The following is a 72,089-nucleotide window of genomic DNA, read 5'->3' on the forward strand; positions in this document are numbered from 1 at the left end:
AAGAAGTCTTTCAGATTTCATTTATTTTATTTATTTCCCATGGAATACTTTGTGCAATAAATTGTGAGGAACAAAAATTCTTTGTTTTCATTAACAATTAATAAGCATACAGGTAATACTGTAAATTATATACCCAACATTGAAGAAGAAATCGCATTTTTTAACTGAATTGTATCAATGTATTGCACATCCCTTGCAAACAATTACTGTATACAGGGAAATTTTCGTCCCCGTTTTATTTTCGCCCCTTTTACCCTTGTCACAAGTAGGCAAATTTAAAACAGGGCAAATTCAAAGAACTCAGTATAAATTCTTAAACAGAACTGGAACTGGGTGAATTTAAAACGGGGCAAATTTGTTTGTAAATGTAAAAAGGCAAAAATAACACGGGCGAAAATAACCCTGTATACAGCACATGTTTAAATGAGGTACGTATAAAGGTATCCTCAATAATACAGTATTAATATATATTAATAGTATACCAATTTTCAATGACAAACAATTGACAGTTCATCTCGAGCAGAGTCTGACCAAGTCCCCATAAAAATTCAGATCAGGGGAATAAACATACATGTCGACTACATCAGATATCAAAGTAGGCTTAATGGTTCAAAGAAAAGAAATACTAATACATGTATATCAAATCTGTTATTCATTAAATTAATAGTGATTTAATGAATAAATTATTATACTGAACCACATTAATAGTTCCAAAATAGAAATGAAAATCTATAATTTATCTTTGCTGCAAAATAGCATTTATTTTCCTATTCATTTTCAAAAATGAGACTGGGCATTCATCCATACAATACAATTTTACAAAACCATAGAATTTCATCTGCTCTTTCTTACAGATTTTGCATAAAATTAAATATTGGACATTTTTTTGGCAGGAAAAATGTACACCTTTGACATTTTAAATCTATCTTTTCATGTAATTGTAAAACTCAGTTTGTATCACATTGACAGTTGGCTCCAGAGACCGGCTCAATCTAGAGCTGTTTTTTTAGCCCCTAGTTTTAGTGCCCCTCCTCCTTTCCTGATCAATCTAGAGCTGTTTTTTTAGCCCCTAGTTTTAGTGCCCCTCCTCCTTTCCTGATCAATCTAGAGCTGTTTTTTTAGCCCCTAGTTTTAGTGCCCCTCCTCCTTTCCTGATCAATCTAGAGCTGTCTTTTTAGCCCCTAGTTTTAGTGCCCCTCCTCCTTTCCTGGCTGCACGTCTTTCCTCTATCTCTCTCTGCCTTTGTAATCTCTTTTCTTCTCTTTCTTCCTTTTTCCTCCTTGCTTCATCAATTTTGTTGGTACCTGGTTAATGATATAGTTTTAATGAAGTAGAATCAAACACATGAATCTCTAAGAAGACTAGACACAATTGAATCCTTATTCCCTACATTTACCTAGATGGCCAGGTTTTGTAAATGCTCTCTAGATGTTAAGATGTAGCCTGAAATACCTTTTATCTAGTACTTTATTATTCAAGTACATTCTGAAATTCTCGTATTGACACTTGATCAACTGACCTGAACCATGAACACACACAAAAAACCTGTTATTAAGTAATATTTTTAAGTATAGTTGAGAAAATTTCACGATTGGCATTTATTTACATTTTTTGTACACTACTAAAAATAAAAACAATATCTGAGATTAGTGCTTGTGTACCTGCTCCCCAGTCGTCACCGTCCCCCCAGCCTGAATCGCCCCATCCCGAGGTGTCCTGGGGAGGACTAGGACTCTTCTGTTTAGCTGGGCGACTCTGGACTGTGGTCTTGTTGGTGGACCCCACAGGCCCCCACTCCTCTGTCCCCCACCCTGAGTCTTCTACGTCCCACCCAGACTCCACTTTTGAAGCCTTCTGTTGACTAGCTACAACACCAGATGGCGCCGGACTGGATCTAGAACTGGATGGACTGGATTTCGGTTTTGTTTTTGCTGGTTTTTGCTGTTAAAGGAAAGGAAGATTTTATTAAATTAACAATCTCAGTTATTCAGATTTATAAGTGATTGCAAATTATACACAAATAGGTGTGTTTTCCCCAAGATTTTTCACAAACCCATAAAAGCAATATGTTTAAGATTCCAGAATTGGAGTTTTCTAATATTCAGGCTTATTACATTGATTTTATCATGAGGGACCTACTTGACTGATGGAGATTTTTTAAAATGTAAATTTATTTCTGAAGACTGCTCCCCTCTTTGGAGGTGCTGATTTATCAAAAAATAAAAAAAATTTGCAACCAATGAAGGTACATTGTATTCAAACTACTTACTTTTGGAAGTCCCATAGCTGAGGAAAAGAAGTCTTCCTGGGCAGTTTCTGATGTATTCCCCCAGTTGTATTCCCCTGCCATTGTTAGGCCGCTGTCCTCGGTACTCACAAATTCATTACCAAAGTCCCCTCCCCACTCATCCTCGGCTTTTTTAGAACCAAGCTTCATGGAACTGCCTGATGATTTTTCCTGACCAACACTCTACATATAAGAGAATAATTCTGAATAAAAAAGAATCAGAAACAATAGAATCTTAACTTGGCAGGCAATCACTTTAAACAATTCACTCGTAAACAATTCAGTGATTTTATAAGCCAAAACTACAGCTCATAAATAATCTGCTCTGAGGTACAATGCCTCGTTTAATGCTACAACAATGACTTAGCTGGCCTACTTTGTATAAACTGTTAGTGAGCTGCCTTACTGAGCTGACTTATGTGCATTCTATTTCTAATACAGTTCTTAATATGATGGCCTTTTTTAATCACTTATTTCACACACTGCTACCAGAAATATCTGCATGCTCTGTTTAACATTCAGCCTGAAGAATTCAGAATAGTCTTGTAAGTCTTCTGTGACCCTTTATCTTTCTGTACGTATTGGGCCTTGTTTGAATGCCCATTGTTACGTTTTATCTGTATTTGTTTGGCCTTATTTTTATGCCCTTGTGACTTTATTAAGCTGTATGTATTTGACCTCTTTTGTAAGCTCTATTTGACTGTTTAATACTCATCTTAATGTGTATGCCTTGTTTGTATGCCCTTAACAGTATGTGACTATCAGGATTTCTTTGGATTTGTTTGTATGCCCTCACAAACTGTGGTAGTCTGTATTTGTTTGACCTAGTGTGTATGCCCTTCCCTTTATGAGACTATCTTTATTAGTTATATGGCCTTATAGTGTATGTGACTGTATTTATTTGGCTTCATTTGTATGCCCTACACTACATGTGACAGTATTTATTTGGCTTTGTTTGTATGCCCTTCACTGTATGTGAAGGTATTTATTTGGCCTTGTTTGTATGCCCTACACTATAAGTGACTGTATTAATTTGGCCCTACCTTTGGGGCCGTATCCTCCAGACTGCCCCAGTCCTCCTCATCATTGTCCTCCCAGCCATCAGTGGCCCGAGGCTTAGTCTCACTCGACTCCTCCTCATTATCCAGAGTATCCTATCAAAAGGTGGTTCATAAATGATTCATTCATCAAAGTAAATTTAACAATTAAAAAAATCAATCTGAATTATAAAAAAGGACAATGAAGTTAATAAAAATAAAATTAGTAAATAAGAACATGGTTTTTAGTTCCTGTCTCTTACATCAATATCTCCCCATCCTTCCTCGTCCCACCCTGTCTCCTCAGGCTGACTTGGTTCTGGGGCTGATGGATTATCACTCACTGGTTTTGGAGTAGGCTTTTTTGGAAGTTCACCAACATTTTGTGCTGGTCCTGGTGATCCTAGATATAAAAAGTAAAGGTATGGTAATAAGACTGTAGTGTATGTGACCCCCCCCCCTTTTTTAATTTTTAAGTAATGTAGTTAGGGTATATGACATTCATTATTTAATCCACAATATAGTGTTTATTCATGCTGATTCAATGACTGTAATATTTTACTGTAATTGTGTGAGCTTGGAGCGGGTTGATTTTTCTATCAAATAGAGTCAATGACTGTAATATGTTTTCATGCTTTATGGTGATTTGGAGCGGGTTGATGAAGCTTGTTTATTCACACAGTTTTATTCTGAGTCAATGACTGTAATATTTTACTGTAATTGTGTGAGCTTGGAGCGGGTTGATTTTTCTATCAAATAGAGTCAATGACTGTAATATGTCTTCATGCTTTATAGTGATTTGGAGCAGGTTGATGAAGTTTGTTTATAAAAGAAGTTTTGTTTTGTTTCATATGAATGTACTGTTCGCAAAGTTGTACTTAAGTTATGTTATTGTAGTTATAAATATTTGCAATCAAGAGTAAATTGTGGTATCACAGTATGTTGATAATGTAAACATGACAGAGATAATTCGAACTGAATAAGAGTTTGGTAGGAGATTAATAAAGTGAACCATTTGTAAATTATTACTTAATATATATATATAACAAGGCTATAACTGTGTGTAAAAGTATGTGATTGTTGTTTGTTTAGTGTTACTTAATTGATATGATACCTGTAAACAGTCTAAACTTCTTTTGGCACATGTTTTGACAGTTTCGGAACTCTTCTGTATGACGTACTTCCGGTTTAGAAACTTGTTAATCTAATTGATAAATTGTTCTCCTATTGGTTGTATAGTCGATAAATTTATTGAGTATAAATGGCGCTATCTTACGAATGAATGTATTTTGAGATGAACCGAATATTGTTTTGAGTTTAATATGTTTTGTTTTAATTATTTGTTGTGAAATATATTTTGTTTTAATTGATAATACGTGAGAAAGAATGATTTTACATTTGTATAGAACGTTTGGTAACACTTGTTCACGTGAAAGGTCGTGATGTTTTACTATTGACCAATCAGATTGTTCGATATAATTGATCATTAGTTATTAATCCAATGAAATTTCATAATTAATAATTCCGTCTTTTTCCAGCATTTTCCGTCTTTTTCTGTCATTTTCTGTCCTAGAGTCATATAAAAGTTAGACGCTAAGAAATTTTAGTCACTCTGCTGCTTATCTTGATTTGGTAGGTCCGTTTTACGGAGCTTGTAGATTTTTGTTAGGATTTTATTTTAACTTTTAATTTTGTCTATCTTTTATTTTATTTAGGAATTTATTTTATTTTTCATTTATTTAGTTAGGATAGGATTTAACCGTGAAGGACATTAAATAGTAAAATACTATTGTCCGTGATCGGTAGTTTTAAGAACTCAATAGTCTATGACTGAGTAGTTCTTTTCAGTAATTATTTTTCTAGGATTTATTTTATTTTACAATTTTACTCTACATTTATTTAAGTTTTATTTTGATGCAAACTACGTAACAAAAGTTATACGTTTGCTATCTTTCTCTTTTATGATGACTTTTATGATGATTAATTCAACGAAAGTCAATTTTTATTTTGTTTATAGATTCGGTAATTTAATTTTTACAGATACGTAAATTTATCTTTAGAATTTTTCATAGAATTTTTCATTAGAGAATTTCAGAATTTAATTTTTATTTTACTTGAAACTTAATAAAGATTATCAGATTTAATAACATTTATGGCCTGTAGTATTTACAAGCTGAACCTGTTAAATACAGTTAAGCTTGCGTTAGGTTTAACAAGTCAGCGTTATAAATAACCACGGCTTGTGTCCCGTTTTAATAGAGTTTAGGAGATTAACAAGCTAACCTGTTACATACAGTAAAGCTTGTGTTAAGTTTTACAAGTCAAAGTTATAAATAACTGCGACTTGATTTCATTATTAGACATTGGGAAATAGACGATAGATTTTTGGGTGGTTTTTCAGTCTGTTTTACGCTATGATTTTTCTTAATTAATTTATTAAAACTTAATTAATTGTTGTTAATTTGGTATGAATGTGGTGTGAATGTCGTCGTTTGAAATAAATTGTTTGTTGATAATGCATTTAATAAATTTAATTGTTTAATGTTTATAATCTTATGTCTTCTTTGCGAATGGTACATTTATGAAGGAAGTTGAGTTAAATTATTTATACCATATACAGTTAGCAGAACCGCTAGCGTTACATTTTTGGCATCCACGGCGGGATACCTTTCATTTTTATAGGTATCCAGAGATACGAACCTTTTTATATTTTTGCTAGGTGTTGGTAGAAATAAAGTTGATGTGTAATTTTTTTTTTATTTTTGACTAGGCAGTGCTCAGATAAATAGAATGGGAAAGAATAAAAGAAAGGGTCAGATTGTTGTAGAAGCTGATGTGGTGTCAGATGATGTGAGTGTGAGACAGAAAAATGATAGGCAATGTGTAGACAAAATAAATTCTGAAAACAGTTTAAAAACTGGAATTGAAAATCCTTTGGGAAATAAAAGTGTTATAAACAGTAAAAATACTGTACAAGACACTATGCACATGTCATGCACAAATTCAACATCAAATTTGATGTCCAATTCATTACACATGAATCCAATAAACACAGAAAATGTGTCACAATCATTTATTACAAATGAACACAAACATACAACACCGGAAAGGTGTAATGAACAAATGTTCATCCTAGATAGGGGAGATAACCCTACACAGTTTCCGTTACCAATCCATGATTTGACAGATGATTCGTCTGTAGATGAGTTGCATGAACCAGTCCCTCCTAGGACTGGGCGTCCATATTCCTGTCCTCCAGTTACTAGATCAGACTATCCAAATACTGTAAGACAAAACCATGGTGATATCAGAAGTAAACAAATGATCAATCCAGTGTATCAGCCCCCTAAGTATCAGCTGCCTGACAACAGAGATGACTTACCTACTATTTTAAAAGACATGCAGAAATTTTTGAACACAATCCAGTCAGATGTATCCGTACCACACCAAAGCCACCGAAAGAGTCATACAGACACGGCTCAGTGTAAAACATCATCCGGACATGGCCATCTTTCTAGGAAAACACAATCAGAAAGACAACTTAAGCGAGCAAGACTGATTGATGAAAATTCCTCCTCTTCAAAAAATTCCTCTTCTTCAGATGACTCTACTGGTAACAGTTCACCAGATTCCGATGATGAAAGTGTATCTACATCTATCGTAACTCAAAAGAGACGCTCCAGAAAATTTTCACATAAATTACCTCCTTTTACTGGTCAAGATAAAGAGAAATGGGTTGTATGGAAGGGCAGATTTGAAGAGATTGCTGACAGGGGAAGTTGGACAAACAGTGAACGCCTAGATGAACTATTACCCAGAATGCAAGGTGGTGCAGGGGAATTTGTCTTTGGACAACTCACAAAAAGAACCAGATCTAATTACAAGAAACTAATCGGAGAATTAGATAATCGATACCAAGTCATTGAAACTAAGAAGTCACTCAAGGCTAAGTTCAGCAATCGTAGACAAAAACCAAATGAACCTGTAGAAATCTATGCAGCACACTTAAAGAAACTCTACGCCAAAGCATATCCAAACAGAGATGAAACCATACGCAAGGAGGATCTTCTTCGAAAGTTCTTTGATGGTCTCAATGATGAAAAGGTTCAGTTCCAGGTTGAATACATAAAAGAGCCAGATAACATAGATGATGCTGTATTCCAGGTGATCAATTTCAGCGATCTTCATAAGAGAAGCTCTTCAAAGGCTGATAAACGTCCCATTCGGGCGGTGGCTGAAAACGACACAAAGACAGGAAATAATAAGAGATTTGAAAATAAAGAAAAACAATTCAAGATACCCCCTCAAAATGATGATTCATTTTCAACAATGTCTAAATCTAAAACATCCGAAACTAATACTGTGGATCTCAAAGACGATATACTAAGAATACAGAGACAAATCCAGAATCTTGAGAAGATGCTGTCTGAGATGAGTAAATCTTCAGCCTTTCCTCCCAGACCTAAACCAGCACCAAACAATACTTGTTATAAATGTCAGAATCCAGGTCATTTTGCTCGTGACTGTCCAGTTGGAAATCATCAAAACTTCAGAGGTGCAGTGCCACAAAATCCAGGAACTTAAACTTCAGGGGATCGTAACTGCAGATTGAGAGACGATCCAGGAGAGCAGACTTTGAATGAAGACCTATCTGGAAATAAAATAAAATAAAAGTTACTGATGATGTTCAGAGAAAATTTTAAAAAATTCCCCGGAATTTATGCCAAAGGAAAATCAATGATGTCCCTGTTGCTTTTACAATTTATACTGGTGTTTCCAGAGTTTGACTTTTAATACTTAATGTTGCAGAATTTACTTTGACTTGGGATGCTTTGACAGTACAACAGAATATTATCGTTGCAAATATAACGGAGGGTTGCTTTTGTGTGTTGACGTTTTACAAGATAGATTTTGGATATTTATAATACCTACAGTTAATGCATGTACTACCTCATACCTTACGAGACCAAGTTTCTCATCAGATGCACAATACCATGAGCTCAGGTCATCTGGGATAAAGGAAGACTGCTGCAAAAATTAGAAGATTATATTTCTTTGGTGACATGAAGACAGATATAAAAATATGGATACAGAAATGCCATGAATGACAGATTGTCATGGATGATGACTGTTTTGAAGAGATCTCAGAAGTAAATTGTAATTACAAAAATTTAAAATATTAAATACATGTAATTATTATATTCAGAGATGTTATTAGCTGAATTTGTCAGATTACCTTTAACACACGAGATGTACTGTGACCGTTACATTACCTGTTCCTAATGATGATATGATGGATGTAGTACCAAGGAACCAGTACAGATCCGTGTCGAGCCGCCGCCTCCCCAAGAGTGAATTCCACCATGAAAAGCTTCCTCAAGATTTACTTATAGGTAGTGTAGTTGTAGATAGAAATGTATAATTATGTGAATGGGTTTTTGATGTGTTAGTCTGGGATGGTGGATGGATTTTAGAATATTGTATATTTATCATATGTTGATGCTTGCATGTCGATGGTCTGTGAATTTGATAACATCTAGGTATTTATGACTTCATATATTTATGAGTACAGATTTTATTTAATGAATATTGTCTACACATGTGTCTACATTATTTAGGATCATTTACAATTGAATAGATATTTGATTTGTTAGAGCACTGCCTATAACTGCCTATGTCTGAGAACTTGATGTATGAATTATTTTTTTTTTAGATATTGTGGATTGAAATAATATGTTATTAAATAGAGAATTTGTATATTCCCTATATTTTTGGTTACTAATTATCCGTAAAATTAGAAGTACTTAAGTCGGTTGTACAATGACGATTGGCTCCGCAAATTTAGGTGTATTGATGACGATTAATCACCAGGGGTTTAATGCTGTCCTTATGACGTTTTTTTTTTAGCATAATATAAACCTTTTGAGAGTATATTTGATTAGTTTTGTTAGCATGGGTATGCATGTCTTTAGTTACCATGGGATGGCTTTTGTTGCTGTGGGTACAGAAGTGATATTTACTTTATTTGACATGAATCGTTTTAGATGTCGCAGTTATGTCTTTGTCCAACTTATGATTTTGAGAAAGTGCGATGAATGTGTGATACTTTGTATATTTTATTTTTGGGGTATTTTGTCTTTTGTTGTGTGACTGTTGTATGTGAGATATATTTTCTTTTGTTTGTACATAGTATTTTGTGAGAATGTGATGTAATATTGTTGTATGAGTGTGTATGTCTTTGTCTTTATATGTGTGTTGTATTGTGAATGTATGGTGTTCATGGGGACATGAACGTTTAAAAGAGGGGGCAGTGTAGTGTATGTGACCCCCCCCCCCCTTTTTTAATTTTTAAGTAATGTAGTTAGGGTATATGACATTCATTATTTAATCCACAATATAGTGTTTATTCACGCTGATTCGATGGCTGTAATATTTTACTGTAATTGTGTGAGCTTGGAGCGGGTTGATTTTTCTATCAAATAGAGTCAATGTCTGTAATATGTTTTCATGCTTTATGGTGATTTGGAGCGGGTTGATGAAGCTTGTTTATTCACACAGTTTTATTCTGAGTCAATGTCTGTAATATTTTACTGTAATTGTGTGAGCTTGGAGCGGGTTGATTTTTCTATCAAATAGAGTCAATGTCTGTAATATGTTTTCATGCTTTATAGTGATTTGGAGCAGGTTGATGAAGTTTGTATGTTTGAAGAAGTTTTATTTTGTTTTACTATGAATGTGCTGTTCGCAAAGTTGTACTTGAGTTATGTAATTGTATTTCTAAATACTTGGAATCAAGAGTAAATTGAAGTATCATAGTATGTTGATAATGTAAACATGACAGAGATAATTCGAACTGAATAAGAGTTTGGTAGGAGATTAATAAAGTGAGCCATTTGTAAATTATTACTTAATATATATATATAACAAGGCTATAACTGTGTGTAAAAGTATGTGATTGTTGTTTGTTTAGTGTTACTTAATTGATATGATACCTGTAAACAGTCTAAACTTCTTTTGGCACATGTTTTGACAGTTTTGGAACTCTTCTGTACGATGTACTTCCGGTTTAGAAACTTGTTAATCTAATTGATAAATTGTTCTCCTATTGGTTGTATAGTCGATAAATTTATTGAGTATAAATGGCGCTATCTTACGAATGAATGTATTTTGAGATGAACCGAATATTGTTTTGAGTTTAATATGTTTTGTTTTAATTATTTGTTGTGAAATATATTTTGTTTTAATTGATAATACGTGAGAAAGAATGATTTTACATTTGTATAGAACGTTTGGTAACACTTGTTCACGTGAAAGGTCGTGATGTTTTACTATTGACCAATCAGATTGTTCGATATAATTGATCATTAGTTATTAATCCAATGAAATTTCATAATTAATAATTCCGTCTTTTTCCAGCATTTTCCGTCCTTTTCTGTCATTTTCTGTCCTAGAGTCATATAAAAGTTAGACGCTAAGAAATTTTAGTCACTCTGCTGCTTATCTTGATTTGGTAGGTCCGTTTTACGGAGCTTGTAGATTTTTGTTAGGATTTTATTTTAACTTTTAATTTTGTCTATCTTTTATTTTATTTAGGAATTTATTTTATTTTTCATTTATTTAGTTAGGATAGGATTTATTTTTGGGTATTTTCCAGTGAAGGACATTAAAGTTAGTAAAATACTATTGCTTTTTATAGCAAAAACGCGTGCAATAAAAGCAGTTTAAATGTGTAAGGAAACGATAATTTGTCAGTATAGAGAAGGCAGAGAAGAAAAAATAGCATAAACACATATAGTCATCATGAGCTGAGAGAGATTTCTAAGTCAAGTTATATATAACGATCTCCAGCTGTGTGAATTTGAAATAAAAAAAATTTTTCTAAGAGAAGGATTATTATATATTTTACAAATTTTACTCTAACATTTATTTAAAAAAAATTTTTATTTTAAAAGAATATGAAAGGCAAACATATTTGCATAAGGTAATGAACAAAAGTTATACGTTTTGTTGATTTGCCTATATATAAATTAACTAAAATCAATTTTTTTGCTCTAAAGATTAATTTTATGATGTAAAATACTAAAGTTGAACTCAAAGTCTATGACTGAGTAGTTCTTTTCAGTATTTTTCTAGGATTTATTTTATTTTACAATTTTTTACATTTATTTAAGTTTTATTTTGATGCAAAACGTAACAAAAGTTATACGTTTGCTATCTTTCTCTTTTTTGACTTTTATGATGATTAATTCAACGAAAGTCAATTTTATTATAGATTCGGTAATTTAATTTTTAGATACGTAAATTTATCTTTAGAATTTTTCATAGAATTTTTCATTAGAGAATTTCAGAATTTAATTTTTATTTTACTTGAAACTTAATAAAGATTATCAGATTTAATAACATTTATAGTATTTACAAGGAACCTGTTAAATACAGTTAAGCTTGCATTAGGTTTAACAAGTCAGCGTTATAAATAACCACGACTTGTGTCCCGTTTTAATAAAGTGTGTAGGAGTTAACAAGCTAACCTGTTACATACAGTAAAGCTTGTGTTAAGTTTTACAAGTCAAAGTTATAAATAACTACGACTTGGTTTCATTATTAGATATTGGGAAATAGACACGATAGATTTTTGGGGTGGTTTTTCAGTCTGTTTTACGCTATGATTTTTCTGATTTTATTTATTAAAACTTAATTTATTATTGTTAATTTGGTATGAATGTGGTGTGAATGTCGTCGTTTGAAATAAATTGTTTGTTGATAATGCATTTAATAAATTTAATTGTTTAATGTTTATAATCTTATGTCTTCTTTGCGAATGGTACATTTATGAAGGAGTTGAGTTAAATTATTTATACCATATACAGTTAGCAGAACCGCTAGCGTTACAAAGACATTGGGTCACATAAAACATGGACCATATTAATCATTATTATACTTCTGTTAAAATGTTTCCTAGATAAAGTTCAGAAGGTAAAATAACTATCTTTTATAGTTCACGCATAGCAAAGCTATACCCCGGGGCATAGATTTTGCTATCCACCCTCGGAAAATTTTCATGCGTATTTTTGCCGCCAATTTTGATTTCCAGCAATAAATCTTTTGACTGATGATGTCATAATGACTTCAGTAGCATTGTGACGTCATCAGGATTTCAGATTATTCTTGCAGTATTATCTTACTTCAAAAAAATTCAAACCTCAAAAATTATATTATACATCAGTATAGTAAAACACTTATCCACTATTTCTGAGTGGGATAGCTCTTTCATCAAACCCTTGACAGGGACTATTCCCCTCGGGCAAGCCCTCAGGGAATAGTTCCCTGACGTGGGTTTGATAAAAGAGCTATCCCACTCACAAACAGTGGATAAGTGTATATTATTATACTTCTGTTAAAATGTTTCCTATATAAAGTTCAGAAGGTAAAATAGCTATCTTTTATAGTTCACGCAGAGCAAAGCTATACCCCGGGGTATAGTTTTTGCTATCCACCCTCGGAAAATTTTCATGCAATTTTTGCCTCCAATTTTGATTTCCAGCGATAAATCTATTGACTGATGATGTCATAATGACTTCAGTAGCATTGTGACGTCATCTGGATTTCAGATTATTCTTACTCAAAAAAAAAATTTGAACCTCAAAAATTATATTATACATCAGTATAATAAAACGCTTATCAACTGGTTGTGAGTGGGATAGCTCTTTTATCAAACCCGTGACAGGGAACTATTCCCCGAGGGCTTGCAGTGGATAAGTGTATATTATACCCCACGCAAATGAAGTTTGGGGGGATATATAGGAATCACCTTGTCCTTCTGTCCATCTGTCCAGCTGTCTGTGTGTCCGTCTGTCCAGCTGTTTGTCTGTCAGTACAAACGTGTCCGGTCCATATCTTTCTTACATAGGAACATAAGAATCTACTACTCCACACAAAGATTGCCCATGACCTAAGGGTGTGTCATGACCTTTACCCAAGGTCATTTGAGAAAGTTCAAGGTCACTGGTAGAAAAAATTCATAATTTGTGTCCAAACCCAAGGTCATTTGAGGAAGTTCAAGGTCACTGGTGGAAAAAAATCATAATTCGTGTCCGGTTCCATATCTTTCTTATGGATAAACTTGGTGGGTTCTAATTTCACAAAAAGATTACACATGACCTAAGGGTGTGTCATGACCTTGGGTCAAGGTCAATTGGGGAAGTTCAAGGTCACTGGAAGAAAAAAAATCATAATTCGTGTTTGGTCCATATCTTTCTTATGGATAAACTTGGTGGGTTCTAATTTCATAAAAAGATTACACATGACCTAAGGGTGTGTCATGACCTTGACCAAAGGTCATTTGGGGAAGTTCAAGGTCACTGGAAGGAAAAACAAGAGGCCCAGGGGCCACAGCGCTCACCTGAGCACATCACCTTGGAAAAAGCACATATCATGATTTGGACGAACTAGAATCTACACTACCTGAGGATAATTCTACATAAATATTACTAATCACGGCTTTGAAGTACTTGAAAAGAAGATTTAAAAAGGTTTCCATACATAGATTTGAACAAACTTGAATCTACACTATCTGAGGATGAATCCATATGAGTTTCATCTTTCCTGGCCCAGTGTTTCTTAAGAAGATTTTTAAAAAATTTTTCCTATATATTCCTATGTAAAACTTTGATCAGCTATTTTGGCCCCTCCCCTACCCCCGTAGGTCATGATTTGAACAAACTTGAATCTACACTATCTGAGGATGATTCCACATGAGTTTCATCTTTCCTAGCCCAGTGGTTCTTGAGAAGAAGTCCTATATTTTCCTAGATAAAACTTTGATCGGCCATTTTGGCCCCACCCTACCCCCGGTGGTCATGATTTGAACAAACTTGAATCTACACTATCTGAGGATGAATCCATATGAGATTCATCTTTCCTGGCCCAGTGGTTCTGGAGAAGAAGATTTTTAAAAGATTTTTCCAATATACTCCTATGTAAAAATTGGTCAGCCATTTTGGCCACACCCTACCCCCGGGGGTCATGATATGAACAAACTTGAATCTACACTATCTGAGGATGATTCCACATGAGTTTCATCTTTCCTAGCCCAGTGGTTCTTGAGGAGAAGATTTAAAAAAAAAATTCTTATATATTCCTTTGTAAAACTTTGATCGGCCATTTTGGCCCCACCCTACCCCGGGGGGTCATGATTTGAACAAATTTGAATCTACACTATCTGAGGATAATTCCACATGAGTTTCATCTTTCCTGGCCCAGTGGTTCTTGAGAAGAAGATTTTTCAAGATTTTTCCTATATTTCCTATGTAAAACTTTGATCGGCCATTTTGGCCCCACCCTACCACCGGGGGTCATGATATGAACAAACTTGAATCTACACCAACTGAGGATGATTCCACATGAGTTTCATCTTTCCTGGCCCAGTGGTTCTTGAGGAGAAGATTTTTCAAGATTTTTCCTATATTTCCTATGTAAAACTTTGATCGGCCATTTTGGCCCCACCCTACCCCGGGGGGTCATGATTTGAACAAATTTGAATCTACACTATCTGAGGATGATTCCACATGAGTTTCATCTTTCCTGGCCCAGTGGTTCTTGAGAAGAAGATTTTTCAAGATTTTTCCTATATTTCCTATGTAAAACTTTGATCGGCCATTTTGGCCCCACCCTACCCCCGGGGGTCATGATATGAACAAACTTGAATCTACACCAACTGAGGATGATTCCACATGAGTTTCATCTTTCGTGGCCCTGTGGTTCTTGAGAAGAAGATTTTTTAAAAACGGCATTAATTTTTCTCTAATTCATAATTATCTCCCCTTGGAGAAGGGCGTGGCCCTTCATTTGAACAAAATTGAATCCCCTTTACCCAAGGATACTTTGTAGCAAGTTTGGTTTAAATTGGCCCAGTGGTTCTTGAGAAGAAGATGAAAATGTGAAAAGTTCAAGGTCACTGAAAGAAAAATTTCATAATTTGTGTCTTGTCCATATCTTTCTTATGGACAAACTTGGTAGGTTCTCATTTCACACAAAGATTTTCCTGACCTAAGGATGTGTCATGACCTTGGTCAAGGTCATTTAGGGAAGTTCAAGGTCACTGGAAGAAAAATTTCATAATTCGTGTCTGGTCCGTATCTTTCTTATGGATAAACTTGGCAAGTTCTCATTTCACACAAAGATTCCTCCTGACCTAAGGATCTGTCATGACCTTGGTCAAGGTCACTTTGGGTAGTTCAAGGTCACTGGAAGAAAAATTTCATAATTCGTGTCTGGTCCATATCTTTCTTATGGATAAACTTGGTAAGTTCTCATTTCACACAAAGATTGCTCATTACCTAAGGATGTGTCATGACCTTGGGTCAAGGTCATTTGGGGAAGTTCAAGGTCACTGGAAGAAAGATTTTATAATTTGTGTCTGGTCCATATCTTTCTTATGGATAAACTTGGTAAGTTCTCATTTCACACAAAGATTGCTCATTACCTAAGGATGTGTCATGACCTTGGGTCAAGGTCATTTGGGGAAGTTCAAGGTCACTGGAAGAAAGATTTTATAATTTGTGTCTGGTCCATATCTTTCTTTATTATGGAAAAACTTGAATCTACTACTTCACACAAACATTGCTTATGACCTGAGGTTGTGTCATGACTTTAAACCAAGGTCATTAATGCAAGTTCAAGGTCACTGACAGAAAAAGTTCATAATTCGTGTCTGGACCATATATTTAGTCTATTTTCTTTATCAGGCTGCGCCTTCATTTCATTTATAAATCAAAAGCCTGAAAGGCTTCAATGGCGTCGAACAAGAAAAACAATTTCAAAAGATCTGCAAATAGGTCAAGTGAGTGACTCCAGTAACATAATAATAAAATTTAAAAAAATAGTCTGAACACAAATACAGTGTAGGGCCTGATAGCCTTGTGTCCTGGTCCGAATGAGTCAGGGTTCGAATTGACCAGACATCGTCAGAAATGTCTATCCTCTATATCAATCTAAGTTCTTTTCAGTCAATCGAAGACATATGAAGGGTTTCATAAATTTTATTTTAATTAATTGCCATTGTCAGAGGGTTGTTCTGTTGTATAGTGATTGCATCTTAACTACAACCATGACTCTAATGTTACAAGTACGATCGACTTACGATAAGGCGCGGTAAACAAATGGAGGAAATGAATAAATACAGTAATACTGGCATTACTGGTCAATATCATAGGTTGTTCGGCTAAAATTGGATTGAAGATCGTAAAAATAAAGCTAAGATTAAGAAATTCAATCTTTATAGTCTTGTTGTATTCGTGTTTATTTTGTAATTATTTTACCGTATTTAAGATTGTTTGTATTACAGTAATCGGTCCCAAAATGTGATTCATGTCATTCGACGCACCCTCTCAGTAGAAATTCATCCGCAACAACCATAACGTTTTTCTTGCGTAAGAATTAAACATAATATCGTTGTTTTAGTATTAATTGAAGATACAATTGATTTAATTTTATATTCAAGCTATTATTCATTGTGAACGTTTTAAAAGAAATTGGTTTACAGCTGTTGCTATTTTCTATTGCGGATGCATCCACTGACACGTGCGGTCGCGTAAACCTGACTGATCGCTAGATGACGATTGGGCAAGCCCGACGCCATAAAAATATAATGAGCAATTACATTTGCACTAAATACGTTTTAACATTTCTCTCTTCTCTTAGATCCATAAAATATTCACGATTTAGCACTTCTGAAAAACCCAGCTGGGGGTGATTTGTCCCATTTGGACAGTTCTAGTTTAATTTTATTTTTCTATATACATATTAGTAAATATTTTTCCTTCTAAAATAAGTCGGTTATGAAATTTATAATATTCTTTGTGACTTTATTTTCCCAATACTATACCTCTATATTTTCAAGATAATTTTTATGTGTAACCACTGCAGAGTAATTCAAGTAAGACTATACATACAGTTGACAAGTGTGACTTTCTGTCAATATGAATTGGTACCAAAAAATTAATACAATAGCACTATCAGTACACAATCATCTGAGATAGAACAATATATATCTGTCTGATTGACATCTTACCAGTTGCCTTCTGTCTGGTACCGTCCTTTTTGTACAGTTTGGATGTCAGGGAAGACACCCCTGTCACCGCCCACCCCGCCCAGCTGGCAGCACTGCTGGAGACTGTAGAACCCCCAGACAGAACATCCTTCTCTGAAAATGGACAAAATGTAGGCTTCTAAATATAATATTTCAAACTCAAAGACACAATGCTTTATGTTTATTGTATATTCTTAAGGTCAGATGACACGTTCCTCAAATATATGTTTTGTATGTCTTGGTATTATATCAACAATTATTAATATTTGTCATTCTCATCTGATTTCTACATTGTTTTCAAAATGTTTTTAAATATAAGTACACCAAAAATTGTGTTATAGGCCATTTAGAAGATTACACATAATGGCTATATAAGAAATATGACCCTATGGTATCTTGGCTAAATGCCTGGTAAGGTACCCTAATTTTTTGTGAGGAAACTTGTTTAAGTACCCACACTTCAATGACAAATTCTTTGGAAAAATTATATATTTTTGAGGAACGTGTCGTGTGACCTTAAGGCCATAATAAATAAATTGCTAGATTCTCATCCGAATTTTTTTAAAAATCAAGGCGGGCGGGCGGCTTTTATTTTATATTTTATATTTTTTCAATTTTGTAGATTTTTTATTGACCTGGTCAATCGGTGTAATTTTATCTACAACACCCGAATAAAAGTCATAGTAAAGGTTCAATTATCTCTTACTTCACATCTTCACTAACTTTTTCAACCAATGACCCCTGTTTAAAATATATACGCATGTATTACAGCAATTACCGTCTTTTCAGCTGTCAAAATCATGTCGACTTTCACGGGATTTAAAACGAAAGTAGAATGGAAGATGAATACCAATCCCCATTAGAATTAAGACAAAGAAAAACAGAAATTTAAAAAATCTAGGCGGGGGTATAAAATAGGGGCGGGCGGGGATGAGAATCTAGGAATATTTCTATTATGGCCTAACCATGATTACATAAATGTTTCACTTGATTATTTGAATTTATTGTTTATTCAAAGAAATGTCATTGAAACATTTCAATAATTAATAGAATGAAATTTACCCATCTCTGCTTCTAACTCTGGATTTTCTGAAACCTTTTCTAACTTTTCTACAAAGCATTTTATTCCCCTGAATGCCTGAAAGATAAATGAAACTCATTTTAAAATATTCATACTCTTAGATACTTACTACATGCTTATATCAATATTTTTCCTTGTTTCCTTTCATTGTGCAATTTATACAGAATTATTCCACCTTCACATATAGAATCACGAGGGTAATCAATTTAATAATATTTTTTTTTATATATAACTCTTTATGTGTACACTTGTGCAACAGCGCCGAGCAATGTGCTTGGTATCTTAAGGTGACTGAAAAAGAAATAGTGACAAAACAAGTATAGAATATTGATTAGTACCTGATCTCTGACCCCCTTTTCTGGGTCTCTGGTCATGGAACACATTGCTGGTAATAACCTCTGAGCTATTTCATTCAATGTGAAGAAGTTCTGGGTGGACGCCATGCCTAAGATTCCAGCCTGCCTGGCTGGGGGAAATGGATCCTTCAGGGCCCTCAGAAAGGCAGAGGATATCATCTTCTGTCTCACCTAGAGTCAAAAATATTACTTTATTGGAATATACATTTATAATATTTTTTGGTGAACCTATGTACAGTCAAACTTGTTTTAAGAGGCCACCTTTGGGAAGTCTGGAAACTGGCCACTTAAGACAGGTGGCCTCTTATTCCAGTTTGCCCTCGAAAAAGACAATCGGGCAACGAATAAACAACATTGAACATTACAGTTAAATTAATTAATCAAATAATAAATCAGGTCAATTTAACAAAGGCTTTTTATTTTTATATATATTAATTAAAGCTCATTCAAAAAACTATTAAAGAATTAGAAATTTTTAAGGTTTCGTGCATGTTTCTGTTCCTACATATTAGTAATACATACAGTGCCTGACTATTATCCTTTTTTATAAAGGAAAAAAAATTACACAAAAATACAGTTTAATGGTAAATAAAATAAAGCATAGATATTTAAGTAAGAATATGTCAATAAAAATTTCACTTGCATATGTTCAAAAATGGTCAGCAGTGTAACACCCCCCCCCCCCATTTATTCATCGGCAATTAACTTACTTGCTGAAGTTTTTAAAGTCTGGTAAATTTTATTGTGTATAAAGCTGTCAGAATTTCTATGTAACATACACAGACACACAAATAAAATTAAGCAGTTGACCAAAGATATGTATTGACGCAGTTGAAAATCATTCCATAACACAGGTGTCATATGCAGTAGAGCGTGACTAATCCCTATCAATGGTCTGTTGATAGTGATCATGAAATTCACGAGATAATCATGCCACATGAAGCACTTTGTTTTCACAAGAGTGGCAATCAGGGCTTCTACATGAAATCAAAATCTAAAAGGTGTCAATTTTTTTAGGTAGAGGAAAATATCAATTGTATCTAAATTCTTTTTATTTTTCAATCGGCGATCTTGAAAAATAATTACAAATTGATCTAACAGGTTTTTTTATTTTTTCATAAACATAGAGTTCGGTGTATCTAATAGTAATTTGTTTAATTGCATTAATAGCTAGGTTAAATTGGCTATTGTGATATAATTACCCAAGCGAATGTGTTTAAAAGACATAATAGAACCGCAGCAAGTGACGAAATGGCCGCCTATTACAGTGACAATAGGGCATGTGGGTGAGAATATGGGTGGCCGCTGGCCGTGTTACACAGGTGGCCGTTTATTCCAGTTAGAATATATAGGAAAAATCGTCGGGGGAACTGAAAGTGGCCGCTGACCGCGAGTGGCCGTTGATTTCGGGTGGCCGCTAAGACAAGTTTGACTGTATCTTCAACACATGTTCCTGCTTTGATATAGATATTCATTACTCTATGAAGCAGTGTACTGACAAATGAATCTCCATTAAAAAAATTCACTTTGCTCTAAACAAATCCTTCATTACCCCGGTACATTGTAACTTACTTGTGGATTCAGATGACATGCTATCTTCCCTAGACACACTGTTGTGTTTGTCCTTATACCACCCTGCAATAATCATGTTATTTATAAATTTACTTCCTAAAGTTTGAAAAAGACAAATACATAGGACTGTTACTGGTAAATTAATACATAAAATATGAAAATGACAAACAGTACTCAATAATACAATAATACAAGTTTAGAGCACAGCAAATACAGAGCTCTTAAACATACAAGAGGTGGGATCATGTGCCATGGAGGTTTAAATTTTCCCTGTCAATCAGTCACACTCATAGTTAAATAGTATGATCAATGTGTACTGGTACAATTATACCGCTGTCAGAAAAAAATTAGAAGAAATTGCCTGTTACGTCTTTGCCTACCTGATCATCTTTGGCCTGTAGTCTGGCAAAGTGTTTCATCACCTCCTCATTTAAGTTCTTGTAGTTCAGTTTGGGGGCAATAAAAACTATAGCCTATAAAATTATAAAACGTGAGATTTACATTCATATTTCTTGATAATATGTTACTATATATGTAACACAAAAATGTAAATTGTTATAAAAGTTTTTTTTAAATAAATACTTCAAATATTAAGTAAGGGAGTTAATTAAAAGTGTTAATGTGCTGTATATAAGAAGGTCACTCTTCTAACACTCACTGATGAATGAACCCTTTACCTCAGTAATTAGAGCATTGGATATTAAATCTGAGGATTGTAGGTTTAATCCACAGTGTGGAAACCCCCTAGCTAATTGGCTATAATGATTATTGAATGAAAAAGCAATAGGTAAAAGAAAAATAATATTCAAACCTCACTTACGGCCATACCTTAATTGTAGATTCTCTAACCACAGGGTTTGTGTCTGTAAAGCCATGGATAATGTGAGGAAAAATTTTGTCATTTACAGTGGCTGCCTGGAGGTACTCCACAAAAGTGTCAATCTACAAAATGGTACCAGTATTTTAGAAAGGTAGTAAACTACTAAACACTGTTAAAGAGTGGAGGAGGTGGAGCAAGGGAGAAAAAGTAGAGAGGTGAAAATAGATAAAAATAGGTGAAAATAGAAAATAAAAGTGGACAGGTATCCTGACATATAGCATTCTTTTTATTTCTTTCCTATTTAGGCCTACTGGTATTCTGATCTTAGCAAAAAGACAGACTTAATGCAAAGTTATTATACATATCATAGACATTTAAACATGTCAGCATTATAATAAACTTTTGTATAAAAGGAAACATTGTAAAGTTTAATAAATCTTTGCAATCCCTTTCCCTCTGAATTCAAAATCTTATTCAAATTCTTATTTTGCAGTATACTATATTCTTTTTAATATGCATTCCAACTCCCTATCTATTCCGACACATTTTTTTCTTCCGGTGTATATATTATCATACAGATTTTACCGTAGTTCTTTTTTTCACACTTAATTTTATATATTTTGCAAGATTTATATTTCATTATTAGTACGACATGTAAATTTCTTTAGGTAGTTCAGATTCAAACACAACTTCCAAAGTGCACTGTACCAATTTACCAAATTTCATAAATATTATACATTATCATTCAATGTAGTGAGCTGAAATATTTTGTAATGACATATTATAAATGATGAAAAGATTAGAAAAAAATATGATTCTCATCAAAATTACACATCAGAGCTGATATAGACCTGCTGTAGAAGTTTGACTCTCGTGGCTCTGTCAGGAGAGGTAAATAGTTTGACCACACAGGGAACAATTCTACTCTGGTATTCCTCTGCATCCAGAAATTTTCCAATCTGTAAGACAAGAAAAACAAGCAGTTTATTTCAAATACATCAAATAATTAAAACAAATACAACACTTGTGTTCTACTCAACTTAAAAAAAATCTCACCTTGAAAAGTGGAGCTAGAATGTGGGAGCCAGCATCACCGTATTCAAATGCATTCAGTAACTGGGGCAGAATCTTATTTTTACAGAAAGCTTTTGGAAATTCGTCTAATGATGGTGCTAGATTGGCAAAGAACTTTGTTTTCTCTGACTGATCTTTGATCTAAAAAAAATAAATAAATAAATAAATAAAAACTTCCGAACATTTTCAAGATCTTTCGCCTCTAGCATGTCTAATCTTAGGTAATCTGATAGGAATTTAAATTTTTAAATATGATGCTTCATTTTGAACAATAAAATATTTTCCATATAAAGTACCTGAATTTCATCCAAGAAGAGCATTGTCTTGACAAATGAGTTCTGCATAAACCCATGACCAGTTCTACAGCTTTCTATGAATTTGGCAGGATTGGGACGAGACTTTGGATTGGCTCCAACTAATTCACAGTAATTTGGCACTAAAGATTTTGGAATCTAAAAATCAAACCAAAAGTCATTGATAAAGATATGGTTCTACAGTTTTAAACTGAAGATAATATTTCCATGTTGATGTTATATTATTAGTATTTACATGCTGAACATTTTCATGATGTAATTTTTTATCATTATTGAAAGATGATAGCAAGGAGCAAACATAGCTTATGGAGAAGCAAAATGATTTGGTACACTATTTCATCACTATAAAATAAGATACCGGTAAATGAAATTCATTGTGCAGCAAGTTGTTGTTTACACCCATGTCCTTACCTTTCCCACTGATTTGAGAGCACTAGTCTGAGACAGTGGGCCATTAAACACCTCCCATATCAAGCAACCCAGACCCCACATATCTGTTGACCTGCATGTAATTTAAAAATAACCTATTTCAAAAACTCTCAGACACTTAATGTAATTCAAGTGCACTTGATGAGAACATTTATCGCAAGAAAGCTGAAAGATCAATTTTTCAATCAAAATTAAACTGGATGCTCATGAAATAAGATCTACAGTTAGTCAGTATCATCAAAATTTATTCTCTTTAATAAAATGAAGTAAAATTCATCATTTGGGATTGAGAAGTATTGAATGTGGCAATAAATGTTGACAGAATGTCATTTCATAATTACAATGTAATTAATCTAATCTAAGATTGATAAGAACTTCATTACCATTTCTCTGTTCTTGCACCTCTTCTGTTTTCTAACTTTTCTGGGGGATCATATCTGTCCAACAAGGGGAGGATTTTAACAGGAGGCACACTGTCCTGCCCCTGAGCAGGGTACATATAGTCCACACCCCCTAGTTTCCACTCCCCTGCCTGATTGACAAACACAGAGGACAGACACACATTGTTGTGGATCAGGTTACAATCATTGATGAGGAATGACAAACCTTTCTGAAAAATGGAAATCATAAACTAAACACTGGGTCTGTTTTATAAATTACACACTCATTCTTATAATTAATTTTCATACTTACAGCCACTTGATGGATGCCCCATGATATTGCCATTAGGTTCCGATTTTCTTCACTCTCATTTAGATAATTTTCAAGGGGTAAAACTGCTTCTGTGGCAAAGTAGATTACTTTATCTGTCTGTTGGGAAAAAAAGCACTGATTTCATATTCTTGTTATTCATTTCTGGTATGTATCCAAATCCAATTTCAAAGACAAGTTACATGAGACATGCAATAACATACACAGCACTGTAATAATTGTAACAAACCTCAACTCCATCCAAGAAAGATACTATGTTTGGATGTCTGAGAGTTTTGATCCTCTTAAATGCCCCTTTAGCCACCTGTACCTAATAAAAATACAAAATCAGTAGTAAAAATATATTTACTCTGTGTTTGTTGTAGCATCAGAAAAAAACGGAAAAAAAATTATTATCTTGTTTTGTTTTGTTTTACAAAGTGTACTTTGCACTGCGATCCCAATAAATGTCCATTTTTCCCCCATAAAACACTTACCATATATACTCGCCTATAAGTCCGTTGTATTTTTTTAGGATATTTTGATGGAATTCGCCATTGGCCCACTTATAAGTCGGTACAACTTTTTGCCAGAAACAGATGACAATTTCAAATGAATGATCTGATATTTTAACCTGGTTTCAATTACCAGGTAATATTTTTACCTTTAAATTATTGATCAAAATAGATAATGCCCTCTTAAGATTAACAAATAAAATTTTTAAGTACATGTACTATATAAAAACATGTAATTAATGTTTAATCTTAGAATACTAACATGATATGATAAATCCAGACTTTATTCACCAATAACTGTTGAAAACATTCATAGAATAATATTATTTTAATCATATATTCCAAGCTCTCTGACTGGATTAAACTTGGTCACATGATTTAGTATATAACAGCATATAGACTTGAGTTACTATTTATAGAATCTAAAATGCATATTGACTTGATGTTTTCTGAAATAGAGGTAATTTTCTGTAAAACAAAAATTAATAGGAAAGATTTCATAATTATAGCTAATACAGTATATGACTTGATGTTTCTGAAAAAATATACTTCAACTTGTATTTAAATTTGTAATGTTCTGCGACTCATAAGATGTAACAATGGCCTGAATTAGGAACTACTTAATATTACAACATATTGAATATCTTTGTCAAAATTGATACAAAACATAATCAAAAAGATGTACATTTGTAGTATTTTCAATTATTAAATCCTCTAAATTATGTTAAAATCTAAAAATGTCAAGGAAAGTTTAACACAGTCATATTAAACAACTTAATTTATTTTGATTTCTTGTCTCTAAGTGTTTAAGTGAGAAAACTTAATTGTGGTGTGTTACCATTTTTTCAAATTGTTTTTAATCAACCCCTGTCAAAAATAATATAACAAATGTAGCCCTTTAATTCGGTCAATCCATAGATATATCGACTTCACAGAAAAGCATGTCGACCTCGCACTTCGTGCTTGGTCGATATGCTTCTCTGTGAAGTCGATATATCTATGGATTGACCTCATCAAAGGGCTATATTTATATATTACATTTCGTGGTCCAGAAAAATACCATCTTTTATGACTCGCCTATAAGTCGGACATAGACTTTTGGACTAAAATTTAACTCTCAAAAAAAACGACTTATAGGCGGGTATATACGGTACATTGTTTTTATGCACATTTAAATTCTTGGAATGAAATGTGAATAAAATGTCTTCCCTTCTTTTAAGAACTATACAGAGACTAATTACTGAAAAAAATCTGCAGGGCTATACTTACTTGTGATTCACTGCTTGATTTCACATCAAAAGCAAATATGGTGACAGGTTCTCCTGTTCCCTAAAAATGTTAAAGCATGAATGAAAAACAAAAAACACATGAATTAAACCATCCAAGGTTTTGTTTTTTTTTTTAAATTCAGTTTTAACTTGAATCTATTTGAGATTTTGCAGTGGCAGAGGAATAAAGGTAAGGTTATAATGTAACTACAACTGTTACTTATGCTTACAACAACAATTAAAATGCACAAACCTAGAAGAACAAAGAGTTTGGTTTATCAGTTATCAATTTTAAAAAATGTATTTCAATATTCACAACTTAGGCAAAATATCTAGTTCCAAAAGAAGTTGGATAACATTAATGTGTACTATAATAGTTTACTTGCACTTTTTCTTCTTAGTCCCTTATATTGTCAGGACAAAAAAAAAAAGAAAAAGAGAGAGAAAAATAGACAAAGCAGGGGAATGAGAATATTGGGTTTACAATGCAAGGGCGACAACAAAAGATAACGTGAAATCAAGGCAGCAGGATGGAGGAGCAAAGGTAACAATGCAATGTTATGTAAGAATGTTAAAGAGTTAGAGGATCAGCAAAGCAGTAGGGATATGCATTATGGAAAGTAAAAGGGACGGGAAACTTAAATCAGTTAAAGTACCATGAACCTTACAGGGTTTTAGTAAGCATGGTAAGGAAAACAGGTAAAAAGGAATTCTTCGTTTTCTTTATTTGTATTTTATAAGTGTAAAGACTCAAAAAAAGACTTTGTTCTACTACTACTACCAATAGAAATGAACCATAGTTGGACGTATTTGAAGCAGACTATTGCAAAACTCTTCAGCATCGGAGGTTTAAACAAATGGGATATTTCTATGCAAAATCAACAACTTTATATTTTGTTGAATTTAACCCTTTTAAAGGTAAGAAACAAAAGTTTTATAGTGATAGAGACTTAAAGGGATGTCCAAAGGAAAAAGCTGAAGTGGGCTGCTAAATCATTTTAGCCCGAATTGATTGAAATAAGGGGTCAAAGTGGGGGCATCTTCAAGAAAATCTGAATAACTTAATGGTGTGACACTGAGCTGTCCAGGGACACCAGACCAAAATATTTTGTCCCTACGACATCTCATTGAGAATAAGGGTAGATGAGGAATTAGGGTCGTTTTGAGAATAAATAACCTGAACTTTCAAGTTCTAGTGGAATATATTACATAGGCCTATAACATGTGATAGGAATCTACATTACATAACGTGTACTCAGAGATATCATTACTGAACAGATACATTCACATCACATCATGCATGGTAATATTTAAAATATACCAGATACACACACTGATCACTGTTGAACATGATTTACCTTCTTTTTGCCATGATGAACAGCCCAAATCGACTTGTTTTCAAGGCCAGTTATCTTTTCTCCTATATCATAATGAAAGTCTTTGGCCGGGTCTCGAGAAAAAAATGACCACATATTCATTAATCAACAAACCTACTTAATTCATATCAAAAGGATTATTTTACAGAGACTTTCAAGTATTTCATTGCGTGGATTTGGGAGTCGTGTCACAAATATTGAGACATGCGCACTTTCGGTATGTCGTAAAAAGTAGTATATATATATAAAACCCTCGTAATATTTGTTTCTTCACATAAATTCAACCGGAATCTGTTTAAAGCATACAACCTAAATTGATTTCTTTGCCTATTTTACTTTTTATAAGTTCTTTTGACACAGGCCGTGTTTACGACAAATCAATAGTTGTTTACACTGACAAACATGGCTTCCAATCCTTCTCTTGTGATGCGAGTTTTGTCCGCCTCTGTGGCAGTTTCAAATCGCGCTGCCAACATCATAAGAAATGTCCTAACTAAAGGAGATCTGGGAATTGTTGAAAAGGTAAGTTTTGTAATATTTGCTCGTTACAAGCAGTGTTATATGAAAGAAGTGTAAGGTGTGTGTTCAGACATGTTTTCAATATCTATAGAAAAAATTGTAATTAATTTTATAAAATGTTAGGGATCTTCCCTGTATCTAAGTGTCATTTTACCGTAAAATAAAAACCAAATTCGATGTTTTAGGATTAAAAGTAACTGCTATTGGTCAAGTGCAGTGTGCTGAAATGCCACATCAGATTTGGGAAGAAAACAGTTTAATATAAGTTTAAATGACTGTTAGTGTATATAAGGAATTCACTGTTGTAAGCTTCACATTTCAAGAAAATTATTTTACTTGCATTTTTTAAAAAAGTAAATTATAACAAGACATTTAAGACATGTTTAGGACAGTCTTCTACTTTCATTTAGAACAGTCTTATTATCAGTATATGCAGCATATATAATGATTAAACTGCAGTATTTAAAGACAATCTCCAAATAAAATTAATTATATATATCACTGGAATTATCTTTAAGTAAGCAGTATCGGAGTAATGCGTATTTGAGTTTTGATATCAGCTATTTATTTTAAAAAGATGACAGTGATACTCAAAGTTTATGTGTATATAATGCTGTTACAAGTTCAAAGAAGAGAATAAGATACAACATTTAATGCCTTATTTATATAGAGTTCAATTTGAATTAAATGTAAGTTACTACAAATTGAGTTTGAAAAGTGTTCACACTGAGAATTTAAAGGGAATTTGTTTAATTCGAATTAATCTAGTGTGAATTAAGTGAAAATTAAATTCTGATGCATGAGAAATGAAAAAATTAAGTCAAATGCCACATATCCATGGTCAGATATAGGTATTTATGCTATTTTTGAGTGAAAAAAAAAGAGAAAAAATATGTTATCACAAAAATTTAAGCAGTTTTGTCAAATGGGTCTGCTCTACATATTAAAGATGGGTGATTTGAAAATAGCCTTACTATAGAACTAAAATTCTACAGTGTTCTAATTAATGCACATAAGTTTACCCTGAATTAACTGTCATGTGAACACAATTTAATTTGCCTTAGGTTAGTTTACATTATTGTGAACAGCCAACAGGGCATAAATTAGAACATTGAGATAGTTCTGATGGCAAGTTTGACTGCACAAGTTTGATATCACTCATAAGAATGTGCAGAGTCAGATGGTAGATTACATCACCTATCTTAAAAGGTGACAAAATAGAATGATTTCAAAAATATAATATTATTCCTTTTCGTATTATAGAAATCTTCTTGTGAACAACAACATTATAAATTACCTTGTATAACTTTTAGAGTGTAACAAGTAGACCATGTTACATGTATGATTTATGAATTCATTCCAGTTTTTGAACTTACATTATCATGATTATGCAGAATAAACAAACGTATTTTATCAGTAATTAATTCAACACTTATATATTAGGATAGCTCTTTAAACAATTCTATGTTTAAAACAAATGTGTAATTGATTCAGCTGGAGAATAGAGATACAAAAAGATTGAACCAATTTTAATATTATTCGTTTCGAATGTAATTAATCACTATGACTAAGGCAGTGTATTCTTGGGAAGTTGTACAGTGTAAGTGATTTCACTTGAAAATTGAGAAATATCTTTTCAAAATTCAGGACAAGTAACCATCGTCTTCAATAGAGATGGGTAGATGGAATAATGTTGAAAGAAATGAAAGAGTGCAATTTATGTAATAATAAAAAGGAAATGGAAATTTCATTATTTACTGGAATGTAATGCATTATGTAGTATCTGAAAAGATTTTTTGTTGCAGAAATACTATGTACATCCAAATATAATAAAATTTTGTAACTTGATGACAAGTACAGATCCATAATTTTTACAACAATTGTGTATATTTATTACAAAAATTTTTGACTCTGTCTGTCCTCCTGTAATTTCCGCTCGTCCATAATTATTGTAAATATGTATATATGTACCTCTTGTACCATGTATAGTGTTTTTTGAGAGAATAAATGAATGAATGAATGACTTTGATAGACTATTTAGAGTATAATTAAGGGCCATAACATGGTACGGCTTGCCTTATAAGGCATGGAACTTAGGTTCTAGCCTTACCATACATACACCGTTTTTCAAGCCAAGATTACAAGTCTGACTTAGGAATAGAACACTGCTCTATTTCTTAATACATTAAGACTTATTACTGTGTGTACCGGCCCTAACTAGTACATATGCTGCAGTTTATAAAAAATAAAAATTGGAAATGGAAATTTCATTGGCAATCATTGCCTTATCCTCCATTTTAATGTTTATAGGTGTTAAGTGTAGAGAATGATGGAGTTTTAAAATATTTGATCATCAGTTTCAAATTTTGACAACCCTTTACTAAAACTGAGGAATGAGACAAAATTACTTTTATAAAATTATAGAGGGAAAAACATGGATATTATACTACATGTATAGCATTTGTTTGCCCTCACACCTGTTGACTGTCCATTGGTCATCAAAATGAAATGAGAGAGAGTTGGCACATTTTTAAAAGACACAGATTAAAATGAGTTACCATGGTTATGTTTAGAGATTGAAATTAGTTGTTTCCGACAAAACATGGAATTTATAGTTAGAAAATTAACTTATATTCATCATATGGGGTATTATAATATGAATAGGGCAACTCTTTTTGCTATGGAATGAATATTGTTTTTAACATATTTTATTTTATAATTCATACAAGAGGATTGGTTACTACTTCTTACACCTTAGATAAACATTTGAGTCAAAGCATATATCTATATTTTCCCTTTTTAGGGTAAAAATGATCTTCAGACAGAAGCGGACAGATCTGCCCAGAGATGTATTGTGGCCTCACTGCACAAACAATTCCCAAATGTTGCCATATTTGGTGAAGAGGTAGGTACTACAAGGTATATTAAAACAACAGGATTTAATTATTTACACTTGAAAGATAATGCTTTCAATTTAAAAGGGAGATTACTTCTTAAAGATCAGTATCTCTGTCGAATTTATTGTGAACTAGGGAGATATTTACTGTGTCAATTTCAACAAAAGATACTAAATATAAAGTCAAAGTAATGTAGACATACTTTTTTCCACGGGGTCATAATTCTACAGAATCTCAATTTCCGTTTAATCCATGGGTTGAAAATTATGCGGATTTCTTAGATTGTCACTATATGCCATACAATTATATTAAGTACACTTGGACAAATTTCCGCAGAAAATTTGTGACTGGGTACATAGTGTAAATTAATACTACATGGAAAAAAGTATTTATACAGTATATCATTAAGGGGTTAGCAAGATTCTAGTTTCCCAAGGCCAGTAATATGTCTGTAGGTGCAGCCTTTTGTAATTTCTTTGTCATAGGAAGAAATGTTAAGAAGTACGTGTGATAACTATAAAAATAAATCAGAGTTTGGTGTTTGACAACACCTTGTGTTCGCCATTGATCCCCACCCAAGATTCTGGAAAGTTTTAATATTGCCCAGAAGTTGGTATGTAGATTGTTTATGTGCATGCCTGCCAACTTCAAAACTAAAAACCAATTCATTTAAATTCCAACAAATTAATACTCTTCATTTAGCTTAGTTATAAGCAGGTCCATATACTTATGGGTAAATTATTTACTGATTCTACCATCTCATTTTTTTCTTTCGAAATTATGAAGCATGTTATTTTCCTTTAATGGTGTTTTATTTTAAGAGTTAAGTCCCTTGTTGCCATATATAGTCTTTATAGTCCTCTGACTAAGACCTATACTGGTACAAGTTAAGTAGCACATAACTGTATCAAGTATCTGTAAATGTTTTGAACTTCCTTATAATGTGCACCAGATGCCTCTTCTTTATGTTGGGCTTTCTTCTTATTGTAATATTCTGTGTAAAGACAATTTTCAATTAATTACTGTAAACATTTTACATTTAGCTGTGTATTCTTTTTAGCACCATTTGTGGAAAGTAATTTCTGCTAATTCAAGTACACTGCTAAATGTCTTGCACATAAACATATAGGAAATGTGCTAAATCAAATCTTCACAAACTTGCTCAAAAATCAATTTCCGCAAAATATCACACACCATTAAAGTCATATATGGCGTATTTTTGATAAGTTCAGACTAACTAAAATTAAAAAGATCTTTCTATTTGTTTTGATACTTAATATAAAGATAGGACTTTCCTGTAAATTACACAATTTAAATCGATCGCTTTTCTTAGATATCCAAGATTTAAAACAATAACCGATTTATTTCCGACTCGGAATTAAATACAAGACACAGTTTAAAGTCAACTTAACTATAGAAACGAGGGGATAACTAAGTTCAAAATCGGCAAAAAATTAAATTTGAACGTAAATATAGCAAATATCATGTAATTCTAAACTTGATCTCGTATTTGTATTTTTTAGCTCAAATACGCCATATATGGCTTTAATATAACACATTTAAAGTATAGTGACCTCAGTGATAGTAAATAAATAATTAAATCATTGTTCATTTTTAACCTAGATTCAGCTTATAATCTTATTGATATTTTTCCTTTTCCAAGAAATTGCTTGTGATTTTCAACTATAGCTTTGACTTGTCTGAGGGATCCAAGATATTTCTGTTCAAGATAATGAAGATTGAATGGCTTGTATATATGTATCTATCTATCTGCATACATTGTATAACTTTTGATTTGGTATTTTTAGCAACTTGATCCCCAAGAGAAGATTCCAAAAGATTTCATAGAACAAGGATTTGATGCAGAAGTGTTGAAACACACATGTCCAGAATACCTCAAAGAAACCAAAGATGAAGATGTAAGATATTTTTCTCATGAATTTTTTAAAAAATTAATTATTTTCTTACTAAATGTCAAACCTATTAACTCTGTTGAATATTTCTTTAAGAAATAAGATACATTATAATTTTTAGAGTTTCATTGGGATATGATATGAAGTTGGTCACATGATCAAAGCTTATAACTCCTAAAGGGTGTTATAGTAGATTTGATCACAAATCAACTTCATGTCATATCCAAATGAATCTATGCCAAATTTCTGTATAATTCTCCAAAACATTTTGCACATATTTTTTAACATTGTGATAATAACCTCCTCTGTCTAAAAAAATGTCCAACTTTGAAAGATAAAAGCCAAGGCGTTAGCCGAGGCTTTTATATTTAAAACAACATTTCGAGACCGAGGAGGTTATTCTGCATCATTCACGACAACAAGGACTTTATTTCTATTCTACAAAGCAGCTAATAAATATGACCAATCGTTTCTCTATAGAGAAACCAATTAGGTCACCATGCTGCGATAACGCTGTTCCATTTAGCACCAGAGTGTAAATATATTTGTTTACCTGTGAATAGATTGCAGACAAGAAAAAGAAACACACTTTTAGCTAAGTTTCCTTGATTAAAAAGTTCTGAGATATTTCATATCTAAATATATATTTTAAAAGAAAAGCTGTAAAGTGATTTTTTATACAGGTTGTAATATGGGTGGATCCACTGGATGGAACAGCTGAATTCACTCAAGGTAAGTAGGAGTTCAGTGATGTAAGAGTAGCTCGTTTTTTAGACGGGGTCACGTGACCCCGTCTTTTACTTTACTGTCAGAGGCCTCAAAACGGAAGCCGTGGTGATAACACATGAATTAAATCTACGCATATGAAAGAGTGCATAAATTGTTTTGATCAAAACATAAACATTCTGTATCAAACTGAAGAAAGTCATATGAACCTATTTCTAACTCAAACTAATAAAGTACTTTGATAATTTAAAACTGAAGATTTTAATTGTAAATCACACGATAAACAAAGTACTATCCTGCGTATTATTATGACTGCGTAGCATCATCCATTGTTTACTTCCGGATGATATATTAATTCGTACGTGGAATTCGGAGCAGTTCAGAAAGGTTTCCAGACTGAGCAATTTTTAGAATTTCTACTTCAAATTAAATGAAAAATGTGAATATATATTATTCACCGTTTGTTTTTTGTATGTTAATGAAAAATTAAGTTATTAAAACTCGAAAAAAAAAAAATCACATTTGTGAAATTTAGCACAAAGATTATTTTGACCCCGTCTTTCAGTACTGTCTCAGTACTTTGATCCTTGATGTGTGTATCACTATTTTATGCTACCATGAATATGACAAGGGTATAATGTCACTTAGTGAACAGGGCAAGAAATTTCAAACTGTGCATGCTGATAAATAATGGAGAGCTATTAAACAACATCAACATTTTTTACCTTGATCTTTCCTTTGACCTAGACATCACTTTTCTGAAACATGCATTTACCCGGTAGCTCAGTTTCTAAGAATGTATTCTATATATTTTTATCTTAACAAATGTACTGAAAATATATGGCAAAAAATATTCAATTGTGTCTATAATGTACTTAAGTTATTTATGAAAAGTCATTTCATCTGCACCCAACTTACAGATGATGAATTTATCTTTTTTTTAACTACATCTTACCAATAATAAGTCAACAAATTCAAAATAAAATTCAACTAGTTACATATAATTTAATCTAGCTTCATTCTTTTTTTTGAGGTCAAAAGGATGATTTAGCTACCCTAGAAGTACAAAATTCTAGTGAGCCCTTTGGGCTCAGTGTTTATTTTACTAAGGCTAAATCATCACATTGACCTTAAAAATGGTATTAATTGCAAAGTATTTAACTAACACTAGGGACTGATGTGGAGAGTAATATTTGTCTAATAAATTACCAGTATGCTGATTTTATATTTCCTTTGAAGGCTATCTAGACCATGTGACAGTGTTGATTGGTATTAGTGTCAAAGGGAATGCAGTGGCAGGGGTCATACATCAGCCCTGGTTTAACTTTGACAAACCTGGACTTCCCTTAGGCAGATGTATCTGGGGAGTAATTGGATTAGGTAGGTATTGTACATAACAAAAAGATTGTTTAAGACAGGGAATACTGTATAATGAGAAGTTTTCTACAAGTCAAAATGAACACTTGTATTACTACTTTCATTGGTGTTCCAATTTAGATTTTTAGGTGCAAGTTCATTCTTAAGTACATGTAACTATAAACCCTACCTGGACTTAACTTGCATTGATGATGCATCTTGGGAGGCATCTTGCAATATCAGACATGCGTCTGATCTACATTTTCAGAATAATATACTGAATTATTACTGAATAGTTAGAATTTTCTTTCAAAACTTTTCCAAAGTATCCATAAATTCTACCCAAACCAAACTTACATGTTTGACATTTCTTCTCAAGATACACACTACCAAATATTTCAATTGGCAAAGTTGTCTTACTAAAACATATGTCATTGTGAGTTTGTTATCTTAAAACATATATTTTACCATGGTAACAGGTTCATTTGGCTTTGAGAGAGAGACACCCCCAGCAAATAAGATCATTATAACCACCAGCAGATCTCACTCCGACAGAATGGTGACAGAAGCTGTGGAGTCCTGTAATCCAGACGAGATAGTTAGAGTAGGAGGGGCAGGTCATAAGGTCAGTATAAGATAGGGTACGAAGGGTAGGAGGGGCAGGTCATAAGGTCAGTATAAGATAGGGTACAAAGGATAGGAGGGCCAGGTTATAAGGTCAGTATGATATAGAGTAGGAGGGGCAGGTCATAAGGTTAGTTTAAGATAGGGTAAGAAGCAGGTCATAAGGTTGGTGTAAGATAGGATAAGAGGGACAGGTCATAAGGTCAGTATAAGATAGGGTACTAAGGTAGGAGGGGCAGGTCATAAGGTCAGTGTAAGATAGTTAGGGTAGGAGGGGCAGGTCATAAGGTCAGTGTAAGATAGGGTAAGTGGTTCAGGTCATAAGGTTGGTATAAGATAAGACCTCGGAACATTAACTGGCAAAATTGGAAATATACAGCTTACGTCATTTCTATCTCTTACAATCAAAACATTCAGTGATAGACAGTGAAATGGGCGGGTACAATTCGACGCGGACGTGGGGAAAACATCGGATTGAAATTCATTTTCAATCCATCTGAGCTGTTTTCAAGGCAAAGAGTGAATGCATGATCTAAAAATCAACTAATTTCAACTCCCAAATACATATTGTTTGAAGTTCACATTAATATGAGTTTTAGCTTATAATTTTAAGAACGCAAAAAATCATAGAAGACAAAGACTATTTTTCAGGAGATATTTGATTCTAGAATGGGGGGGGAGGGTAAAATTTGTCGAGTCAGGTCATGGCTTAACATGACAATATATTTTATTTCTAGGATTATAAGAGTGCATGAGTTTTATACTTATTCTCACTGAAAACTGTTGGACAACTTTAATTAAAAATTAAATCCCCCCCCCCCCCACACAAAGATATTCATATATTTACCAAACAGAAATGAAATATTTGTCCCTTAAATATTAATTTATTTAAAACATTGGACAAAAAAATTCAAACTTTACCAAAATTGAAATTATTTGTCTTCTGACCGGGTCAATCAGTAATAATGTGCCTTCTAGCATAGCTGAGGTGGATTGAAAATGAATTTCGATCTGCAATTTCAATCCGATGTTTTCCCCACGTCCTTGCGAGTTGTACCCGCCCATTTCATTGTCTATCACTGAATGTTTTGAATGTAACAGATAGAAATGATGTAAGCTGTATATTTCCAATTTTGCCAGTTGTTCCGCGGTCTTAGTTAGAGTAGGAGGGGCAGGTCATAAGGTTAGTATAAGATAGGGTATTTAGGGTAGGAGGGGCAGGTCATAAGGTCAGTATAAGATAGGGTACTAAGGGTAGGAGGGGCAGGTCATAAGGTCAGTGTAAGATAGTTAGGGTAAGAGGGGCAGGTCTTAAGGTTAGTATAAGATAGGGTAAGAGGGGCAGGTCATAAGGTTAGTATAAGATAGGGTAAGAGGGGCAGGTCATAAGGTTGGTATAAGATAGGGTACTAAGGGTAGGAGGGGCAGGTCATAAGGTCAGTATAAGATAGTTAGGGTAAGAGGGGCAGGTCTTAAGGTTAGTATAAGATAGGGTAAGAGGGGCAGATCATAAGGTTAGTATAAGGTAGGGTACTAAGGGTAGGAGGGGCAGGTCATAAGGTTGGTATAAGATAGGATTAGAGGGGCAGGTCATAAGGTTAGTATAAGGTAGTTAGAGTAAAGTTTTTGGGGCAGGTCATAAGGTTGGTATAAGATAGTTAGAGTAGGAGGGGCAGGTCATAAGGTTAGTATGAGATAGAGTAGGAGGGGCAGGTCAGGTCCCGGGTTACAGGTTAAAGTTTTTGGTGCAGGTTTATAAGGTAGTTAGAGAAGGAGGGGCAGTTCATAAGGTCAGTATAAGATAGGATACTAAGGGTAGGAGGGGCAGGTCATAAGGTCAGTCTAATTAAATTCAAATCCTTGATCCGCTTCTGTAGCGACAATAAGAAAAAAAATAAAGGTGGGGATCAAAGAACTGATTTTATCAGATTTGACTTCAGGTTTATATAAGTTTATTAGGTAAAAGTTATGGGTGAGGTCTATCACCAAGAAAAGGGCTTATATAAAACAAAGTTGCAATGGTTATCAAGGGATGAAAACTCTCAATCTTGCTTCAGATGCTGGATTTTAATGACATTTTCATGATGAAGAACATTTACATTTTTTGTGATGCTTTTTTTCTCTCTCAAGATTTATAGGTGTAAAATGGGTCAATTGAAAAAAAGAGCATTTTGTTTGACTTTCCTCTTCATATCTAATGGTGTCTTAAGCTGCATTTTTTTTTTCAACTTTATCATCACAAAGAAAGTTTCTTTCAATGTGCAATTATTGGTAAATAAAATATTTAACCCAGAAATTTAAAGAAATAAAGGGAAACATTCTTTTGTTTTCCAGGTTCTTTTACTAATTGAAGGAAAGGTACATGCTTATGTATTTGCCAGCAAGGGATGTAAGAAATGGGACACTTGTGCCCCAGAGGCCATTTTACATGCTGTTGGGGGCACCCTTACAGATTTTCACGGCATCAGGATGAACTACAGTGCTGATGTCCAGAGAAAAAACACAGGGGGAGTCCTTGCCACAGTTGCTAATCATGAGAAGTTTTTAAGCTGCATTCCAGAGCACATCCGAGACTGCATGGATAAGAGCAGTGAGGCCCCTCCTCTAGATTTTAAGGGGGTAGTCGTCTGTGGAGGTGCAGACTTAAAAGAGGCTAAAAAAGATAGTGCTTCAGTTCCTGATAAAAATCCTGCCGCTAATAATGCTACAGGCTCCACTTCCAACAATGCTGAAACAAATCACAAAGAACCCAGTGACTCAGTGCCAAATGAATATGGAAATACCAAACTGTAGTCTAGTATAATATGTTTAGTATTTCTTATTTATATATTTTTGTTTATATGCATTTTCAGCAAATAAAATTAGTTACTCTAAGAGCTTTTAATGCTAATCAAATTTAATTGATTGAATGATGGAGTGCAATGTATTATTTGGGGCAAATGTTCGTTCTGTGTATATATTGAATCAACATTGTAAATATATAGTTATAACAGCATTGGTTTAGAGCAATATTTGTTAGTAATTTGCTGATTTGGTACTTCAGAGAAGTAATATTTGTTATGTGTAATCAGAGTCTATTAGCTGCGTCTTCCTGTGTTTGTGTAAATGTCTGCTTTGTGCATTTTTTCTTCATATTCACCATGCATTCTACATACTGTTTCGGAGGAATATATAAGTTGTGGTGTGAAATTTCGCTATGCTCGTACTCTCAGTAAACCCACAAATTTAGATAGTGGCGAATATTTTTTTAAAGAGGTCATTATTATTAAATCCAACTGATGATTGATCTCTGTATGATTTAGATGACAATTAAGTCTTGAAGGAAGATTTTGTGAAATTATACCCTTCACATAATATATCACTAGCATTAATATTAATTCAATGTCTACAATACACTTCAAATACTTTCACAAATCATAAATGAAAAAAAATGTTTATATTTTAGTTTGGTGCATGATTTATTCATTTTCAAGTGAATATAGGTGTTTTTTCTTTTACATTTCATTTAGGGAAAAACAATAAATCTGAACCAAATTCAGATTGTGTTTGCTCAGGCAGCGTGCATCATTTTGATAATTTCGGGTATCTCTTTTAGATGTCACTTGTACCTGGTACATGTTCATTTGATATTATTTCTTGGAATACAGATCTTCCATTATTCATCTGTCAGATAAGAGATTCATTTTGGACCAGTGTGTTTTTGTTTGAGGTAATTAAGGTTCCTGTTAGTGCCATTAGTTATGTACTGTGTAGACTTAGTTAATTATATTGCTGTGATGCAACTACATGTATTTCCTTATTAATTATTGATGTGATACTGTTGTATCTTTTGTGATGTACTGTATACAGGGTTATTTTCGCCCCGTGTTATTTTCGCCCTTTAGAGCTTGTAAACAATTTTGCCCCGTTTTAAATTCGCCCAGTCATAGTTCTGTTTAAGAAATTATGATGTGTTATTTGAATTCCCCCTGTTTAAAATTCGCCCAATCAAGGATAGGGCGAAAGGGGCGAAAATAAAATGGGGGCGAAAATTTCCCTGTATACAGTATTCAATTTTCACAGTGTTTCGATATATCAAATGAATTACTTAATTAGAAAATTTTTAACATTATAATATAGAGATAAAACATACATGTACTTGTTTTTTTGTTTAATTTTTGTTACAGTATTTTTTTTTGTTCAACTGTTGTTCATAGAGCAGAGATAACACATTTCTACTGAGCATCTTTTAACTGCTGACACTAAGTTAACTTGCATGTATTTCCTTGTAAAAATTGATAAAGAAACACAGATTAGAACCTCTACTTGAAAGTTATCTTCGAGACATTGATTTAGTCCTCAACACAGTAGTCTTTTTTCCTAAATCATATAGTAAATCAAAATTAAAAGTAGTACTAGTCATGCAGAAAGGACCAACTCTTTCCATCTCAGCTAGGTGCATGTGATGGTGTATTATCACTTGAATCTGATGTTAAAATCAATTCTTGTTTCCTTCTAGTAGAGAATTAAACTTTATCATCTCTAACTGGATAACAAAAAAAATTCTTAACTTGCATGTCTGTGAATTCAAATTGGATTTTGATGACATCTTGTATGAAAGCAATTTGGTGTTGAAAAAATTTTTGTCTCTGTATTTTGTATGAACTTGTAAATATATGTATTTGTTCTGTTACTGTTAGAAGAATAATTTTTAGGATTAACTAATTACAAAATTTTGAATTTATACATTTTTGGGGAGGAGGGGGTAAATTTTCAGAAAATTTGATAAATACACAGCTATGTAATGAAACTTGTTAAAAATTAAATTTTTACTTTTAGATTAATTAAATTATTTAACAGAAAATTTTGTTATCTTTGTTAACAAACAATGTATCATTTGAAAGAGAGCATTTTGATTACAGTTTGAGAATATAGTACAGCATACATGTACTAATTAACATAGAGGTTTTTTCCACACTACTGCAGGACTTTGAGTTGTGCAATTACTTTACTTGTTACTTGGCCACATTTTTCATACTGCAAAATGTCAATTAGGAAAAATTTTGGCAGTATTGTTCCAGATACTGAAAATAAGTTAAAGATGGATGATACAAACTTTTATCAAAAACCTAAATAACACAACTTGAGCCATCATTATACATGTATCAGGAAAATAAACAGTCAAGTTGAACTGCATCATTTTAAATTTTTCATTGAATGTCACAGAGATGGGACTTGAAGTGACAAAAATCTGTATACCCCCAGTACATCTAAAAGAATGGTTACAGGATTAGGTAGAATTTTGAACATCATAGAAGGTTTACAATTTTTTTTAGGTTACCTGAGTAACTCAGGTGACCTATTGCTATCCGTTTTCGTCCGTCGTCTTGTGTCGTGTGTTAACATTTGAACATTTTCAGCTTCTTCTCTGAAACCACTGAACCAATTTGAACCAAATTCGGTATACAGCATCTATGGGTGAAGGGGAACAAAAATTGTGAATTTCATGGTCCCCGCCCCCCTGGGGCCTGAGGGGTGGGGCCAAAACCACTAAAATTATTGCAATCTTTAAAAATCTTTTCTACTCCTGGACATCAAGCAGGCAAACTGTTTGCAAGAATGCAATGAGCATTGAGTCCTCTACCAATATTGTGAAATTCATGGCCCCAGGGTCAGGGGCTCTAGTGCTAGGGCAGGGCTATATAGATTATATAGTGAAAATGCATTATTTCTTTGAAAATCTTCTTTTCTGCGCCTGGGTATTAAATAAACTAAATACGTACATAGTTATGATGAGCAAGAGTGCCTCTTCCAGATTTGTGAATTTTATGGCCCCAGGGTCAGGGGTTCTGGTGTTAGGGTGGGGCTCTATTGATTATATAGTGTAAATGCATTTATTCTTTGAAAATCTTCTTCTCTACTTCTGGGTATTAAATAAACTAACTAAGCACATAGTTATGATGAGCAAGAGTGCCTTTTCCAAAATTGTGAATTTTATGGCCCCAGGGTCGGGGTTCTGGTGTTAGGGCGGGGCTCTGTTGATTATATTGTGAAAATGCATTTATTCTTTGAAAATCTTCTCTGCTTCTGAGTGTTAAATAAACTAACTAAGAGTGCCTTTCCAAAAATTTTGAATTTAATGGCCCCAGGGTCAGGAGTTCTGGTGTTAGGACGGGGCTCTATTGATGATATAGTGAAAATGCATTTATTCTTTGAAAATCTTCTTCTCTGCCTCTGGGTATTAAATAAACTAAGTACATAGTTATGATGAGCAAGAGTGCCTTTTCCAAAATTGTGAATTTTATGGCCCCAGGGTTAGGGGTTCTGGTGTTAGAGCGGGGCTCTATTGATTATATAGTAAAAATGCATTGAATTCTTTGAAAATATTTCCCTTTGCTTCTGGGTATTATGCCAATGATCCAAGTGTATATATTGATGATGAAGAAAGTTACATCTAGCAAAGTGGTTTTTTATGCCCCCTGGGTCAGAAGGGGGGGAGGGGGGGGGGGTGTTACATAGTCTGAAAATAAATTAATGCTTTGAAGTCAGCTCTTTGGTATTAATCAACCATTCTATGATAAAATTTGCAAAATTTTGAAATATGTGGCCCCTGGGTCAGTGGTTCCTTTGGGGTGAGGTGCACAACTGGGTATAAAGTGGAAGTGCATTTTCTCTTTGTTACTCTGATCTACCTCTGGGTATTAAGTAAATAGAGTAAGCATTCTAAGTTAATAATTATGATAAGCAATGGTGCCTCTTTCAAAATTGTGAATTGTGAATTTCATGGCCTCTGGTTTAAAACACGAACCAAATTTAATTGTTTGAAAGTTGTTACACAATACTCAGGTGACCTATAAGGCCCGTGGGCCTCTTGTTATGTTTTAGAAATTAATTAATTGCATCATTTTCAGCAAAAATAAACCCATAAATATATACAAATCCAGGCATCCATTTTTAGCTCACCTGAGCTGAAAGGTCAAGTGAGCTTTTCTGATCATCTTTTTGTCTGTCGTCCATCCGTCTGTAAATTTTTCATATTTTAAAACTTCTTCTCAAGAACCACTGGGCCAATTTTGACCAAATTTGGTACAAATCACCATTGGGTGATGGGGAGTTTAAATTGTTTTTAAAAATGAAGGGCTAAGTCCCCCTCAAGGAGAGAAAATCAAAAAAAGACAAAAATAGGGTGGGGTCATTAAAAAATCTTGTTCTCAACAACCTCTGGGCCTGTAAAGCTGAAACTTATATGGAAGCATCCTGGGGTAGTGTAGATTTTAATTTGTTAAAATCATGACCCCTGAGGGTAGGGCGGGCCACAATAGGGAATCCAAGTTTTACATTGAAATATATAGGAAAAATCTTAAAAAATCTTCTCAAGAACCACTGGGCCAGAAAAGCTGAAACTCAAGTGGAAGCATCCTGGGGTAGTGTAGATTTAAATTGTAAAAATCATGACCCGCAGGGGTTGGGCGGGGCCACAATAGGGAATCTATGTTTTACATAGAAATAAATATAAATATATATAAAATCATATATATATATATATATATATATATATATATATATATATATATATATATATATATATATAAGAACATCACTAAAGTTCCTCAGGTGAGTGAGGTGGCCCATGGGCCTCTTGTTCTTTTTGTATCATCTGTCCTTAAATCAAGATGTTCTTGGTATTTTATATGATATGTTTTGAAACTTCGAGTTTACTCAACTTGAAAATTACATTCAGTTTGACTACAGTAATTAAAACTTGTTTAGTACGAACACGGATATTGCGAATTCACGGAATATAGCGAAGTCATTTTGATTCCCCAGCTATATAAATTTAATAAATTTCTTATACGGTTATTACGAATTATGGATATAGCGAAGTAATTTCAAAGGTCCCAGCGACTTCGTTATAACCGAGTTTTGCTGTATACACATATATTAATAAATCAATACCCCCTCTTGCAGCCATGCAAATAGAACCCCTCAGGACTACATATTAAACTAAAGTTGAACACAGCTGAGAAAGGAATTTGTCCATGTTTCACTTAACTTGCTTATTCGGAAAACCTTTATAAGACGGGGCTTCTAACAATTTTTGTACTATTGCTGTACGTATGAAAACTTATATATAAGCTATAAAGCCTAACAGGTATACATTGCAAATATTACTAGGTATTATGTACTTGATTACGTAGTCCAGCAAATTTTAAATTTTTGAGGACATTCAAGTACTATTTGAAAAGTAATATGATCAGAAAAGTTGTAATGTTGACCTAGATATTGCCCGATGTTTTGATTTGAACTTTCAACGATTCATTTTTTTGAGAAAAGTGATTTTTGCTCTTTTCCTAGCCACAGTGCTCAGGTAAGTGATAAGGCCCCTGGGCCTCTAGTTATATATGTATTGTTATCTTGGTAATGTTCTATCCTTTATCATGTAGGATTCTTGTATTTCCTGGGTAGAATTTACTTATCCTTGAGTACCAGTATATCCCCTCCTTCTAAGATAACATTAGCAGTTAATGCAATCTTTCCCTTCATTTGTGAATGAAATGGAAATCTATGTACCAGTAATTGCAATTTCTTTCAAGTCCAAGGGACATATACCCAAAACAGAACTTGACCTAAAGTTCTTATGATGAATCTCAGATTATAAAATTTCATTCAGTATGTGCAATTTCTGCAGAGAAAATGAATATAAACTGCAAATTATTGAAATTTTTGAAAGTTCAAGGGGCATAACTCTGTTAAATATTGCTTGATCGTACCCAAAACAGAAGTTGACCTAGATATTCTAATGTTAAATCTGTATACCAAATTTCATTTCAGTATGTGTAACCTCTACGAAGAAAATAAACAGAAACTATTGGTGGACTGACAAACAGACCAGCCAACATGCAACAGCAAAGCAATATGCTCTCCCTTTTTTCTTCATAATGTATAGCGTCAGCCTCTTCTTCAATTTTAATCAGATTGCCTCTTCTTGGAAAGTACATCTATTTATCTCAATATTCAGGAATGAATTTCATTCAGTGATGCTTTTTTGAGAAATCACTATTTCTGTCCAAACTGCAGACTCAAAATTGTGCAGGTAACTATGCAAATTATCACACAAGCCAATCCATTGATCACTTCATGAATTCGAAAAATCTGACAGTTATTCCTTATATTTACATGCTTTGATTCCGCCAATCCACGGGCTTTAAATGCATCTCTCTAGGTGTTGTCCTGCCCTGCACGTGGTTTTTTCAGGTATCGGACACAAAACATTCATGAGGAAATCAATTACATTTACAATTGGTAATTTTATCTCGGACAAAGACATTGGAAATGTAAATATTCAGTGATGCTTTTTTTGAGAAATCACTATTTCTGTCCAAACTGCAGACTCAAAATTGTGCAGGTAACTTGGATTGTCACTATACATGTATAGATAGTTTTCGATGAAGTAAATTTAATGTTGGTCACCATATTGGAAATATTTTTTTCTTTGTCTTATTAAGTTTAAGAAAATATAGCAGAAATATTCGGTGGAAAATCTTTGATAAATGATTTTTTTTTAATAAAGGAGGCTTCCAAAAATTTATATACTTCAGAAAAATAATAATTCCTAATTCAAAATAGAAAATATAAAAATTTAAAATTGGTTGAACAATGAAGGAATATGAACATTTATGTATGGCGGTAATGCCTTTTCCACACATTTAGGTCCACTCGAATTAAATTATTCCAAATGTACTTGAGTTTATATGCTGGAACAAATCTCCTGCATACAAAGTACATGTATATATTAATACTACACAGAAAAAATACTTCTACAGTAAGTTAATGAAAGCAAAATTAAAAATATTTTTTTCTTTTAATTTCTTCAACAAAACATTACCGTGTAGAATAACAATTGAACAATTTACTGAATGTAGTACACAGAGTAAATTTTTTTCAGAATAAATACTTCAGACTTCTCTAAAAAAAAAAAAAAAAATTAAATATAAAAAGCTGTTTGCATAAATAACTGATGTTATGCAGGTGGTAATACCCTGTCCACACACTGAGTCTAATTTGAATTAAATGTAAGTTACTGCAAATTGAACTGCTTTCACGGGGAGGATTTAATGCGAATTAGTTTAATTTGAATTAATCTAATGCACATTAAGTTACTTCACATTATCTCCACATGATCGCTAGGCAAAGTGAATTTGAATTAAATTGATGCATGCACAAGGACCAACTTAAGTCAAAGGCCTTATGTCAGTGGTTTATATATATAAAAATATATGCTATATTTGAGAGAAAATTCTGTTAATCAATGTGTAGTGACTGATATTATGTTAAATGGATCTGCTCTGCATATATGAAGTGATTAGCAATTGACATCATAACAGCCTTAATAAATAGCTGTTTTGTAGGAATAAAATTTTAATTTATGATAGTTTACTTCGCATTAGCTGTAGTGTGAACACATTTTAATTTGCACTATTTTACTTCAAAATAATTTACTGCAAATTAAACTATCTGTGTGAACAGGGCATAAAACTACTTTAAACATCTCTTATGAGCAGCACACAGTTATGCATCATACAAAATACAGTGAACACCAGAACAGTGCAGAACAATGATATAATGGTATTTACTCACACTTACACAAGTGAACATTTATAACTACAGGTATCTATTTGACATGAATAGATCCTGTACAGCTTAACATTAAGCATGTTTAGAGTCAGCTAGTAGAAAACAGATAAATACATGAAAAGTCAAATATATACTCATGATACTCATCAACTAATCTCATAAACCAGACACTTCAATTTTGTTCCCAAATGTTGAAACTGAGATAACTGTGTTTCAGCATCAAAGTTCAATATCTAAATAATGAATTTTTTAAAATGAAATTTTACATAAACAGCTAGAAGATAAAAAAATCTCCCATTTACTACTTACAATAAAATGACAGTATTTTTTTTTTTTTTACTGAAATTTGGCACAGTTTTTTTTCCCAATACAGGCTTAATTATATCATAAGCTTAATAATTTACTAAAACTGAGAAATTCCTTAATAAAAAGCATAAAACTTGTAAGGGCATCAATATGTCACATCCAACAAGAAATCCCTTTAGATACCCACACTCAGACACAGTGTATTTAGATAAATGAGAAAGCATGTAATGCACAGAAAGAATGAAAAAAAGTTATTTACACTTTAACAAAATAACATTATATAGATAAATACAAGTAAAAAAAAAAAAGGAAAAAAAAAGAAACTATGTATTATAAATCAAAAATATTTTTAGTTGCAAAATTGGTAAAAAAAAAAAAAAAACATGCATACCGGGTATTATTGCAGCTGTTGAATGGCTGTTAAACCATGTGTAATAAGGTGCAATAAACTGTATGCTGTCTTTACAACATATTTAAGAAGTGCAAATATTACCTATATTACACTACAATGAATAGCATGTTTTACAAGAACAAAAATATATGTACGCTGATATAATGGTAACAAACATTGATTTAGATTGTTTAATGCATCAATCAAGCAGTTGAGCATCACCCTAATAACCAAGATCTCATATTAGAGCATTAGACAATGACATTTTATTGACTGGGTTGAAAGTGGCTTGCATTTTGCTGGACTAGACAACCAAACTTTTCGCCTGAGGTTTTCAATCTAAAGACAACAATTTGGTTCGAGGGTTCAGCAAAGCAAATTCTGTCATCAAGCTTGGTCAATAAATGGTTGTAATACCTTAAATATAACTGTCAATAAAATCTTGTAAAATTCCATGATTTCAATGCAAATGATGAAAGTTTGATGAATGTATCATCCACCTGCAATGCATATTTTACTGGACAATTCAGTATTTGTTGAAATAAATTAACACAAAAGCTGTTGGCTTGTTGTTTTTTTAAAGCACAGATTTATATAAAATATTTTTTAAATGTATAACAGAAAGAATTTCAATGTGTAAATGCAATAAACAGCTTTAATAGCACAGGAACAACAGCCTTGAATTTTACTTACATGGTAGACAAACAAGGTTTTCTCCTATCTACTCACATATCTACCAACATTAAAAAATGCTATATACATGTATATGCAGATACGAGTTTGTTTTCAGGAAAAAAAAATAAGCTTCTTGTATATATGTTTCATCACAGCCTTTAAAACCCTTCATACTCCTTAAAACAACAAAAATTCTCCACGAGTAGGAAGCTTTCGTAACAACAACTTCCCGTCACTCATTCATTAACAGTGCCCTTAGAAGTGGAGTAGAATAAAAGGTTAATGGTTATACAAAGTCTGATGCTGTGTACTTCTTCGTGTTTGGCGTCTCGTGTCTCGGTGCTCTTGGGACCGCCTAGAGCCTATGTTAAATGTACTACTGCGTGTCAATCGTGTCGTTTTACTGGCTTCTTCAGTTTTGCGCACTGATTTTCTCTTCTTAGGTGTTTGTTTAGGAGGTGATGGTTGACGATTTGGGCACAATCTGAAAAAAAAATTACAATCAATGTCTAGATCAATAAACCCATGAATTACAAACAAGAAGAATGTGCCATGGCCTAACCTTGCTCATGGAATTATATATATATATATATATAAATTTATATGTATATATTCAATGCTTAGTCCTGACTAGGGGGCAAAGTCTATTTATAGGGAGGAACCTTAGACTTTAGGATGAACCAAGGACAACACCCTAGACAGCTCAGTGGTTAGAGCTCCTGACTAGTAAAACATGGGCCCGGGTTCAATTCCAACCACATACTTTTATCATATATGTATTTAAGAATTTTCAATGTATGTTAACTCATTTCTCCTTTCCATACTAACAGTTTAAATGCTTGTCTCTCCTTTTCATGCTTCATGGGGATTTATCCTATACGGACCCCTTGTTCTTGGAATTTTTTTTTTAATTTACATTAATATCACTTTGCATCATTCCCCTGAGACCCTCACCAAAGGCTTCTTGACCTTAAAAGACCAATGGAAGAAGGATACCTTATTCATGTACATGTATAAGCTCCTCTGCTCTCTGATCAATAAAGCTAAAAAGAGACTGACAACATATACATTTCAATCAGATAACCAAACCTGGGCATTTGTGTCAGGTGAGCCAACAAAAAAACCCTATACATAGTGAATCTATTTGATTCATATTCAAATTATGGAATTATTCATACAAGATTGAACAAGTGATTTACTTTAAATGTTCTTCCAATTCCCATTCCCACAACTCCATTACACAACCAGAATGGGGGCATGCACGAACTCCCAAACATCTCTGGATTTCTACAGTATCTTCTGGAATAGCTGGTCTGAAATATGATTAATTAAATAAGTTTTTTTAAGGGAACAGTTCATTAATCTCTTGAAAAAAGCCTTGAAGAAACTTACAAAAGGAACAGGCATACTCTTGTTTACATGTAAATTGCAATCATGAATGATTCAAAATACAGCAACATTCAAAAAGTAAGAAAAAATTATTTCTACAATGTAAATTCTAAAACAGTACCTTGTAACTGGAAAAGAATCCTCCATTTGGCATGTGGGACAATTATCTAGACAAGGTTTACGAATACCATCTTCTGTATATAAGCACTGCGTGCAAATCCTGTGTTGACAGTAACCGGTTACCATTTGAAGCCGTGGGCACAAACAGATCATGCAGTTGAATCTGAAAAGCACACCCAAAAAATCAAAATCCTGGTATTATATCCTTATCTTCCACAGATCAAATGTTATGGCTATTACAAATGTTCAGAAAAAAACTAAAGATTTCTATGAGAAATTAGAACGACATTCAATTTGCTAAATTCTGAAAATGTCAACCTGTGCCGTTAAGAATTGAACAAAATTTCACATCACTTCATTGGAAGCGAAGTTTGTTTTAAACGTCTTTTTGTTAAATTAAGTGTGAGGGTCCGTCTTCAAAATCACCGCGTGCCATTAAGAATTGAACAAAATTTCACATCACTTTATTTCAACGTCTTCAAAATAAAGTTTTCTAATCGTTATGTAAAACAAAACTTACATATTTGGCAAGAGGATAAATTAAACTTTTGATCTGTGTGCATATTTTTATGTTTATTAATTCATACAATTGTTTTTTGAAGCGGTAAAGTCAATTCTAGAAAACAAGTGCAATTTAGTGACTTTTAACTCCAATAACTTTTGTTCTAATTAAGATAATCTTTATGAAATAAAATTAAAAGTATTATGCAAGTTTTAATGACCTCTTTCCAATGACATAGAATTTGTCTACAATTTCCCAACATAAAAAATCAGCTTGGGTTGCTAATATGATATTACTATCAAGAAAACATTACAATATTTTGAACATCCTGGTAACTACTGCATAAGCTAGAAACTCTTTCATTTCTTTGAGTACCATTCCATCTACCTGTTTCAATTGGAAGGTGGTGATTTGTGGTTTGTAATTTGATAATTTGAAAGATTGAACAAATAAATAAATAATTTCTGGACTTTATAATATGCACCTTAATACCGGAATTAAGGTCTCTGTATCAGGCAACAAAAAATCGCAACATACCAATAAAATTACACATCCCTACTCTATTTCAATCCACGTTTCAAAATTAAGCGCAATTCTACACCACTCCATGGAACTGAACACAACCATTTTTCTCCCCCAAATGGTTGGGTCATACTAAAATACGCCTGCCAAGGGAAAATACGCCTGCCGAGAAAATCTATACGCCTGACGTGTTATTAATGGAATGAATTTGTTTTTTGTTAGGTATATTACTTTTTCAGACCCAGTAGTTATTGTTTTAGGAAACAAAAATAATTTTAAAAGCACAGAATGGAGTTTTTAATCGTTTTAAAGTTTGCATTATGGCGTGGAGCATGCCTGCCGAAAAATCTAACGCCTGCGGCGTTGTTTCTCTAATTTCTCATTACAATTTTTGAAAAGTTACTTTTCAAAAGTATTTGGTTAACATTTGAAAAAAAAATTAATCCAAAAAAAAAATAATATATATTTAAAGGAGATAACTCTTACTTGACATTAGGAACTGCTGTGTGAAGACCTCGGACATCATGTTTTTCTTTCTTTCTTTTTTTTTTGAATAAAAATATTATTGATTTCGTATTTATTTATAGAATTAACAATGACTCAGGAGCACATATGCAGTAAAATCTTTGCGATTTACGGGTTACCGTAGTTGTTTTGAATCAGAATCTGAAATATTCAATGTTGAACTTTTTAAACATCAATGATATGATTATTATTTCAGGTTATATTAACTTAATATTTGCAACAAAGTTATAAAAATAAATACAAAATTTTACAGGTAAGAGAAATGGTATAATTTAAACTATTCCTACACATCCATGTCTACATGTACATCAAGCAGAGAAGGAAATAAACGAAATGAGTAAGAAAATCAGCATTTACATGACATGTGTACAAAATATTGTTTATACCTGTATGTTCAAAATCATTCCTTTTCATTCATTTAGAGAAAAGGAAGATGAGGTAAATCAAATTCTAAAGAAAAAACAAAAGAAATAACACATGCAGGCACTTGATGTTCCACACATTTGAAAAAAAAAACAAACAAATAACTTGGAACCCATACCTAATAATTCGGCATGGGGTTTTATTTTATCATTTTTTTTTCCAGATATGTAACGTCAAAGAATAGTCTGAAGAGTAAAATTTACTGAAAGTATGATGTGTTTATACCATGTTTGCAACATGTATAAGCGATCTGGGCTGTCATGGAAATAAACAAAACTTTTAAAAAGTTACTAATTTTCAAAATATAAAACACGTTATTTTTCATCTTATAAATTAACATTTCAACGTTTCACAATTTCTTCGTCTAGGCAAAGAACTCGATGATTTAAGAAAAGTGATGAAGTAATCTATTTTATTCATTTATTTCAATTAGAGAAAAAATAATCCATCGAAAGTTCCAAATATTCTCGCTATATATTATTGTTCTATCAAAATTCATTATTGTTAAAATTTGTTTGCAATGATATGAATGTCTGAATTCATGTTTACTGTGTATACACAGACTTCAAATCTCAATGAAACTTAATGATCGACCTTCCTGTATACCGTACCTGTGAGTAATATTATGAGGTATTACATAATTAGGTACATGACAAGTGAGAAGATTGGCATGTGCGCTATACACACTCCAAGGTGGGATATTATGAACCAGAGCCACAAAATCAGAATTAGTTAATTTGGTTATTAAATAAATGAATTTTAAGAAAATATGGATGAAGGAAATGCCGAATATAATACAAATGCATGTTTATCAAACTATTGAAAAGATCGTCAATTTACATTCGAATGTTGCAATTTTGACCTGACTGAGAATGTATTTAATCTAGTAACAAAAAAGAAAATCAACATATGGAAGCAATGAAAATATATAATATACTAATTGACGTACTTTTATTATTCTTTATTTGTTCAATACACAAGTATTATCACAATTTTTTAATAAGTATAATGCCAAAAAAAAAAAAAAAAAAAAAATTGGTGTAGTATGGCGCTTCTATACATGAAACAAATAAAATATTTATACAACATACCACACAAACTATTTACGCCCCAGACCTGCAAATAAATTTTTTTTCAGTTCTTCCTCCTCAGATAAGTATTGTAGTAATTGTTGAAATAGTTAGACAAGTATTGTAGAAATTGTTATAATGGTTGCACAATCTGTATCGTGAATCAATTGACATGATCTTCATGGATGGTTTCCGTGGTTATTTCTTTCTTGTCTATAATTCGGGTCTTCGACATATCTAGTTTAATTTCATAAAAACATTTTTTTTAAAGAATCAGGGGCAGTAAGCATATGTGAGCTGCCCAATATTTTTAAAATATTTTTATACCAGTGTTATCGTTAAGTTGGTTTATTTTTCATATATCGAGATGTCCAGTTTGATGGAAATAGCAATAAAATTTTCAACATTTGATTTGTAGTTGAGTTATCACCATGTGAAGTAGGGTGATTTTTCCGGAATTGAGAAATTTCCATCAAATTCTCACATTCCAAACAGGATTTAGATATGGCCGCACGCAAACAACAGAGTAAAAATTTAATAGATTGTTTAAAATGGCACAATAAATTATATCCCAAAATATCATTCTGTTGCTTGCATGCGGCCACCCTGAAAAATATATAAAACGAAGTTTTTCGAGGCCGATTTTGATCGCTTCCGGTTTCGGTTTTTATATTCAGACGTAAACAAAGTTGGAGGAAACAGAAAATGTGACAGTAGATTTATCGAAGTTCTAACCATTTAACAGGTAGGGATGAATTGAAAATCAGAGCAATTGTAATTTTACATGCACTGTTCAAAATTAAATCCCCTCCTATACTTATTAATGATAGAAGATTCGACATGACAGACTACGCTAACTCCATGAACTCGGGGGGACGGTAATCAATGCATGTCAAACAGTTGAAAATAGAAAATGTGTATCTAAAATACATCAAACAGGAACACAACATGCTATCTTCTTTCAAAGAAAAAAATAGATTATAAAAAAATGACTTAATCGTCGATTCTTTTTTTATTTAGGCCCTAATATTCATGATTCATTCATATGAACCCTCGATCGGCCGGTTGATCTGCATGATTAGCCGCGTTTTATCAGTTGTGAAAATCTTTACATATACGGCATTAGATTATAAATATACTACATTTCTAGGTTGGGGTTTATAACATATTTTTCTGTCTGAGTACAAATACAACTGAGTCTAGCCTTACACTGGTACCTGTGTACGTTGTGTAAATGTATGGTGTGCTATAACAGTCAAAAATAAAAAAAAAATGGCAAGAAGTTTTTTTTTTTTTTAATTTTTTTTTTATGTTAAACCATTAAAGAAATAAAAAAAAATTGTTTCTTAAAAATAAGCTAACATCACTAAATCTAATTAATGTTCTTTGCAGAATAAACAATATAAATTCTTTCTATTTTTCTTGTGGGAACAATGTATTTTTGTTGTTTTTTTTAACTTATTAATTAAAATATTATTAATGTAAAATTAAACTTTTGTCAGTATTAAAAAAAATAATTAGATTACCTTGGAATATTATGAATTCATTTAAATCACCATTTAAATGAAAAAAAAAAAAATGTTTGTCATTACAAGGTTCATCTTTTTTGTTTTAATTTAAAGTACCCAATAATGTCATTGCCTAAGTTTTTATTCATTTAACTCAAATAAGTAAATCAATAAAACTGCTATTTAAATTGATTTCATGAATGAAATAATTATATATTATACCTGGTGATACATGTATAAATAAATTATTCCCTTTTTCTCATATATATAGAAAATCTTATGCAAATGTATATACACTGTACAAGTAACTCCCTTCATTCCATAGTTATAGACAAAATGTGCATAGTTACATAATATATATAGTAATTTAATTTTGATATTTATATTTTAATTGTAGGATGCCTGGAGATGGTCCAAAACAATATCCTGTTACTGGAGCTGTTACTTGTTAGTGTTGTCAGTGTCGTGCTGGAGCCAGAGTTGTCGGGGCATGTGCCCATGTGGCCTCAGTATTGTGGTTTCTTGGCTATGAAAGACACACAAACTTTGCAGTAAGACCTATTCAAGACTGGGCTGACTACTTGAGGATGCAGCTGTGCAACCTGCAGTAATGGATGGCTCATCAGAAAGTGAAATGAGTGCAACGGAAGAGTGACATGAATTGTGACATTGGTTTATTGATAGTGAACATTATTGAGAGTGAACATTCTGCAGATTATAGGCGTCTCCATATAAATGAAAATTCTCAAGAGGGACGTTAAACAATATACAATCAATTAATCAATCAATCTGCAGGTTATGATATCAACTGCATTAGACTCCCATTATTGTTTTCAACAATAAGTAAGTAAGTAAGTAACAATATAGTGGAAGGCTGTGTATATATTGTTATTAATTAATTGTAAATAGGGATTTTTATGTATCTATGATTTTTTTTTATGTTTAAATTGTGATTTCTTAACATCTGTTATATAATTGAGAAATTAAAATATAGTACATTGTACATCCCAAAAACATAGTAGATTCATTGCATGAGTTTAATAAGTTTGGTTGTAAATATTGAAAGATGAATTATGTACTTTGACAAATGAAATGATTTGTTATTATCATATGATTAATTGTTATCAAAATTAATATACTGATGTAAAATGCATAATGCATCACAAAATGTTTCTCAGATAATAGTAACAATTACAGTTTATTATGCAATGTGTTTATTTGCATATTGAACTTTGTTAATAATGAACATGACTATATACAAGTACTTGTTATTTTTTGTAATACAATGTAATTACAAAACCTTTCCAGACAAACATGTACTAGAATAACTAATTCTTTGATGCTTATGTCATTTTTATGACATTGCGAGGATGATAAACATTATTTTATTATGAGTAAATGTAGTGTATAAGGCATGAGTGGTGTGATGTTAAACTTCTATGATCTTTTTGGAAAAAGTATAGGTGGGTGATGGGAGTTCTGGAATTTGTTTATGCAAACTGAAATCCCTTATTGTTATTTTTGTCAAGTTTAATGAATTGTTATTAAAAATGTTAGTTGAATACATTTCTTGTTTGTTCACTTTGTGCATTCAATGTATTTTTATGTTAAATACATACAAGTAAATTCAAAGAATTGTGGTCCCCCGCTTTCGGTGTCTTTGTGAGTGAGATGTTATTTTTTTTATGACATATTGTGTCTAATATGAACACCCTACCATATGTCATTTATTTAGAAATTATCATTGAAGTTGATTTTTTTGAAGGATGAAAACCCTAATCCTGACCATTAAAAACTTATGGCCAAAGTGAAAGTTTTTAAAGTAGGTCAACTCCAAGGTCAAGATCAAAGGGTCAAAGTTGTTGATATCCAATGAAAGGTCTGCTCACAAGAATAACGTATGTGAAGTATGAAAGTCCTAGCCGTTATCGTTCAAAAGTTATGGTCAAGGTTAAAGTTTATTCATAAGTACGTAGATCTTTAAGGTCAAGGTCAAAGTTGTTGATATCCAATTAAAGCTCCTGCCACAAAGAATATATATGTGAAATATGAAAGTCTTATTATCTATCGTTCAAAAGTTGTGACCAAAGTTAAAGTTTTTTTAAAAGTAGTGAAAACTCCAATGTCAAGGTCAAAGGAAAGTTGTTGGTATCCAATGAAAGGTCTTCTCAAAGGATTACATATGTGAAGTAGGAAAGCCCTAGCTCTCACATTTCAAAAGCTATGGTCAAGGTTTTAGTTTATTCATAAGTACGTAAATCTCAAAGGTCAAGGTCAAAAGGTAAAGGTTGTTGGTATCCAATGAAAGGTCTTGACTCAAAGAATACATATGTGAAAAATAAAAGTTCTAGTATCTACTGTTTAAAAGTTGTGACCAAGGTTAAAGTTTAAAAAGTAGTTAAAATTCCAAAGTCAAGGGTTAAAAGTTGTTGGTATCCAATGGAAGTTTTTTTTTTTACAAGGATTACATATGTGAAGTACGAAAGCCTTAGTCACCACCGTTCAAAAGTAATGGTCAAGGTTAAAGTTTTTTCATAATTACTGAAACTCCATGGTCAAGGTCGAAAGGTCAAGGTTGTTGGTATCCAATGAAAGGTCTTGCCACAAAAAATACATATGTGAAATATGAAAGTCCTAGTACCTACCATTCAAAAGTTATGGCCAAAGTAAAAGTTTGGAATTTTTGTGTAAAAGTGGGTTAAACTCAAAGGTCAAGGTCAAAAGGTCAAATTTGGTGGTACCCAAAGAAAGGTATTGTAACAAGGAATACATATGTGTAATATGAAAGTCATAGCTCCATTAAATCATAAGTTATGGGCAAGGTTAAAGTTTTTGTGACGGACAGACTTACAGACTGACGGACAGAAGAACAGACGAATGAGATTTAATGTCCCCTCGCTTTCGCGAAAGCGCGGGACAAAAACAACTGTTTTACATTTAAATCCGTTTTTTTACCACTTATAGCTAAAAAAAAAATAGTTTCTATTCACATGTTTAAGATTATTTCTGTTGTACTTGTATTAAACATCCATCTTTTATTTCTTTAATCATATTTACAGGGGAAAAAATTATTAAGAATTTCGAGAAATCAGTGAAAATTGTGTTATTTTTGTATTGACCCCAAAATGTCTTAATAGTGGTTTTTTCATCAAAATATGTCTGAAAAGGTGTGATTCAATCATAATTCTTTTAATATTTATAATATTTTGTCCATTATGGTTGGGGCATATTTAGGGTCTTAATGCCCCTGATTCTTTATATGTTTTACAAACATCATCTTCGCTAGCCAAGGGTTTCCGATCCGATACCTACTCTACAACCCTTGGCAGATTTGGCCGAAAATTTTAGAACTCGCGCAAACGAATTTGATTGGCTGCGAAGTCCGAGTCTTCGCAAGGTTTTTCCTAATTGACGATTTTCTTCTGAATTAAAGTCTGTTCGTGTTTTTTGCAAAATAAAAGTAATATTTACAAGGGATGAAAGTTAGGACATGATCTGTGCTTAAAAAAAAACAAGGGAATAATTTTAATTTTTTTTTCTTTTAATTATATATGTTTTCAAGATTTATTGAAAGGACCACCTAAGTCCGTGTTCCGCATCTTAGGTGCATCAATTTAAGCCAATCAAATGTCACGGCTCATTGATATTGATTGATACGGCAACAAGTAGAAAGTGGTGTCAAACTCTTGACTAAAAACCCACGAAGAACGATATTTTCTACCACTTTTGAGGTGTGCCCACTGCCCACAGCTGTATGAAGTTGTTTGGATATATTCCACATGGAGGTCGCCATATTGTTTCAAACGTCATATTGGTCTACGTATGTTACAGCTATTTTCATTGGACAAATATAAAAGAGCTTCAAGGGACTTAACTCAATTACGGCGATAGGCGGCGCAATCAAAGTTCCCGTTTGATAGGACTAAATCTGCCAAGGGTTGTAGAGTAGGTATCGGATCGGAAACCCTTGGCTAGCGAAGATGTACAAACATAAGCTTCAATGTTTATAAAAGTAAGAATTCACGTCTTCTTAGACGAACAGAAAATATATAAGGAATATAAAATATCGTAAAGTAGGAGTTCTCTCCTTTAATATTACTGCAAAACTCGTGTGTAGATTTTTATTAATAATTGTCAAATATTTTTTCTTTCCTTTTTGATTTGTTTATAATTAATTAAATTACAACCAAATATTTTATTAAAGTAATATATTTTTTTCAAAATAGTACATGATAAAAGAAACAACACCACGGGCGTGTAGATTTTCTCGGCAGGCGTGCTCTATGACGGAAGCAAATTATAAAACGAATAAAACATCGGACATGTGCTTTTTGAATTATTTTTGTTTGGTAAAACATTAAAAGTAAATAGTCTATTAAAATAATATATGTAATGAAATATAACTTTAGTCAATAAATAACACGGCAGGCGTATAGATTTTCCCGGCAGGCGTATTTTCCCCTGGCAGGCGTCGGCAGGCGTACTTTAGTAGGACCGCAAATGGTTAGTAAAATATGTCACAGATATGGGAGACTGTCTAGCAAACGGGGGATAAAGGACCATTTGGTGGGGGGTGCCCAACCTGTTGGTAGCTAAATAAATCTACTTTAGGTTGGTAAATAAAGCTATATGTGTAATTTACCTACGTAGCGGTAGCTAAATCTAGTGTTTGTACCAGACCTGTATGATAATATAACAAGTTACACATCACCCCCCCCCCCACCCCACCCCCCCCAAAAAAAAATACACATGCAATTTGGTAGGTTTCATCCATTAAGGGAAAATGCATTCAACATTTTGGAGCCTTATCGATAATCCGAATTAAAAACATTTAAAAGGAACGGTAATCGGATACTTAGATCTATCGCAAATTGAAAACTCAGCACGCCTTCAACCCTTCAACGTAAACATGGTAATCATATGCAGATCGCGACACAAAGAACTAAACTACATAGTATAAATTAATATCGGTTGGTGTATATGCCATGTAGCTTACCTCTTACATTTTATAAATCTTACCTATGCTCATATGAATTCTGAATTTCTTGCAGACGAGTCGTCATATTGTAAGATTGTTTATTCCCTTCAACGTTCGCGCTGAAGTGACCACGTGATGTAATTATCTACATTTCATTGGTTGAAACCAGTTCAAGCACACCGAGCCCGACCTATAAAAAAACACACAAACAGTTTCTATAATGTCTAGAGATGTTTCTAGTACAGTGTGTCAACACACTTTGAAAAAAATCAAAGCGCGTCAATATCGACCATATTAAAACACTTTAAAAAAAATTGTACGACTTAGTCAATATTCTCGCATATAAATTAATATTAAAAAAAATTTGAACCTGGTATTTAACTTCACTTCAGTTAGTATTCTGAGATATCGACGTTTTACATGTATGACCCTTAGGGGTACTAAAAATGCAACAAAATGGGAGTCCAAGTTTGCATTCTCATTGAAAATAATTTTCCAACACATGTGCAAAATCATTTTTCATTACTTTTGCGTTAACTTAAATTTAATGAGCGAAATTTTAATACATAAAGCATTGGGGTGAGCTAGGGGCCTTTTTCATGTTTTATCCTTGTTCTCGATGATGGTAGATCAATCAATCAGTTTTTCGAAAGAATGTCTCAAAGAATGCTTACTAATACATTTCTAAAATCTACCTCTGGAAATTTTGTTTTATTTTATCAAAGTGCCTCCATGGTAAAAAATGTTGATGTCCACTCTTAACGCATCTTGAAAAATTGATTCAAAGTGCTCTGATTTTTTCCCAAATTTAACGCACTTTGAAAAATTAAGATTATTTTTTCAAAGTGCTTTAACTTGGTTCCAAATTTAATGAACTTTAATTTTCTTTTATTTTCAGAGTGTGTAATTTTCAAAGTGCGTTGTAACAGTGCATGCTGCACTTTACTCGCAAAGATTACTTCAAAGAGTCAAATGTGTGACAATGAAAAAAAAAATAAAAAAAAAAAAAAAAAAATTGCCATTTTATCAAGGAAGCTTTAAATTGAAACAAAATCATGAAAATGGCTTTTTGGACAAGCATGGAGAAAAATATGTCTTGTTCTCCTTCTTTGATCTCTGTCTAGCCTCCTTCGTCTAGTTGAGGATTTTGCTAGTTGCCTGTGCGTGTGTTTATAAGAAAGGTTTTTTGTTGTTGATTCTAAAAACTGGATAAAACAGGATTGTTTTAGTTTTTTTTTTCTTAGACACTTGAGATTTAAAAATCTTGAGAATTAAAAAAATATCATATAATGATATAAAGGTATATGCATATTGAGACTATTGAGTTTATTGCCAACATAGGGTGCCCGTTTTATTTCGGCAGGACAATGGACTATTAAAAAAAATCACTTGGTTTTTTATGTTTATAATTTTTTGTACATTTGTAACTTAAAACACATGAAACATGTTGTTGTGGCATTATATTTAATGATAATTTTTAACAAGAATATACCTCTAAGCTATTGATTGATTGGTTGATTGACTGTATATTGTTTAACGTCCCTCTCGAGAATTTTTCACTCATATGGAGACGTCACCGTATGCCGGTGAAGGGCTTCAAATTTTGACCTTTACTCGACACTCAGGGCCATTGAGCAGTGAGGGATCTTTATCGTGCCAACGCCTGCCGCTGACACGGGGCCTCGGTTTTTAAGGTCTCATCCGAAGGACCCGCAACTTTCACTTCAAAGTTCCGAGCGCATGGCGAAGGAACAGTTGCTACCCATTTTAACGACTAGATCAGTCGCGGCCGAGATATGAACTCACGACCTCCCGATCACGGCTAAGCTATTGACAAAATCGAAAAAATCAAAATTTGGCCGTTTTATTTTAGTTTATGTCACAAGAAGTTGTAGTTAATTATGCCCCCCCCCCCCCTTTTTGATCCGATTCGCCTCCCCAATGTGAGATACTTGCCGACGCCCCTACTGGAAGGATCTCCGAAGACTAGGATTCATGTTAATCTGTCAATGGGGAACTCTGACATCCTTTTAATTAATATCAACTTTAGGGTACTTTCGAGTAGACTCAATCAATTTAAGGTCAGACGAGACGTTCCTCAATATATGTTTTGTATATCTTCGTAATGTATGGAAAATATTTTAAATCTTAATAACATTCTGATTTCTAAACCAGTTTCTAAACGTTTTTACAAACACTTAAACATTTGAAACTGGAAAATTATTTTTCTTCCCAAAAGGATTAATTATATAAGGAAAACTATCCCTGATATCTTGCAGAAATGCCTGGTAAGGTACCTCAATTTTTGTGAGTAAACATGTTTAAGTAGCAATACTTCATTGACAAAATCTTTGAAAAAATTATCTGTCATTAAGAAAAACATAAGTATGACATCTTTTGTTCTTTCAAATAAATGATAAAAAATATATATTCCAGCTCACAGTGAATGTCAAAACTGGAAATATCTCCGAATTCTATCAAACTGTAATTTCCACCAACAACACACGCTTGGATATCACTTTACCTTTTTAATACCTTCCTGGCAGAGAATCACTTTTTATGCCCCCCTAATCGAGGATTCGGGGATATCTATAGTTTTTGTTGTGTTCTCCTGTCTGTCTGTCCGTCTAGCTGTATGTCTGTCCGCAAAAACTTTCACCTTGCCCATAACTTTTGATTAAGTGAAGCTATGACTTTCATATTTCACATGTGTATTCCTTGTGACAAGACCTTTCTTTAAGTACCACCGGTCCGAATTTGACCTTTTGACCTTGACCTTGGAGTTTGACACACTTTTATACCAAAATTTTAAACTTTTACTTTGACCATAACTTTTGAACGGTAGACACTAGGACTTTCATACTTCACATATATGTATTTTTTGCGACAAGACCTTTCATTGGACACCAAAAACTTTGACTTCTCGACCTTGGAGATTTTGGTACTTACAAAAAACTTTAACCTTGGCCATATCTTTTGAACAGTAAGGGCTAGGACTTTCATACTTTACATATGTAATCCATAAGAAAAGAACTTTTCATTCGATACCAAGAACTTTGAACTTGACCTTGGAGTTTGACCTACTTTTTAGAAAGAGACATTGGCAATAACTATTGAAGGGTTAGGGTTAGGGCTTTCATACTTCACATATTTAATCCTTGTGACAAGACCTTTTAGTTGATTGCAAGAACCTTGACCCTTTGGCCTTGACCTTGGAGTTTGACCTACTTTTTAAAAACTTGGCCATAATTTTTGAACAGTCAGGTCTGGGCTTTCATACTTCATGTATGTAATCCTTGTGACCTTTGTTTAGAAACCAACAACTTTGACTCTTTGGCCTTGGAATTTGACCTACCTTTTAAAAACATATCCTTGGCCATAACTTTTGTAATGAGTAATGAATAAGGCAATGGGCCTATACCATTCAAACGCTTGTGTGATCTGGACAAATGGAACAGTCCAGGAGCCTGTTCACCCCTGTTTGAATGGTATAGCCCTTTGCTATATAAATGACTGCAGAGGCAGTCTCGCTCTCTCAAAAATCCGCAGAAGAAGCGAGAAGCTGAACAGAAGATTAAAAGTAGTAATAAAAATTAGAAGTGTTTAGAGGGTAAAAGAAGGATAAGTAAGGCTAGGGTACAGAGCACCGGTCTGTAGTTAGCCAAGGAATTGAACTGAAGCACAAGGTGTAGTAATCCTGAGTAAGGGTGAGGCACCGAGTGCTCAATTCAATAGGAACTAGGTTACGGAACCAGGTGCAAGGAGCCCAGTCATAGTACCCGGTTATAAAGAACTAACCTCGGCTTGTAGATCCCGGTGTTTAAATAAAAAAAAAATAAACAAGGACAAGTATCCCACAAAAATAATAAATAATCATACTTGTACATAATTTTAATTCCCAGTATTAATTATAGGCTCAGATAGAGCCAGAGGAAAAGTTCATATTTTTGTAAAATTAAGACCCTGTATCTCTGAAAACGGACCCTTAAATAAGGTTACACGTTACATTTTGGTGGTAGCTGGTAAAGGGATACAGGGTACATTTAATTGTTAGAATCTGTGTTTAAGTTTATTTAACGGTGTGAACTGTGTTCTGTCACCGGGTTCTCGTGAACGCAGATCAGTTACTTGGTTCAGATACCAGGTACAGAGTTCTGTGTGCACTGTGTTAGGTACGTGCACCGCAGTAAGATTTAATATAGTTGAGTACCAAGTATTTTTGTTTGGTTACTTGGTATATAGATATCAAACATGAAGAACGAACAAGAATCAGAACTGTGGGCAGATCTTGAAGAAATTGACGTTAGACGATGACAATTAAGAGAAACGTTAGAGAAGTTAAAGTCTACGCCAAGCTCATTTAATGTTAGTAGGCCCTCTCTAGTTACTGATTCTGGTGTAGACTTGAGACAAAAGACTGACGACGACAGCTTAGATGAGTTGATGGGTAAAGTTGACGTAAACCTCACCACAAAAGCAAGTAATGTGAAAGGAGCTATGGGTGGATACGAGGAACATAAGACCCAATCTTATGATTTCCATGTTCCTGGAACCAAAGATATTTGGGACAGAGGCGATGTTTACACCACACCAAAGTCGGCGTACTATCACGGTGTGATTTTTTATAAAAACAATTTTAGTAACATATGTTTTAGCTGACTTTAAAATATACTCTTAATTTACTGTACTTATTTTAAACAACTTGAAAAACTTTAATTATGCTAATTACTATGTAACTCCGAATCTGGAAATTAATTATTGAATCAATTTACTCAACATGTCATGAGTTATTCCATCTAAGCCACCTGTCACTCATGCTCAGATTTGTGCTAATTATGTTCCCCAAACGAAGTTGGGGAACATATTGTTTTTACTCTGTTTCTTATTATTATGTCGCCCCGAACGAAGTCGGGGACGACATATTGATATTGTACGCATGTTTTTTTTATCCAGGCTGTTTCTCGGAGATGGCTGGGACAATCTTCCTGAAACTTTCCTCAAAGGACGATCACTGGTTGTAGTTGTGCAGTGAGGTCGTTCAGTTCCAATATGTCTACCGTTGCCATGGAAACCTGTAAAAAGCGACAAATTTTGTCCGAGAGTGTTCTCTCTGGTCCCTTAAACGTTCGTCATGAAACTTTTCTTATTTTAAGGATTAGTATCTGTAGTTCTGCAACTCGTATTTAAAATTTTCATATAATCGATTATTGCCATGGAAACCAGGTGAAAGTAAAAATTCTTTAATTTCGATTTTCTCAATAACTACTCAGGCAATCGTTTTGAAACTTTCAATGTTTATTCCTTGCAATGTGTCAAAGTGATTTCTACTTTCAAAATAATTGTAATGAGTCGCTCACAGTTGCCATAGAAACGAAACAGAAAAAAAGATTCAGATGTACACATGTGTTCTCCAAGGTCTAGGTCAAAGGGTCAAAGTTCGTCGTATCCAATAAAAGTTCTTTTCACAAGGATTACATATTTGAAATACGAAAGCCCTAGTACTTACCGTTCAAACGTTATGGCTATTTACTATGTTCAAGACGACCCCCCCCTTTTTTTGAAGCACACAGCCAAGTAGAATACACAGATATAACATATACAACTTACAAGTAACTTTTTAAAATCTTCATTCATAAAATTCAGTTCCCGTCATGTGATATTTTGCCATCATTCATTCTCCTTCTGTTTTGTCTCTTGAATTTATAAATATTTTATTTTATCTATATAAAAAAAAATAACGATTGTCAGCTGCATTTATTATCATTTCGCGTTTTCTTGTATATCTATCACTTGTATATTATTCTTTTCATTAGATAGTGCAAGTATAAATTAAAAAATTGGTACGTCATTTCCATAGTTTTTATTCATTCATAAATTCTTTGATCCGCTCCTGATGGTTCGCAAAGCCTTGATCACCACTGTATACAAAACATTCATCTCGCCGAAAATGTTCATGATTCCGCTAAACTGAGAAAGTTCACACATGATTTATCATCTCATAACACACATCAGCTCTCTGCAATGCAGAAATGCTCGAATTGAAGGGGAAAATTCAGGAGTTATTGATGAGAAAAATTCAGGAGTTATTATGTCGCCCCGAACGAAGTCGGGGACGACATATTGATATTGTACGCATGTTTTTTTTATCCAGGCTGTTTCTCGGAGATGGCTGGGACAATCTTCCTGAAACTTTCCTCAAAGGACGATCACTGGTTGTAGTTGTGCAGTGAGGTCGTTCAGTTCCAATATGTCTACCGTTGCCATGGAAACCTGTAAAAAGCGACAAATTTTGTCCGAGAGTGTTCTCTCTGGTCCCTTAAACGTTCGTCATGAAACTTTTCTTATTTTAAGGATTAGTATCTGTAGTTCTGCAACTCGTATTTAAAATTTTCATATAATCGATTATTGCCATGGAAACCAGGTGAAAGTAAAAATTCTTTAATTTCGATTTTCTCAATAACTACTCAGGCAATCGTTTTGAAACTTTCAATGTTTATTCCTTGCAATGTGTCAAAGTGATTTCTACTTTCAAAATAATTGTAATGAGTCGCTCACAGTTGCCATAGAAACGAAACAGAAAAAAAGATTCAGATGTACACATGTGTTCTCCAAGGTCTAGGTCAAAGGGTCAAAGTTCGTCGTATCCAATAAAAGTTCTTTTCACAAGGATTACATATTTGAAATACGAAAGCCCTAGTACTTACCGTTCAAACGTTATGGCTATTTACTATGTTCAAGACGACCCCCCCCCTTTTTTTGAAGCACACAGCCAAGTAGAATACACAGATATAACATATACAACTTACAAGTAACTTTTTAAAATCTTCATTCATAAAATTCAGTTCCCGTCATGTGATATTTTGCCATCATTCATTCTCCTTCTGTTTTGTCTCTTGAATTTATAAATATTTTATTTTATCTATATAAAAAAAAAATAACGATTGTCAGCTGCATTTATTATCATTTCGCGTTTTCTTGTATATCTATCACTTGTATATTATTCTTTTCATTAGATAGTGCAAGTATAAATTAAAAAATTGGTACGTCATTTCCATAGTTTTTATTCATTCATAAATTCTTTGATCCGCTCCTGATGGTTCGCAAAGCCTTGATCACCACTGTATACAAAACATTCATCTCGCCGAAAATGTTCATGATTCCGCTAAACTGAGAAAGTTCACACATGATTTATCATCTCATAACACACATCAGCTCTCTGCAATGCAGAAATGCTCGAATTGAAGGGGAAAATTCAGGAGTTATTGATGAGAAAAATTCAGGAGTTATTATGTCGCCCCGAACGAAGTCGGGGACGACATATTGATATTGTACGCATGTTTTTTTTATCCAGGCTGTTTCTCGGAGATGGCTGGGACAATCTTCCTGAAACTTTCCTCAAAGGACGATCACTGGTTGTAGTTGTGCAGTGAGGTCGTTCAGTTCCAATATGTCTACCGTTGCCATGGAAACCTGTAAAAAGCGACAAATTTTGTCCGAGAGTGTTCTCTCTGGTCCCTTAAACGTTCGTCATGAAACTTTTCTTATTTTAAGGATTAGTATCTGTAGTTCTGCAACTCGTATTTAAAATTTTCATATAATCGATTATTGCCATGGAAACCAGGTGAAAGTAAAAATTCTTTAATTTCGATTTTCTCAATAACTACTCAGGCAATCGTTTTGAAACTTTCAATGTTTATTCCTTGCAATGTGTCAAAGTGATTTCTACTTTCAAAATAATTGTAATGAGTCGCTCACGGATGCCATAGAAACGAAACAGAAAAAAAGATTCAGATGTACACATGTGTTCTCCAAGGTCTAGGTCAAAGGGTCAAAGTTCGTCGTATCCAATAAAAGTTCTTTTCACAAGGATTACATATTTGAAATACGAAAGCCCTAGTACTTACCGTTCAAACGTTATGGCTATTTACTATGTTCAAGACGACCCCCCCCCCTTTTTTTGAAGCACACAGCCAAGTAGAATACACAGATATAACATATACAACTTACAAGTAACTTTTTAAAATCTTCATTCATAAAATTCAGTTCCCGTCATGTGATATTTTGCCATCATTCATTCTCCTTCTGTTTTGTCTCTTGAATTTATAAATATTTTATTTTATCTATATAAAAAAAAATAACGATTGTCAGCTGCATTTATTATCATTTCGCGTTTTCTTGTATATCTATCACTTGTATATTATTCTTTTCATTAGATAGTGCAAGTATAAATTAAAAAATTGGTACGTCATTTCCATAGTTTTTATTCATTCATAAATTCTTTGATCCGCTCCTGATGGTTCGCAAAGCCTTGATCACCACTGTATACAAAACATTCATCTCGCCGAAAATGTTCATGATTCCGCTAAACTGAGAAAGTTCACACATGATTTATCATCTCATAACACACATCAGCTCTCTGCAATGCAGAAATGCTCGAATTGAAGGGGAAAATTCAGGAGTTATTGATGAGAAAAATTCAGGAGTTATTATGTCGCCCCGAACGAAGTCGGGGACGACATATTGATATTGTACGCATGTTTTTTTTATCCAGGCTGTTTCTCGGAGATGGCTGGGACAATCTTCCTGAAACTTTCCTCAAAGGACGATCACTGGTTGTAGTTGTGCAGTGAGGTCGTTCAGTTCCAATATGTCTACCGTTGCCATGGAAACCTGTAAAAAGCGACAAATTTTGTCCGAGAGTGTTCTCTCTGGTCCCTTAAACGTTCGTCATGAAACTTTTCTTATTTTAAGGATTAGTATCTGTAGTTCTGCAACTCGTATTTAAAATTTTCATATAATCGATTATTGCCATGGAAACCAGGTGAAAGTAAAAATTCTTTAATTTCGATTTTCTCAATAACTACTCAGGCAATCGTTTTGAAACTTTCAATGTTTATTCCTTGCAATGTGTCAAAGTGATTTCTACTTTCAAAATAATTGTAATGAGTCGCTCACAGTTGCCATAGAAACGAAACAGAAAAAAAGATTCAGATGTACACATGTGTTCTCCAAGGTCTAGGTCAAAGGGTCAAAGTTCGTCGTATCCAATAAAAGTTCTTTTCACAAGGATTACATATTTGAAATACGAAAGCCCTAGTACTTACCGTTCAAACGTTATGGCTATTTACTATGTTCAAGACGACCCCCCCCCTTTTTTTGAAGCACACAGCCAAGTAGAATACACAGATATAACATATACAACTTACAAGTAACTTTTTAAAATCTTCATTCATAAAATTCAGTTCCCGTCATGTGATATTTTGCCATCATTCATTCTCCTTCTGTTTTGTCTCTTGAATTTATAAATATTTTATTTTATCTATATAAAAAAAAATAACGATTGTCAGCTGCATTTATTATCATTTCGCGTTTTCTTGTATATCTATCACTTGTATATTATTCTTTTCATTAGATAGTGCAAGTATAAATTAAAAAATTGGTACGTCATTTCCATAGTTTTTATTCATTCATAAATTCTTTGATCCGCTCCTGATGGTTCGCAAAGCCTTGATCACCACTGTATACAAAACATTCATCTCGCCGAAAATGTTCATGATTCCGCTAAACTGAGAAAGTTCACACATGATTTATCATCTCATAACACACATCAGCTCTCTGCAATGCAGAAATGCTCGAATTGATGGTGGCATGTCAGATTCGTTTTTCGGTAGAACCTCTAAAATGAAAGTGAAAGAGGGAAATTTCAGAGTTCCCACTGGCGTTACAATACACAAAATAATTCGGCTGATCTTCTTCATAAATTACATTTCCCAAGCTTTTATGATAGGAAAGATACTGCCAATTAACAAGTATGAGGCTCAGTTCAGTACATCTGCCAGATTTCGTTTATGCAAGTCTGCAAATTGAGGAACTTGTAATTTTCCTGCACTACTTTCTTCTCCTACCGATTCTAAAAATAATGAGAGGGATGTACCGAATTAAGGTCTTACGTTTCCAATGGAAAGGACTGATATAACTCAAAGGTTTTCAAACTTAGCTTATGGACTTTTGTTTTAGTGATGATAAAAATGAAAGTCTTGTCTAATACGGGGCGACATATGCTATTGCTTGCAATAGCAGACTTTCTAGTTATTATTATTTTTCTTCTCGGGAAAATTTTGTCCGCGAATGATCTTGTAAAGTACACATCCGATTAAGGGGAAACCTTTTTATGGTAAGTGGGCATGTTATGTAGATTTGCGGAACGAAGGTCATTTTGCGCGCACGTGCTTGCAAGAGCGCGCACGTGCAACACGTGAAATGACCAATATACTTGAAATTGCCGTAACTTTTACATTTTTCGATGTAATGCTTTGATATTTAGAATATATAGACATATTATAAATGTAGATAAGATGACCTTGTCAACATGCCATTTTGTGTGCACGTGCTTGCAAGAGCGCGCACGAGCAACACGTGAAATGACCGATTTAATTGATATCGGCGTAAATTTTTACCGTTTTGATGAAATGCTTTGAAACTCATAATAAAAGGATATAGTAGTAGCATAGACAATATCACATGGTCAAAATAGCAAAATCTCACGCGCATGCACGTGCGCTTCGCTCTGATTGGCTGAAACTAAAATCTCAACATCTTTCTTGTTTTTTGATGAAATCCTTTGAAATTTTGAACATAGCCATGCATTAGGATATCCTACAACATGATATATAACAATTTTCATGAAAACACGTGCTTGCACGTGCGCTGCAATCTGATTGGCTGAAACTTTAAATAGCTATAATTCCCTTGGTTTTCAACCAAACAGGATGAGATTTGGAACATAGATAGATATAATAGACTTCTACAAGAAGGTTTGATCACAATGCACATCCATACACGTGCGTGAACCTACGCTGCAATCTGATTGGCTGAAACTTTAATCAGCTATAACTCCCTTGGTTTTCAACCAAACGGAGTGGTATTTAGAACATAGATAGATGTAATGGACTTCTACAAGAAGGTATGTCACCATGCTCATGTATGCACGTGCGTGCACGTGAAATGAGTAAAATCAAAAATACAATTGAATGAGCGTATTTTTAATACTTCTGGATAGAATACATTAATACTTAGTATATTAAAGTATATAGATTGTGTAGACAAGATGATATGGTCATTACGCACATGCATTCACATGCGCACGCGTGCAATGCTAAAATTTGAATGAACTTGGTACTCTTCTCGGTAAACGTTGTTAAAGTCTCAAATGTATCAAGTTTGTCTTATTTAATGAAGCTTACAGGGAATATGGCACCAAAAGGGTAATGGGGAGCGTTTGGGGAACATCTGTAACGGTCCCCGTTACAATTAGCACTAGTTGCCTTTGTTATATTTTATTATTTATGGTAATTCCACCCTCCTACGATGTCATAGGTTTTTGCAAAAACTGTAATTAGTTTAACTTCATACCTAATAGAACAATATCTCTTGGAAGAATGCTTTACAATAGGTGTAATGATAAATATTGTTAAGTTAAAGAATTTAAAAAATGCACATTTTCTATATTTAATCAATTATTCAATCTTTAAAAAATGTTTACAAGGGCAATAACTCCTTCTAAGGTCTCTTCATTCAGGCATTTGCTTTATTGTAAAATAGTTTCCTTGATATTCACTATTCAAAATTATCTTTTAAGTAGGAAGTATTTAGGAACACTCAGCATCAGAATTATGCATTTTAACCAGTTTTTACTCATTTTTCATAATACTGTTTACAAAAAATGTGCGATTTTTTTATGTTGACATACACTTCTGTTTATTTATGTTTCGCATCTTAAATTATATGGTGACCTATACATTTTTGCAATAATTGGAAAGTTAAAAGTATATTAAATGAAAATAAATCCAGTTTTTGTACTTTGAACCTATAAAATTGTGAGGGTGGAAACACCAACCTAAGTTTGTAATAAAGTGCTATTCCATCGTTAGCATTTTTATGCTTTATTGTTGCCGGAAAGTTTGACACATATTTTCCCCGGTGATAGTACTCAGGGGTGTCACTGGGTAACTCAGCATATTCACCACGGATTTCAACGCCGCATGTACACTGGAGTACGTTAGGTGTAAGCTCAATGTCAACACCCAGAAGTGTTACATGGAGTCTCGCAAAGGACAGAGAACCTATTTCGACTGTACCAAGTACACCATTGGGTGCAGCGTTACCAGTGAAGGAAAACAGTGGTTATTGTCCTAGCACTAACACATTTGGTAAAACTGTGATGAAGCCTGAGACATTTGATGGTACCGGGTCCTGGATTGATTAGAAAGCTCATTTCGAGGCATGTAGTAGCATCAACCTGTGGAACGATAGACAAAAGGGCTTGTACCTGGCAGCATCATTAAGAGGCCAAGCACAAACAGTTCTTGGGAATATGAAAACAGATAATGCTTGTGCATATAGAGACTTGTGTGAAGCGTTAGAGGCTAGATTTGCACCGACTAATCAGACGGAACTTTATCGAGCCATGTTAAAGGAAAAACATCAGAAGCCAAAGGAGACACTGCCAGAATTGGGGGAAAGTATACGACGACTAGCACATTTAGCGTACCCGACGGCACCACGTGAGGTTACAGAGATGATTGCTAAAGATCAGTTCATCGACGCTTTGACGGACTTTGATATGCGCCTAAGAATACAGCAGTCACGACCCAAATCCTTAAATGACGCAGTTCGGCTGGCCGTGGAGATTGAAGCTTTTTGTAGAGCTGAGCGCCAGAGAAGACACGATGTAAGTTTCGCCAGAACAGCACATAGTGAATTAGAGGGGCAATCGGAAACTGATGCAAAGGTACGGGAAGATTTGATACAATTACGAGATGAACTTCGGTCGTCACTGCGAGACCTCGAGAACAAAATAACCACTTTGTCAGAACGCAAAGAGACCAGTAGACAACTAAAATCTGATGAATCAAGTTAGATACCAAGTTCCGACCAAACCAAGTTCCCTTTTAAGTGCCATAACTGTGGTAGGCAAGGCCACAGGGCTAAAGACTGTTATGTTAAAAGGAAAACGGAGATAAGTGGTAAAGCAAGCAATGCATACACGGCATCCCCAAAGGAGGCAGTGGAACAAAAAGAGGTAACCGATGCTAAGCCAAAGAATAGGAATTCTAATACGAGTTCAGTCACTCAAACACGAGTTGATGTTCAGTCTGGGTTATTTATAAAGGCTAATGTTAATAAGGTGCCTTTTACATTGTTAGTGGATACCGGGGCTACACTGACAATTTTGTCAAATAAAGTATTTGAAAACATGCTTAGCACGGAAACTGTCGAACTAATGCCCGTAACACAGAAAATAATTCTAGCCGATGGAACTCCATTGCAAGTGCAGGGTAAGTGTACATCCAACTTTATGATGGAAAGTCACGAATTCACTTTTGAAGCAGTTGTCGCTGACATCAGTACCGACGGCATCTTAGGTTTAGATTTCCTGAAACAAAATAAATGTTTGGTGGATGTTTCTTTAGGGAAAATGTATGTTAGAGGAATTGAGCATGAGCTCCAACTTGAGGGTCACTTAGGATGTTTCAGAGTCAGCCTGAAGGAGACAATAACTATTCCACCAAAGAGTGAAATGATATACCCAGGTCAGTTACTTGCACCTAGCGATATAAATGGCAAGGGACCATTAGTAATGGAGGCTTACGAAAAGTTTCAGAAAAGAGGTAAAGCTTTGGTTGCGAGATCTTTGATTGACCCCAGAGATGATGTCATGGTAAGATTGATGAACTTATCTGGGAGTCCTCAGATTGTATACAAAAACACGGTCGTAGGAACCACATCGGCTGTTGCAAATGTTGTGGAGAGTCAGGATAAATTAGACGTCACTGGACGCGAAGACAGGTGTATTCCAGACCATCTGAAAGAGTTGTACGCCGAGGCCATCAAAGATTTGAATCCTGATGAAGCGGAGAAAACAAAGAAAATACTCCTTCGTTTTCAGCATTTATTTTCCAAATCAAAAGATGACTTCGGGAGAACTTCTGTCATCAAACATAGAATAAATACGGAAAATGCTAAGCCTACTAAACAACCCCCACGTAGGTTACCTCATCACGCAGCTGATTTTGTCGACCAAGAGGTAGAGAATATGATTGAAAAAGGGATCGTAGAACCGTCCT

General features: G+C 33.5%; 3 protein-coding genes across 3 annotated transcripts; 1 reads left to right on the top strand and 2 right to left on the bottom strand.

Annotated features, from left to right (window-relative positions):
• Window positions 1-1,129: 1,129 nt before the first annotated feature.
• Window positions 1,130-27,119, bottom strand: LOC134282581 (N-terminal kinase-like protein). The gene is made up of 20 exons (XM_062764982.1): window positions 26,888-27,119; window positions 25,531-25,590; window positions 23,997-24,077; window positions 23,750-23,866; window positions 23,440-23,666; window positions 23,039-23,129; window positions 22,610-22,765; window positions 22,296-22,454; window positions 22,091-22,198; window positions 21,248-21,361; window positions 20,800-20,892; window positions 20,420-20,482; window positions 18,830-19,018; window positions 18,473-18,548; window positions 17,393-17,524; window positions 3,588-3,727; window positions 3,331-3,441; window positions 2,270-2,470; window positions 1,662-1,941; window positions 1,130-1,304 (listed from the first exon to the last, which is right to left on the bottom strand). The coding sequence occupies exons 1-20, from the start codon at window positions 27,005-27,007 to the stop codon at window positions 1,156-1,158; spliced, it is 2,667 nt and encodes an 888-aa protein (XP_062620966.1). The 5' UTR covers window positions 27,008-27,119; the 3' UTR covers window positions 1,130-1,155.
• Window positions 27,120-27,203: 84 nt separating this feature from the next.
• LOC134282582 (3'(2'),5'-bisphosphate nucleotidase 1-like) lies at window positions 27,204-39,783 on the top strand. Its single transcript, XM_062764983.1, has 7 exons — window positions 27,204-27,427; window positions 30,228-30,329; window positions 32,130-32,240; window positions 32,918-32,966; window positions 34,200-34,340; window positions 34,796-34,941; window positions 37,275-39,783. Exons 1-7 carry the CDS (start codon window positions 27,308-27,310, stop codon window positions 37,731-37,733), a joined length of 1,128 nt encoding a protein of 375 aa, XP_062620967.1. The 5' UTR covers window positions 27,204-27,307; the 3' UTR covers window positions 37,734-39,783.
• A 6,504-nt stretch (window positions 39,784-46,287) lies between these two features.
• LOC134282526 (uncharacterized) lies at window positions 46,288-58,082 on the bottom strand. Its single transcript, XM_062764929.1, has 4 exons — window positions 58,005-58,082; window positions 48,437-48,598; window positions 48,126-48,239; window positions 46,288-47,410 (listed from the first exon to the last, which is right to left on the bottom strand). The coding sequence occupies exons 1-4, from the start codon at window positions 58,046-58,048 to the stop codon at window positions 47,206-47,208; spliced, it is 525 nt and encodes a 174-aa protein (XP_062620913.1). The 5' UTR covers window positions 58,049-58,082; the 3' UTR covers window positions 46,288-47,205.
• Between the last annotated feature and the right edge of the window lie 14,007 nt (window positions 58,083-72,089).

Source organism: Saccostrea cucullata, unplaced genomic scaffold, assembly GCF_032062105.1.
Source record: "Saccostrea cucullata isolate Sc308-1 unplaced genomic scaffold, CSIRO_AGI_Scuc_v1 ctg297, whole genome shotgun sequence".
Lineage (NCBI taxonomy): Eukaryota > Metazoa > Mollusca > Bivalvia > Ostreida > Ostreidae > Saccostrea > Saccostrea cuccullata.

Bases quoted from the DNA above. Each gene is read 5' to 3' on its own strand.
- LOC134282582 (XM_062764983.1), top strand. From the start codon at position 27,308: ATGGCTTCCAATCCTTCTCTTGTGATGCGAGTTTTGTCCGCCTCTGTG. The intron at 30,330-32,129 runs GTAGGTACTACA...TGGTATTTTTAG, and splicing joins TTGCCATATTTGGTGAAGAG to CAACTTGATCCCCAAGAGAA. The intron at 34,341-34,795 runs GTAGGTATTGTA...CCATGGTAACAG, and splicing joins CTGGGGAGTAATTGGATTAG to GTTCATTTGGCTTTGAGAGA.
- LOC134282526 (XM_062764929.1), bottom strand. From the start codon at position 58,048: ATGACGACTCGTCTGCAAGAAATTCAGAATTCATATGAGCATAG. The intron at 48,240-48,436 runs GTACTGTTTTAG...ATCATATTTCAG, and splicing joins GATTCTTTTCCAGTTACAAG to ACCAGCTATTCCAGAAGATA. The intron at 47,411-48,125 runs GTAAATCACTTG...TTTTTTTTTCAG, and splicing joins GAATTGGAAGAACATTTAAA to ATTGTGCCCAAATCGTCAAC.
- LOC134282581 (XM_062764982.1), bottom strand. From the start codon at position 27,007: ATGAATATGTGGTCATTTTTTTCTCGAGACCCGGCCAAAGACTTTCAT. The intron at 19,019-20,419 runs GTAAGTTACAAT...TTTTGACTCTAG, and splicing joins CATGTCATCTGAATCCACAA to GTGAGACAGAAGATGATATC. The intron at 3,728-17,392 runs GTAAGATGTCAA...TTTTATATCTAG, and splicing joins TACCAGACAGAAGGCAACTG to GATCACCAGGACCAGCACAA.